A 72,089-nucleotide genomic window follows, 5' to 3' on the forward strand; every position below is an offset into this window, starting at 1 on the left:
CAAATAGCAGGCTGTCTTCTGTAAAAGAGGACACATGGTCACCCTAAGAAGGAGCCAAAGAAATTGTTAAGCTAGTTTAAAAATTGCTCAGGTGGTGATCTTTAGGTTATCTGCAGGAAATTCACAAATGAATATATTTCCAACAGGATAGACTAGATGGCTGGCTGGATTTAGGCCCCTCCACTGGTCAGGGAAGTTTAATTGAAGAGATGAGTAATGTTGGATAGTTTACCCTACACCTCTCCCCCTCGTATATAACAACTGTGAACCAGAAATATTGAAGCCTGGGGACAGACTGACAGGCAGGCAGGTGCCTACGTCCTGCATGGAGGGAAAGCGCTGGTATTGCCTACCTCTGCTAGCGCTCTGGAGTCAGCAGCAACGGCTACTGCTGCCACTGCCTCCACTTCCCTGACCTGAACAAAGCCTCCTACTCCTCCCCACAAACATGTCGGAAAATCACACATACAGGGGACAATTCTGAAGGGGAGACATGAATGAATCAGCGGCTGCTATTGGTGAATGGAAAAAGCAAACTGCTGCTTTACTCTGAAGGGGCGACCCAGCGCAATTCTGTGATTGAGGAGGTTTGTTCCTAGCCCTGTCCATGTTCCCTTGCTGTACTGGCTGCCCTTTCTCCTTCCCTTCTATGTATTCCTTAGTCGTAGATGTACTGCGCAACTGTGAAGTTGCAGGTGTACCATGACTGCGAAATACTGCAGCTGGCCACCCTTTCTCCTTCCCCTTTGTTTTCTTTTGTTGTAGGTGTATCACACGACAGCAAAGTTTTAGGTGTATCGCAGTAACGTGGCTTCAAAATAGCGGCTGCAAAATAGCTCCCTCTACTGGCTGCCCTTTCTCCTTCTGCTCTGTGTATTCCTTATTGTGCACGACATATAAACAGGCTACTCTGCTATTGTGAATAAAACAGAGCTACTGCTATTATGAATGGCAAATGGAGGCTACTTATTGCGAAAGCAGCCCTACTGCAAATGGGGAAACAGAGGGAATAGGGGGAGGGGCAGCCCCACCCCTTGACTACCTCAGTGGCAGGTCACAGCCAGGTCACAGAGGCACATGCAGGATTTAATGTGGGGCAACAGAGCACACTGCTGTGGACTTGCTCCGAAGCCACATTCAAGAAAAACAGTGGAGTAAAAGGTCTTTCTGAAAATGCGGCTTTTCAAGAGGGAAGCTGCTGGTTGGCTGTGGATTGGCCACAATGTCATGTGTCACAAAGGAACTCAAACTGTCTGCCCTCCACACTAAATTGCTTGTGTAGATTGGCTCCTAACGTCATACCTTGGGTGGCTCTAGTGCCATCCAACAAGATCAAAGCCCCTAAAGGGGGAAGGGTCTAAGTCTTTGCAGAATTAGTATGCCAGGCCTTCCTGACCATAGCAAGCCAGGCCTTCCTGTCCTGAGCTCTCTCCCCGAGTGTGCTCAAGTTCATATTCACTGCATTGGTGATGCTATCTAGCCATCTCATCCTCTGCCATCCCCTTCTCCTTTTGCCTTCAGTCTTTCCGAGCATCAGGGTCTTTTCCAGAGAGTTTTCTCTTCGCATTAGGTGGCCAAAATATTTGCGCTTCAGCTTCAGTATCTGTCCTTCCAATGAGCACTCAGGGTTGATTTCCTTTAGGATGGACTGATTTGACCTCCTTGCAGTCCAGGGGACTCGTAAGAGTCTTCTCCAGCACCACAGTTCGAAAGCATCAATTCTTCGGCGCTCAGCCTTCCTTACAGTCCAGCTCTCACAGCCATACGTTGCTACTGGGAAAACCATAGCTTTGATTATACGAACCTTTGTCAGCAAGGTGATGTCTCTGCTTCTTACTATGCTGTCTAGGTTTGCCATAGCTTTCCTCCCAAGGAGCAAGCGTCTTTTAATTTCATGGCTACAGTCACTGTCTGCGGTGATCTTGGAGCCCAAGAAAATAAAATCTGTCACTGCTTCCATTTCTTCCCCTTCTATATGCCAGGAAGTGATGGGGCCAGATGCCATGATCTTCGTTTTTTTAATGCTGAGTTCAAACCAGCTTTTGCACTCTCCACTTTCACCCTCAAAGGCTCTTTGAATCCTCTTCGCTTTCTGCCATTAGGGTGGTATCGGCTCAACAATAAAACTGTAACTATACTAGCTGGGTATTACACCTCTTCATAAAGAGGTCTGAAGCAGGCATCTAAAGATCAAAACCATAGGTGCCTGTCTAATGTTAATGGAGAGCGTATTTCAGAGGATGGGTGTTGCAACACTAAATGCTCTACTGCAAGTACTCCTGAGGTGAACCTCAGGAGCATATGGCACCCTCAGAAGTGCTGTTTCTGAGGATCACAAGGACCAGTCAGGGACATAAGGGGTGAAGCAATCCCTAAAGTAAACTGGGTCCAAGTAGTTTAGAGCAGGAGTGGGCAACTTTGGAAGATCCAGGAGCCATCTTTACTCTCGCCCTTCCCCCATGGGCTGAATTCCTCTGCAGATATACATGGAGTGCCAGCAGCAGCAGCAGCAAAAATTTAAATAAAAAATCAGTGATAATTACAGAGTGGTAATTAGGTCAAACTTAGTTTGAGAACAGCTAGACATGATCTAGTTACCCTACATAGTGGTATTTCAACTTTTTGTGTGTGACAGCAAATTTTGGCTGAAGCAGCCAAATGTTGTCCTCCCTGGTTTAGGGCTTTATATGTTAACAACAAAACATTAAACTTAGTTGGTAGCTTATTGGCAGCCAGTGCAGTACTTTTACCAGAGGTGTAATATGTTGTCTCTCTTTTTGGTAATGCATTACCTCTTTCAGGACAATGCAAATGTGGCCCCACTAACAAGCACTGCTAAATTTGCAGCAAACATCCAGTGATGGCCATACAAACTGATTTATCGACAGGAAAATGGTCTTCTGATCAGTCAGTGCAATATGGATGCTGCAGTGTGATGCCTCCAAGATTTTTAAGCTGTTTAAACCAGGGTCATGTTGGACTTTTTAAAAAAGCGTGTTTAACCCTGGGATTGCTGGTGGTGGATGAGACAATTATCCATACCAGTGCAATTTTTCCAAAAGTAGATTGAGTAAAAACTACTCAAAGCCTTCCTACTACTATTGCTACATTCCTATGTAAACTTCTCAATGCAGTAGGAGATAAGGAATCACAGCTGGTCCCCCACTCACTAGTTTTATTGTCCACACCTTCCTCATTGAACTAGTTCAACTAATAATGGTGGGGGAAATGAGCCATGGTGGCTTATTTCCCCAACAGTGCATGCCAAGGGGATTTACATAATTACCCTCACCAGCGTGGCTGGCCATGTGTGAACCAGGGGGCACTGTGGCAAGCAAGTTGCAAGGTTCTTTGCCCCCTGCCACTTTGTGCCAGCATGCATTAATGAATTAGGATGGAAAAAATGGCTTTTTGTGGAAGTGCTGGGTTTTTGTTTTTGGTTTCTAGAAATATTTCCTGGACAATGTATTACTCAGGCACAAAATATCACAGGTTTTGCTAAAGTTAGCCAGGATGGAAAGTTTCGCTCAGCAGTTTCAAAGTTTGCAGCATTGAGGGAGAACTGAAAAAAGAGAAGAAAAAAAAAGGACTCTGCAACTCATAAAGCTACCAGACAGAAACAGGATTTGGGGCTCTGGTTGGAATGGAGAAGTACAGGATGGCTTTATGCTTATCCAGAATCGCATAAATGAGATATTGTGTGTGAGGAGGAAGGGGGTTGTGCACAAGACAGATATCATCTGGTACCAATGTCCACCCCCTTTGTGTTTAATTTTTCTAGTTGTATTAATAATTAGAGTTGAATAAAAAAATGGTTGAATTTTTCTAATGGGAAGAATATTCCAAATTTAATAAAGTATTTAGAGAGCAAATGTAAATTTTGGACAAAGTAATATCTGAACTGGACAGTTCATGTCAGCAGTTTCCAAGAATGGCATAGCAAGTTAGATAACAGTTTTGGGGCGACATAGGTAAAAAAATACCAGCACTTCTGAGCATACTTGATGCTGAAATGAAAATCTTGATTTCAATAGTAAATTTTATACCAAATATCTCAGTTGAGCTGGGAACTCTTTGTGGCATACTGAGAAACAAATTCTGAATGAAAAATTCATTTTAATGCTATGAATTGATCAAACGGTTCACCAGCTGGATCCAAATGTTGCACAGGTTTCTTCAGAGGCTCCCTCCTTGGTTGATGGCTGATTCAACATTGCAAATAAGTGCAGAAAAGTTACTAGGTTTCTTGACTTCACATGCCAATGTTAGTTAGCTATGTCATATATTCCATGGTTTAACAGAAAAAAGAGCTAATAATGTTTGCACAGCTTTTCTGCCTGGTTGCCTGAAATTTAGATGTGAGTTGGACTCTCCATAAGCTGATTAGGCAAGTGGCTATTTATTCAGCTATTATAAGCTGAAATTTAAATATTGGAGACTCAAGCTGCAATCCTTTACACAACTTACCTGGGAATAAGTCTTATTACTCAATGTGACTGACTCAAAGTGACTTAGTAAATATGCATAGGATTGCACTGTCAGGGAGAGAAGAGGGCACCTTTCCATGGAGCAAAAACCCCAGAATTGCTAATCACGCTGTTCATGGTGGCAATCATGCTAGAAGCATGTCTACAAAGCATATCTGTTGCATTCTAAAGCAGGAAGTATGGAAATAGAATGGTTTTACACAAGACATCCCTCTGCTGTCACTGTTTCTCACTCTCACAGTCACTCTCACAACTGCATTTGCTTCTTCTGGCTCCTTCTGTAATGTAGATAGATGCAGGAAGGTGCATGGTGCAGTAAAAGTCTGTACGGATCCATAAACGCAGGCCAGGGAGAGGATAAGTAGGATGAAAAGTAATGGCATAAGATGTCACAAGAAAATTCTAAAGGAGGCAAAGAAGGAGAAGCTGGAACTGCCAACAAGGTTCAATGAGAGAGTAGTAGATCAACTAAGAATACAAAATAAGGGAGTCAAACATGCAATGGAGGGAAGTGGGAATGCCACTGGCCACCACCAGATCAGTTGCATGAATGATAGAATCATGGAGTTGGATAGGATTAAACAGCCACAATAGAGGACTATCAGGCCAACCCACCACTTTAAGGCTGCAGTCCTATGCACAGTTACCTGGGGATGAGCCACATTGAATACTATGAAACTTACCTCTGCGTAAACTTGCATAGAATTGCACTGTAAACACAATCAACTGAAATTACCATCAGCCTATACTTTTGCACATTATTCTGAATGTGCAAAGCAGCATTGATGATGTTACAAATATATGATCATTCATTACTCATATTTTCATACCTGGGAGATTAGGCAAAATGATTGAACATGCTCTGTCTTTCCTATTGGACATACAGGCAATTGTAGTGTATGAAATTCTTAGAAAAATCAGAAAGTATCATGTGCAAAACCACTGCTAAATTGTTATATTTTCCCCTTTAATTTTCTGAATCTATTCACTTATTTTCTCTGTTTGCATTCTTATAATGGGCCACACAGGCTTTGGAAAGGCTTTTATTTTGTGATTGCATGTTATAAAAATGATAAAATAGCTATGTAAACCCCCCAATATCATGCTATCTTGACCTTCCCTGATCTAGCAGCGAAGCAAGGTGCTATCAATTTCCTGGTTGAAGATAGGCAAACTAGCATGAGTGTTTTACCTCCCTTTTTCCCCCTGCCATCTTTTCATACACCCAGAATTTTGCTAGATATCCCCTGAATTTTGAGTAATTGCAAGAAAGGTATGAACTAATCTTATTCATTTCAACTGTACCTATTTAAGAAATACAGTATCTGATTTCTCAGTATAAGTACAGGCTACTTGTGTGAACTGAATATGTGCAGAAATCCATATTTGGGGGGCTAGCAAAATACTGCTGCAACAGGATCTCAACTTTATTAGAATGCTTAACATTTACATGGCAATTTTAATCCTGTGCACACTTACTTGGAAATAATCCTCACGAAAGCAATGTGACTTCTGAGAAAATATGCCACAGATAAAATCAGGCTGCACATGAGAAATACACATTCAGGATTGTAGGAAATGTATTATTTGGGCAAAACACATTGGACTCCTATGTGAGATGGATGTTACTGCCTTGCTCACTATCATCCTATGAACCCCTTATGCTCATACTGACAATTAAATTCAAAGAGAGTTACTTGCATCGGAGGAAGTGGCCTATAGTCCATGTAAGCTTATGCCAGAATAATGGTGTTAGTCTTTAAGTTGCCACAAGACTCTTTGTTGTTTTTCGCTACCACAGGATGTTGTGATGGCCACCAATTTGGATGGCTTTAAAAGGGGGTTAGACAAATTCCTGGAGGAAAAGGCTATCAGTGGCTACTAGTCTTGATGGCTATGTGCTACCTCCACTACCAGAGGCAGTGAGCCTGTGTACACCAGTTGCAGGGGAACATGGGCAGGAGGGTGCTGTTGCGCTCATGTGCTGCTTGTGGGTTCCTGATCGACAGTTGGTTGGCCACCACGTGAACAGAATGCTGGACTAGATGGACCCTTTGTCTGATCCAGCATGGCTCTTATGTTCTTATTTTTTTACTCACAACCAAGTAAGTGTGCATGGGATTGCTGCCTTAATAAAATATGCACCTATGCTGGATGGAAGGCCTATAACTATTATTTAAGCTACTTCTATATCACTTGATATCCTAAGATCTCTATGCGGTTTACTTAAAAAAATACACATAATACAATATAAAAACCAATGTAAAACAATAAATACATTAAAAAACAATACAAGAACAGTAAAACAGAGCAGTGGCATAATCAATTACAAGTCAAGGAAACCCTGAGTAGATGGATATGTCTTCAAGATGTGTTTAAAGCTCAACATGTTTCTGTCTCTGGAACCACACATGGGAAAGTGTTCCAGAGGGTGGGAGCCTCTACCAAGAAGGCTGGTACTTGGCGACACACTGTTGGTTGTGGAATGACCAATAAAGAGAAGGCTATCAAAGGCTCCAGTATCAGAGGCAGTATGCCTATGCATACCAATTGCTGGGGAACATGGGTAGGAGGGTGCTGTTGCACTCATGTCCTGCTTGTGTTTCCTGGTCAACAGCTGGTTGGCCACTGTGTGAACAAAATGCTGGACTAGACGGACCCTTGGTCTGATCCAGCATGGCTCTTCTTATGTTCTTCAGGCCTCCTCAGAAGATCTCAGGGGGCGATTTCATTATATAGAGGATGACAGTCAGCTAAGTACTTTTGTGCAGTGAACCTCCCTGCTCTCTCCAGGCTGCAGGATGCCCATAAGAACTGGCATCCCAGACACCTTGGGCAGTATCCAACAGTGTCATTCCGCAAACAGTGTTAGTGGAGCTCTGCCAAATCTTTGTTCCACAAGTGCTTGTGCATTGTGCTAGCAGAGCACATGGCCCAGTCCTGAAAGTGGTTCACAACTTCTTGTGCAAGCAGAACTTTAGTTGGATTCTCCCCCTGCGCACGGTTTGGAATCCAGTTTTCACTAGCGCAACATAGCTTGTGCTAGCAGAATGACACAGTTGTTTACTGCCCCTTGGAAGTCACATCCGGGCAGGCTCTACCATTAGGCAGAGTGAGGCAGCGGCTTCAGACAGCTGTTTCTGGTGCCGTGAAAGGGCACTAACGACAGTTCTTTTTACTAAAAGATACGTTCTTTTATTGTTGTATCCTTGCTGTGCCAGGGAGAGAGGTGCTCCTAGGATTTTCTGCCAAAATAACTTGCCTGGCCTTGGGTTCCGTGTACCTTGATTGGGCGGGGGGTGGGGGTGCTGCTGCTCCTCTGGCATCAAGATGTCTTGGGCCAGCCCTGGGAGACATAAAGCGGAGCACCCCGATCAAGAGCCCTTCTTCTAACAGCGAACAGGCAGCTCCGAAGCGCAGCGCGCGCGAGCCAGGCTCTTTCGTGAGCTCGGTGAAGAGCCGAGCCCTGAGAGCGAGCGGCGCGCGGTTAGCGAGTCCCCCTCCTCCTTCCCGCCAAACGTAAGGCGGGGCAAGCTTGGCACTCCGCTGCAACTCGCTTCAGGGGTGTCCCCTGCCGCTGAGATGAGAGCTGACGTGACGCGCGCCAGAGGGAGGGCGCGCGCAAAGCGCGGCACGAGGCACCTCCCCGGGAGGCTGGGCGGGCGCCGGCCGAGAGAGCGCCCGCGTCGGGGACCTCCTTCTCCCCCCCCCACGCCCGCGGGGCTGCAGCCGCCAGCAAGAGATGTTCACCCGCGCCGTGAGCAGACTCAGCAGAAAGCGGCCTCCGTCAGGTAAGACCTTTAGCGTGGGGAATTACTTCCCGGCCGAGGGCAGCGAGTGAGGGTCCCGAGGCGGCGGCGGAGCGCATGGGGCAGAAATGCTGCGCGCCCAGCCTGTTCATGACAGGCGACGGTCTTCTGCTGAGTGGGTGGGATGCTGTTCTCCAAAGTCGTCTTGCTTTTCGGTGCTTGGGGGGGGGGGAGTTTATTTCTCCTCAGCTGGAGATTGGCTAACCCCCGCTGTGCTTTAGCTGCTGCCTTTCGCGGTTCCCTCCCTCGGAGGGCTGCTGCTTTTGCTCCTCAGGCTTGGTAAAGAAGACAAGTCAAAGTAACTTCTCATCTGCTCCCCGAAGCCTCAAAAAAATCAAGAGGAAGCGTGTAGCCGAATGAGGAAGGCTTGTCGCTTGATTTTTGACTGTCTGACTCAGGCTTTGCCAGACCGAGACCAATATTTTAAAAAAAGAAAAAGAAAGGAGGAAGGAAAGGGAAAGACACGCGCTGGCATAGTTTGGAGCTGTGAAGAGAACGTTCGCTTTACTCCCCTTTTGCGCTATGGAGCTATATTGTTAAGAGACATGTCCTTACAATAAGGGGTATCTGGAAATGTGAGGTGGAAGCTCGCGTTTTACTTCCAGATGGGTTTATCAACCCACTCATTTTCTTGCCTGTGAGTCAGACAGGCTGGGCTACTCCTGCTGCTGTTAGTTTTGTTACAAGAAAGAACGTCAGAAGAAGCCCTGTAACAAGCATCAAGGAGGAAGGTGGTGCCAATTGCTGTTAATGGCACACCTCTCTGAATGGAAAATGCAGCTTTTATGTGCAATAAAGAATAATAAACCCAACCACCAGGAGCTCATGCTCAGCCACCTCCAGTTCACTTTGACTTCTGTTGGAACCCTGGAGCTCAGAATATTTGAATATTAACTTTGCAGTAAGAAAATATTTAGGGATGGAGGAGTTGCTGTGGGAATGATGAAACAGTGCTCTGCTTGCAAAAATAAATCTCCACATGCTTATTCAGTAGCAATTTCGGGCACAATGCCGACCTCCATCTGGAAAAACATGTCTATACTAAAAAGTGAAAAATCCAGCTTCTTGCTAAATATTTAGATCCACCTCCCTTCCCTGTCAGAAAAACTACTTATATGGCATTTTAACAGCTACCTAATACATAAATATTTACCAATAATATTAATTTATAATCTGGTATCTTATTCTGACTATGTTTAGATGAAATGCTCAGAATAACATGTTTTCTTTTAAAAAAAGAAGTGATGACAGAAATTAGAATTAGCTTTTCCTAATCATATGCCATTTTTGTTTTGCAAATATATTTGCAAATCACTATTTTAAATTCACTGGGTAAAAATGACAAAGCAAAATAAAATACATACCGGGAAGGATTTACATCTAGTACAGCAACATCACATTGAAATAGCTTCCAGCCAAGGATCAGGATAAATATTTCAGGGAAGGGGATCATAGCTATTTTGGATGTTCATATTGATTACCTGACTGAAATGAAGAAGAAAGTAGCTTATAATTTACAAATGGTTCCAAAATCATGGTGTAAACTAGATAGTGGTACAATTTATACACGCTTGGGAGTAAATCCTATTGAACTCAATGGAACTAACTTCAAAGAAGAGTTGTATAGGATTACAGTTTAAGGGTGCAATCCTATGCATGTTTAGACAGAAAAAAACATACAATTTCCAGCATGCCCAGAGCCAGCTGTAGTCGCTGGGAAATGCTGGGAGTTGTAGGGCTTTTTTTGTCTAAACATGCATAGGATTGCATTTTAAATTACAAGTTAAGCTCAGGATTATCAAGTATAGATCCTAATTACAAAAAATACTAATGATTGCTTGTTCTTTATCACACTGTAGAACAGGATAATTATGTTCTAGAACTAGAATGCCTGTTGCAGAATTCTTTTCTACATTGTTTGTCATCACATTTAAACATTTTTGAGGAATGACGCACAGAGCATGATTTGGATGTAAGTTGTACACACAGAATTATTACCTAAAACTATATAGACTAAAAAGAAGAAGAAAAATATACAAGTATCAAGGACATTTAGTCTACCACCTCCCTGCTTGTTTAGCAGGACTTCTCTCAGTTTATACATAGATGACATATGTTTGTTAGCGCTTCTGAAAATCTTCTCTTGATTGATGGATTCCTGTCAATTTATTGCTTGCACAGTCTATTCATTTGTTGCTGTTACCATATGAGAGGGGTTTCCTCCAAATGTTCAGCCTAAACTTACTAACATCTCAATTCTAGACATGGTTTGCTTTAAACTTAGGCAGAAGTAGGAGACTTTCCAGTAAGTGTTTTAGGACTGGAATCTTAAATCCATTCTTTCTTGCTCTTCTTGTTTTCCAGCTTCTATACTGCAGTCTTTTCAGCTATATGAAGATGGTTTATCTTTCCTCTAATTTTATTCTCTAGGCTGGATGCTTTCTTCTTCAATTTTTCCTCATTTTATACAAAATACATCTGGTTTGGAAGTAATTGACAATAGATGGTTTTCTTATAGCATGTCATTGATACGATAAATTCAGTAGCTCAGAGAAATTAAACAAATATAATAGTCTATGAAATAGTTGGGCTACAAACAGCAAACAAAAGATTCTAAGGGTGTAACCCTATGTATATTTAGAGCATCTCTACACCAGCCTAAATCCCACATTTAAAACGAGGCTTTCTTCCATTTCAGGATCATGACGGACTCCCTTTATGCATCCTTCCTTCCCCCTAGATGGCACTATGGTCTAGCTTCTCTTATTGTGGCTTTTCTTCTTTTCATGAGGGAACTCAAGTGCTGTAATTTGATAGCTCATTATCTCTGATCTTTAAAAAAATGGAATAAAGGTCATTTAGTGCAGGGGATGCCCTGGAGGTTAGTGACGTCATCTAAAGAACCTGCAAACTTCCGTGAGTAGCCAATCTCAATAGCAAAAGCTCCATGTGAAGAAGCCCTTAGACAGAAAAAAGTCCTATAACTCCTAACATCCCCAGCCAGCATGCTGGAAGTTGTAGGACTTTTTTCTGTCTAAACATGCATACGATTGCACCCTAAGAGTCCTGAGTTGAAATATGTAAGAGGTGTACCATTGTATTTCAATGCTAGTTTGTGAGGAAAAAAGTGTGGTTTTAACCTGGCTTTTAAAATTTGTTCTTAAACATGCAATGTGTGTCTGATGGATACTCCCAGATATGCTACATATGTCTTTTAAGCTTCCTTCCTTATAGTTAAAAGTAGAAACCAGTGATTCAAAAGAGGATGTTTGGGGTTGTAATTTGAGCAAACCCAGACATTCAAAGCACAGCTTCTATAGCGCAAATGCCCTTTACAAAACAGCAGCTACTAGAAGAAAGTATGAATATGGAATTCCTCAAGTAAATCTTGGCTACATGGAAAGTAAGAGGACTTTACCTTTTTTGTTGTATAGCTATGAATGATTTTCACTGTGGGTTATTAGTTCCAAGCTGGAGTTTGCAAGTGAAAGGGTATTCTTTTGATCATAGATTAACACAATGTATAAGAAATTACATTGATAGATAATGTATATCATATGTTGGTGCTGTTTTCTCAGCTTTCTACAGAATACAAATAAGACTGTGAATGAAGAATGAAAATAGTGTGCAAGGCATGCTAACAATAATCTAGTAGGGTGTAAAAACAGCATATTTCCTAATATGTTTAGCAGACGTGCTATTTAGACAAACAAAGCAAAGGGATAAAGCTGTTTATAGTCATTGGGTTGGATCCAGACTAAGTCAGCTGCACTTAGTTAGTTCCCACTGAAATAGTGGGGCTTATTCATGACAGACTTATCGCACTGATTTCAATGGGACTTAAGTTCAACTTAGTCAAGATCCAACCTATTAGTATTAACTGGTTGTATATTTGTTTCTTTTTAAATTCATCTTTGGTGTGGGAAATATATAAGTAATGAGAGAAGATAATTTAAGGGTGCTTCCAGATGATACTTTTATTGCACAATCACCCTGCCTCAAACACTGAATTTTACTGGAGAGAATGTTCAGATGATGATGTCTTCTATTTTACAACCCTCCCATGTTTTCCAGCTGCTGCTTCCATTTTTTTTCTTACCATAAAACAGCTCTTAAGGATGGAAAGACAGAATAGGTGTAGAATGCCTTTTGACTGTTACTGCTAGGAGACCTACATCTGTGACAATATAAAATCCAGCTGATACCCAGAAGTGTCCTCATTATGAGTGAAACACCCAGGTTTCTCGATCAGTAGAAAACAGAAGTAGATTGAAACTAGGCAGTTTAAACAAAGCTGCAGATCATTTTAGATGCTGTACTAGGTAAAAACAAGTCAACAGAAACCAGATTAGGTAGCTTTCCTTAGCTGCTGCAGAGGATGAGGCTTTTAAATTGTAATCGCCCTGCCTCATCCACGTAATTTTACAGGGGTGTCCAGACAGCATCATTAGCCACTTGTAATGCTCCCATGTTTTCCAGTTCTTCAATTGCTCTATTTTCTCACCATGGAAAAGGAACAAAAAGACAGAATAGCTGCACAGTGCCTTCTACTGTAAGTGCTAGCCCCGCTCCAGCTGGAAGCACCCTATGAGCCAGCCTTAAATAACTAGTAGAACTTTAAAAAGTTCTGTGATTCTTACATTGCATCCTAAACATTTTATTTGGAAGAAGAAAGTCTAGCTGATATCATTAGGACTTGCTTCCAAGGAAGTATGCTTAATATTGAGGCCTCACGATACATGTTAACTGGGAGTAAGCCTCATTGAACTCAGTGGGCCTTAGTACGGAGTATACATGCATCAGATTGTATTGTCAATGTTTTAAATTTGCGTAAGTAGAGATGAGACCCTTTTGAATTGCAGTTACATAAGAGAGCTCAATAATGAGTAGTACTTTATTAATTTGTGCCAATTAAACAGGCATTTTTGACAATCCTGTCCTAAACGTGGGTGCTTCTTTTTCTCGCTAAGGGCACAATCCTGTGCATGTTTACACACACAAAAAATCCTACAACTCCCAGCATTCCCCAGGTTTTTCGGTGATCAGCTTGGTGGTATCCTTTAAACACCTATAAATTCTGGACTGTGATTTTTTAAAACCTTTGGGTATGATCATTACCTGCACAGAAACTGAGCCCATGGACAGAAGGATTCCCATAGGGCTTAATAGAGGCCTGTTTCACCACTGTCCCTTGTCCTGTTGCTTTCAGTGTGGCTTAGTTTTAACTAACTTTAGCTGGACTGGGGCCTATTATTGATGTAGTGTAGTGAGTTGGGTGCTGCAATCTTATACACACGTCTGGGAAATCCCATTTAATTTCATGGCACCTAGTTCTGAATAAATATGCATAGGATTACACAGCAGAAGTTCAAAGCAAGGAACTTTTTTTTTCTTTTTTGGTGTATGGAGCCTCATAAGAATTATATCAGTGGACCATTGGCGCCTACCAAGAAACCACAAGTTAGTTTAGGTTGTCTCTCCTGCCTCTGTTAATGTTGTACTGCAACTTTCTGGTAGCAGATTTTCTATCTTGTTGGTTTTACATAGGAAGAAAATAATCTTGATAAGTAGTATTTAGCAGGATAAAAGCCCAATTATAAACCCAACATCTCTACTTCTAGTAAAAACAAACCCAATTCCAGCAAACCATTCATTCCAACAGTTGTTGCTGCTGGGTCAATTTTTCCTACTAATCAGCTTCCAAAAAAAGAATAAACAGCTTGCTGAGATACATCAACCAAAGCAAGTAGGAGGAACTCCTATCAGAAGGTCAAAAGCTACATCTAAATTAAAATATGACCCACTTCCATGTATCATTGCCTTTGGCATTTAATAACTCTTCAATAGCCAAACAAGTGAAATAATTACATCGCTCCAGTGAGAGAGACTCTTGAGAAGAATAAGGGCCAAACTAGATGTGATGCTAAATGTGATGTTTGCAACTATGTCTGTTTATTAAAAAAAAAATAGTAGGCAGCAGGGTGGTGGTGATAGTATTCAACAGGATGGCAGTGAATAGAAAGTGGAGGTCTAACCCTTCACCAGCCATGATCCTGACATAAATCAACCCCCCACCCCATGCTTTGTTTAGCTTGAGGTAAAAGCTCTCACTGGTACTGGCTGAGGAGGGAAGTGTTAAACATAGTATGTGCCTAGTATTAAGTTAAAAAACACCCAGATGTAATTGCTAACAAAGTAATAATAATCACATCTAGTTTGATCCTAAGTCAGAAGTAGCAACAGGCAGATTCCTCTATATCTCTGCGGTCTGCCCCTATGAAATCTATTTGTTTTTGTGTGGACTAGATCTAATGCATCCAGATCCAGAGTTTAAGGTTGCTGTGTTCAAGCCCTGAGAAAGCTCCTATACTTTAAAGCAGGGATGGGGAACCTTTTTCAGCCTGAGGGCCAGGTTCCAATTTGGAATGCTCTTGGGGGCCACATTCCAGTGGTGGAGGAGCCACAGTGGGGGGACCAGCTTTCCAGCCAGCAAAACGCAAATCGCTTTTCATACAGCAAAACAAAGATCCAGCCCAAATTCAGATCTCACTTCTTGCAGCCGTATACGCACATCCCTCCCATCCATCCATCCATCCATCCACACTCACACACAAGCCCCGTTCAGCATCCATCCATCCATTCCTCCTCCTCTCTTTGTGTCTGTCTGTCTGTCTGTCTGTCTGTCACTCACTCACATGCTTTTCACCATGATTTGCATTTGGGAAATACCTTCCATTCACAATAATGGGAGTCCCCCCCCCACACACACACACATGCAAAAAGTGCCTGCAGTTTGCATTGTCAAAGAAGGATCCATTCGTTTCATTGTATCCTCTTTTGGCAAATTGCAGATGTGGGGGGATCAGGACTGCAGAGGGGGACAAAGGGTTAACCTGACAAACACCCTCCCCCATTGCCAACATCTTGATCAAGCCCCCAGCTCCTACAGTTTTATGTGTTACCATGCTGGCTGTGGGGAGGCTCCCTTAGCAGCCAGCACAGAAGCTGAGCAGGAGGCAAGGACAAGGAGGAGGCGCCCCGGGGGCCAGATGAGAAGCCTCCAGGACCACATCCAGCCCATAGTCCAGAGGTTCCCCATCCCTGCCTTAAATAGTTGTCTCTTTAACATTTCACTATGTGTTTTTGTTTTCTGTTACAGTGCTGCAGTGATGGAAGAAGCCATTCTTAATGGGTTTTTTCCCATATACATTTTATTTGGTTTGTAATATATTGATGCATATCTTCCAGTGATGTTAACAAAACACCCAACATATAGAACTCCCGCTGAGGGAGGCTGTGGAATTCCCTTGGAAGGGGGATTACGTTGGTTCTCTCTCTGTTGTTCTTCCACAGGCAGGCAAATATGTTTTTATTCAATCAGGGCTTTGGTATGTAAGAAGGTCTGTTGGGTTGGGGGCTGTTTTTATTTTGTTACCGTTGTGTTTTTAATTGTTTTAATGTATTTGTTTTATTACTGTTTTGATTAAGTTTTTATTTATTTAAGCCACCTTGAGTGCCATTTCCTTTGTAGAAAGGTGGCATATAAATCAAATAAAGAAGATACTAACAAATTGCAGTCTTAGTAGACCCTTGAACTTAGCCCATATCCCACTCACCTAGCCCATTTCCAAGTTCCAGCAACAACATCATTCAAGTTACACACATACCACAATATGCAGTGATATTAAAAAGGAACTGAGAGAGAAAGAGAATATGTCTGTGTAAATAGGGAGGAACCAAATTCCAGTTAGTCCAATAAAACATTTGAGGAACAGGGATTGTATACCACTAAGTGCAACCATATATGTGTCTACTCAGAAGTAAGCCCCATTGGTTTTAAGAAGACTTTTTGTTAGATAATTGTGTATAGTACTGCAGCCTAATGGTATAAATCTCATCACATCATGCAATTTGCCCTTGTAGGCAACTCTTTAAGGGAGGAATTAAAGAGCGACATAGGAACAATCCTACGGCCACTAGAGAAGCCCTGTCCTCCGCGCTTGGAAGAGGAGTGTGGAGCGACTGAAAAGGGGCATTCTGGGGGGTGTTCCAGGGAGGGGAGAGTGGAGCTGAGTGTATGACACATCCAGTGTGTCATATAGCAGCCTCCTCTCCCGGTCGCCCCCCCCCCCCCCGCAGCTAGATAACTGAATATGGCTTTCTAGTGGAAAATAGCAGAACAGGAGAGGCGCGGAGGGAACGATCCCCCCATTGCCTCTCCTGCCTTGCTTTGGATAGGCGGTTGCCTCCGAGTTTGGAGGCGGCCACCTATCTTGATAGGACTGCACCCTAAAAGTACAGGAGCTCTATTTGGGTCTGGATCTAGCAACTCTACCAGAGTCTCACGTGTGCTACAGTTCCCAGATGGAGGTCATGCAGATGAAGGAGTCTTTTTTGAACTCAGTAAAGAGGCCATCCTGGAACTGCCAGCTCCCCTAGGTTGAATAAGAAGCTTTAATAGGCAGAAAACTCCCTGTGTATTGTGGACCCTTTCTTCTGCAAAGGATCGCTAGGCTGCAGTAACTGTGGGATGATAAAAAGAGGTATTAATCAGACTCATCTACTCCTAGTCTACAGCAGCATTCTGTATGCATTTTAAAATCAAGAACTGTGTGGGGAACGTGCAGCCCTCCGGATGTAGTTGGACTGGAAATCGTATCAGCCCTAGCCAGCGTAGCCAATGGTGAAGGATGATGGAATTTGCAGTTTGACAACATCTGGAGGGCCACATATTCCCCATCCCTGACTTAAAGTAACCAACTGGACCTGAAATACACATATTCTAACCTTGCAGACTCCTCATACTCAGATATTCATCGAAGTTTTGATGATGACATTCTGGTTATATTCTATAGTTAGCACGGTATAGTGGTCAGAATGTCTGACTAGGACTGGGTAGATCCAGGCTCAAATCCCCACTTAGCCATGAAACAGCCTAGGTGACTTTAGTCTTGACTATTATCTTTCAGCTGAACCTACCTCACAGGGCTGTTCTTAGGATAAAATGGAGAGCGGACATCAACGTAGGCTGCTTTAAGTGCCTTCAAGGAGAGAAATCAAATAAATATAAATGCAATGTAGGATGCTTATAAATCAGTTGTGCTCGTAGGACATACTGCATTCAGCAAGCTACATCAAATGCTACAGAGAATGTCCACTTGCCAAGTACAGGATAATTCACAGGAAAATACAAACTCCAAAGAAAAATGTGCAAATATCCAGATGTCTGAAAAGGCATGTAGTGAGCTAAAAATGTCCAGGTTCCCCTTCAACAATTTCAGCATTTGCTTGTTGCTCAATTCATGGCTATAGGAAATGTAATGTGTGAATAAAGCCTTAATGCGTGACAAGCATTGGTGAAGGGATATGTATGGTTTGTTCTCTAATGCCATTTGTGCAATGTCCAGTGCTAGGTCAATACACATGTTTGCTCACATATGGATATCCTGCCAAAAGCAGAACTTCATTTAAATAAATAAATTATTGTATGTTGGGAATGAAGGCAGGTCTCCTCTTACCAGTGGAGATCTTCCAGACAGTTCTGGAGACAGCGTTTTTTTATTGCTGTTAGCCCCAAATTTTCAGGATTAACCGCTCAAAACATAAACGGTCTTTAAACTCTGCAATAAATGTGGGGTAGTATAACTGACAGTCAAGTCTCCATCCACATCATTATGTATATCATAAGTCTTCAGCAGAACCCTGATGCTACAATTACTGTTCTTTATTATCTGGCGTCCTGGAAAGTTGGAAACCCAGAACATGCATAGGGTTGCCCCAGTTTTAATGGCTGTGCTCATGTGCCTTTCCAAGTAGCATGACATGCAGAAATTTATCATGGGAAATTTTTCCTGGCATGGAAATAACTCAATGGTAAAAGTTTCCTTTGCCTAATTCCTACATATTAGGTTGCTATTGAAGCACAGCAGCAAAGCAAGTAAAAAAATAAATAAATTGCAATGCTACCAACAATTTGAAAAAACAAAAAGCAAGTTTGTATCTCCTATGCTGTAAATACTTTAAAGTGAGTGGGCAATACCTGGTGAAATCTCAGAAGCCAACATTTGTTACTTGACTGGGAGCAAACAGGAGTGTTTAGCAGAAAAGTTGCAGTGGAAGAAGAGACAAAGGCAAAGTGGTGGGTGGGCTGGAGTAAGCCCAGGGGACTGTCCTTTCCATTCTGAGTCGCTGTGTGCTCACCATGTGCTCCTGAGAGCTCCAACTGAATTGAAAGGATGTGGTGTGAGTACTCCCAGCAGCTGTGTGGGTGGGGAGTTTCAGTCTGTTTCCTGTCTCCTAGCAGAGCAGAGGAAGCTGCTCCAGTTGGTCTAAGGGCTGTACAAGCAAGCAAGCTCCCAGACAGCGAGCGATAAGAGTGAGTGAAAAGGGAGAGCAAACAGGAGTTTGGCAGGGGAGGTCAATGTGGAGGTCCCTAACAAATTTTGTTTTCAATTTCTTCTCTTGTGACACATACTTCCATACTAGTGGGACACTGTTGTTAACCTCCAGTGAACAGAAGACAAAGCACAGGCTATCCCAGTACCATCAGAAACCTCAAAACATAAAGGGAATAGAGGCTATGGAAGGAAAAGACTCTCCAGTGGTGGTGACATGCAAGGTGTGTGCAATGTTTGTTTTCTTGCCTGAGATCAACATGGCCTACACGTGCAACAAGTGCAAGTTGATTACACTGTTGGAAGAAAAGGTAAGAGGACTGGAGTGGTGAGTGTCGACTGTCAAGAGAATAAGAGAAGATGAAGAGTTCTTAGACAGAATGATGGAACTACAGCAGCAAAGCGAAGTACAGAAGCTAGAAGAGCAACAGCAAGCTGAGGCAAAAACTGAAAATGCTGAGGTGAGGAAAAATGAAGTAGAGGATGTTGTTGCTGTTCAGTCGTTCAGTCGTGTCCAACTCTTCGTGACCCCATGAACCACAGCACGCCAGGCCTTCCTGTCCTGCACTGTCTCTCAGAGTGTGCTCAAGTCCATATTCATTGCATCGGTGATGCTATCTAGCCATCTCATCCTCTGCCGTCCCCTTCTCCTTTTGCCTTCAATCTTTCCCAGCATCAGGGTCTTTTCCAGGGAGTTTTCTCTTTGCTTTAGGTGGCCACAATATTTGCACTTCAGCTTCAGTATCTGTCCTTCCAATGAGCAGTCAGGGTTGATTTCCTTTAGGATTGACTGATTTGACCTCCTTGCAGTCCAGGGGACTCGTAAGAGTCTTCTCCAGCACCACAGTTCGAATGCATCAATTCTTCGGTGCTCAGCCTTCCTTATAGTCCAGCTCTCACAACCATACGTTACTACTGGGAAAACCATAGCTTTGATTATACGAACCTTTGTTGGCAAGGTGATGTCTCTGCTTCTTACTATGCTGTCTAGGTTCGCCATAGCTTTCCTCCCAAGGAGCAAGTGTCTTTTAATTTCATGGCTATAGTCACTGTCTGCGGTGATTTTGGAACCCAAGAATATAAAATCTGTCACTGCTTCCATTTCTTCCCCTTCTATATGTCAGAAGTGATGAGGCCAGATGCCATGATCTTAGTTTTTTTTAATGTTGAGTTTCAAACCAGCTTTTGCACTCTCCACCTTCACCCTCAACAAGAGGCTCTTTAGATCCTCTTCGCTTTCTGCCATTAGGGTTGTATCATCTGCGTATCTGAGGTTGTTGATAATTCTCCCAGCAATCTTAATTCCGACCTGTGATTCATCCAACCTGGCGTTTCTCATGATGTACTCTGCATATAAATTAAATAAGCAGGGCGACAATATGCAGCCTTGTCGTACTCCTTTCCCAGTTTTGAACCAATTGGTTGTTCCATGTCCGGTTCTTACTGTTGCTTCTTGACCCTCATACAGGTTTCTCAGGAGACAGGTAAGGTGGTCTGGTACTGTCATCTCTTTAAGAATTTGCCACAGTTTGTTGTGATCCACACAATCAAAGTCTTTAGCATAGTCAATGAAGCAGAAATAGACGTTTTTCTGGAATTCTCTTGCTTTCTCCATGATGCAGCGAATGTTGGTGATTTGATCTCTAGTTCCTCTGCCTCTTCGAAACCCAGCTTGTACTTCCAGTAGTTCTCGGTTCACATACTGCTGAAGCCTAGCTTGCTGGCATGTGAAATGAGCGCAATTGTACGGTAGTTTGAACACTCTTTGGCATTGCCCTTCTTTGGAATTGGAATGTAAACTGACCTTTTCCAGTCTTGTGGCCATTGTTGAGTGTTCCAAATTTGTTGGCATATTGAGTGCAGCACTTTAACAGCATCATCTTTTAGGATCTTAAATAGCTTAGCTGGAAGACTGTCATCTCCGCTAGCTTTGTTGTTACTAATGCTTCCTAAGGCCCACTTGACTTCACTCTCTAGGATGTCCGGCTCAAGTTCACTGACCGCACTATCATGGCTATCAGGGACATTCAGATCTTTCCTGTATAGTTCTTCTGTGTATTCTTTCCACCTCTTCTTCATCTCATCTGCTTCTGTTAGGCCCCTGCCTTCTTTGTCCTTTATCATGCCTGTCTTTTTTGAGATTGTACCCCAGTACTGCTTTTCCCACCCTTTTGTTGACTATGAGTGCTACTCCATTTCTTCTAAGGGATTCTTGCCCACAGTAGTAGATATAATGGTCACCTGAATTAAATTCGCCCATGCTTGTCCATTTTAGTTCGCTGATTTCCAAGATGTCAATGTTCAATCTTGCCATCTCATGTTTGACCACCTCCAGCTTACTTTGATTCATTGATCTTACATTCCAGGTTCCTAAACAATATTGTTCTTTACAGCATCGGACTTTCTTTTCACCACCAGACACCTCCACAGCTGAGTGTCCTTTCGGCTTTGGCCCAGCCGCTTCACTCTTTCTGGAGCTACTTAGAAATTCCCTCTGCTCTTCCCCAGTAGTATATTGGACACCTTCCGACATGAGGGGCTCATCTTCCGGCATCATATCTTTTAGCCTTGTGATATGTTCCATGGGGTTTTCTTGGCAAGAATACTGGGGTGGGTTGCCATTTCCTTCTCCAGTGGACCACATTTTGTCAGAACTCTCTGCCATGACCTGTTTGTCTTGGGTGGCCCTGCACGGCATAGCTTATGGCTTCACTGAGTTACGCAAGCCCCTTCACCACAACAAGGCAGTGATCCATCAAGGGGAAAGTAGAGGATACTCCTTTGGAAAAGGGTGACAGGAGCAGAAGAACTAGAAGCCACTCTACACCAGTGGAAGCAGTGGAGCTATGGAACCATTTCCAGGTACTTGAGAATGAGACTGGGGGACAGCCTACAGAGGATGAATTACAGGGGAACCTGCATGAGAGCGAGCAAGAGGCTGAAGGTCAGTCAAGCAGAGGCGATGAAACCAAGGCCTACAACAACAAGAAGAGAAGAGTAGTAGTAGTGGGAGACTCCTTGCTGCGTGGGATTGAAACCCAAGTATGTCGCAAAGACCCATGGACTCGTCAGGTATGCTGTCTCCCAGGAGGACGGATTAGAGATGTGACTGAAAGGCTGTCTACACTCATAAAGGCCACTGACAGCCTTTCTTCTCATCCATGTGGGAATCAATGATACCGCCAAGCAGAGCTATGAAGAAATCACATCAGACTTTGAAGGTTTGGGAAGGAAACTTAAGAACTTTGAGACCCAGATAGTTTTCTCATCCATCCTTCCAGTAGTTAGAAGAGGAATAGAAAGGGAAAGAAAAATACTCTGGCCAATTGACTGGCTATGAAGGTGGTGCCGACACGAGAGATTTGGATTCTGGGACCACAGGCTATACTTGGAAGATGGACTGTTGGCAAGGGACGGGTTGCATCTCACAAGGGCTGGGAAGAACGTGTTTGGCCACAGCATGAAAAATTTCATCAGAAAGGCTTTAAACCAAATCCTATAGGGGAGGGAGATGTAAAGTTGAGGGTAACAAGCTCATACACCACAATAAATACAACAACAGCTCTAATAGCCCCAATAATAGTCTTCAAAAACATGTAGGAAGAAAGCGACTCTATAAAGCACATGGTCTTCAGTGTCTATATACGAATGCCCAGAGTATGGGAAACAAACAGAATGAACTTGAACTCTTAATAAGGGAGGGAATTTATCACTTGATAGGTATAACTGAAACTTGATGGAAGGACTCCCATGACTGGAATACAGCAATTGAAGGATGTAGCTTATTCAGAAGGAACAGAAAGGGAGGTGGAGTTGCACTAAATGTTAAAAATACATATCTCTGTACAGAAATACAGGAGGATGAGCATGGTAGCCCCATTGAGAGCATCTGGGTTAAAACAAATGGAGCAAAGAAAAAAAGGAAAATGGTGGTCAGAGTCTATTACCAGCCACCTAATCAAGGAGAAGACAAGGACGAAACTTTTGAAAAGCAAATTGCCAGTGTTTCAAGGAAGCAAGATGTAGTAGTAATGGGGGACTTCAATTTCCCCGATTTTGTTGGGAGACAAATTCAAAACATGGCCCCTCCAAGAAATTCCTGACTTGTGTGGCGGATAACTTCCTCCTACAGAAAGTGGAGGAAGGAACTAAAGGAACGGCTATCCTTGACTTGATCCTAACCAATAGAGATGACTTAGTGGATAAAGTAGCCGTTACAGGAACTCTGGGGGAAAGTGACGATGTTATACTTGAGTCCTTGGTTCTAAAATAAGCAAAAGCCGAGTGTAGCCAAACGCATACCCTGGATTTTAGGAAAGCCGATTTTAATAAATTCAGAACAATGATAAGTAAGGTCCCATGGCAAGCGCCTCTAATGAGAAAAGGAGTCCAAGATGGGTGGGAGTTTTTAAGAAAGGAAATTCTCAAGGCATAATTACAAACAATTCCAACAAGAAAAAAGGTGGAAGCCAATGGAGGAAGCCAATGTGGCTTTACAACAAGATAAGAGATGACCTGAAAACAAAACAGTACACATATGTAACACATACGTTGTTGTACAACAGTACAACAGTGGAAGGAAGGACAAGCAACAAAGGAAAAGTACAGGCAAGTAGCACAGAATTGCAGGGATGGCGTGAGGAAGGCTAAAGCTGAGAACGAGCTGAGTTTAGCGAGGGATGCTAAAGCAACAAAAAGGCTTTCTTCAGATACGTGCATAGTAAAAGACAGAGGAAAGAAATGGTGGTTCAACTATTAAATAAGGATGGCAAAATGATAACAGATGACAAAGAAAAGGCAGAAGTTCTAAATTCTTACTTCAGCTCAGTCTTCTCCCAAAAGAGGGTCTAGGACCCCCCTGGCAAAGGTGAAGTACAGGCTGAAGGGGGAGGACTGCAGCTTGAGATCGATAGGCACATGGTCAAGGAACGCCTAATTACATACTTTGAATGAGTTCAAATCTCCAGGGCCAAATGAACTGCATCCTGGAATAATAAAGGAACTGGCAGAAGAGCTCTCAGAACCTCTGTCCATTATCTTTGAGAAATCATGGAGGATGGGTGAAGTGCCAGATGACTGGAGGAGGGCTAATGTTGTCCCTATCTTCAAAAAGGGTAAAAAGGAGGAACCTCGGAACTACAGACCATTCAGTCTGACATCAATCCCTGGGAAAATTCTGCAGCAGATGATAAAGCGATCAGTCTGTAACCACCTTGAAAACAATGCAGTGATTACTCAAAGCCAACATGGATTTGTCAAGAACAAATCCTGCCAGGTGAATGTGATCTCATTTTTTGATCAGGTAACCTCCTTATAGACTGTGGGAATGCTGTGGACATAATATCCCTTGACTTCAGCAAAGCTTTCGACAAAGTGCCCCATGATATCCTGATTTGCAAACTAGCTAAAAGTGAGCAAGATGAAGCAACTATCAGGTGGATCCACAGTTGGCTACAGAATCGGACTCAAAGAGTGCTTATCAATGGGATCTTCTCAAACTGGGGAGAGGTAACAAGCGGGGTACTGCAAGACTCAGTCCTGGGCCCAGTGTTCTTCAACATTTTTATGATTGATTTGGAGAGGGAGGTGCAGGGAATGCTGATCAGATCTGCAGATGACACAAAATTGGGTGGGATAGCTAATACCTTGGAAGACAGAAACAGAATTCAAAGTGATCTTGATAGGCTGGAGCACTGGGCAGAAAACAACAGAATGAAATTGAGTAGGGATAAATGCCAAGTTCTGCGCCTAGGAAAAAGAAACCAAATGCACAGTTACAAGATGGGGGATACTTGGTTCAACAATACTACAAGTGAGAAGGATCTTGGAATTGTTGTCGATCACAAGCTGAATATGAGCCAACAATGTGATGTGGCTGCAAAAAAGGCAAATGCTATTTGAGCTGCATTAATAGAAGCATAGCTTCCAAATCCAGGGAAGTACTAGTTCCTCTCTACTCAGCACTGGTTAGGCCTCATCTGGAGTACTGTGTCCAGTTCTGGGCACCACATTTTAAGAAGGATGCAGACAAACAGTAGAGGGTTCAGAGGAGGGCAACAAAGATCATCAGGGGATTGGAAACAGAGCCCTATGAGGAGAGACTGAAAGAACTGGGCATGTATAGTCTTGAGAAGAGAAGACTGAGGGGAGATATGATAGCGCTCTTCAAGTACTTGAAAGGTTGTCACAGAGAGGAAGGCCAGGATCTCTTCTCGATCATCCCAGAGTTCAGGACATGGAATAATGGGCTCACATTACAGGAAGCCAGATTCCAGCTGAACATCAGGAAAAACGTCCTGTTAGAGCAATAAACAATGGAACCAATGACCTAGGGAGGTGGTGGGCTCTCCCACACTGGAGGCATTCAAGATGAAGCTGGACAGCCATCTGTCAGGGATGCTTTGACTTGTATTCCTGCATTGAGCAGGGGGTTAGACTCGATGGTCTTATAGGCCCCTTCCAACCCTACTATTCTATGATTCTAGTCACCAGTGCTCTGCATAGTTCCTTGCCTTTTTCTATAAGCAGAATAACATATGAGGCTGCCTTCTGCTGTCAGACTATTGGCCCATCTAGCACACTTATCTTTTTAGTGTGCTGCTTTTGATTGTAGCACAAAGACTGTGGTGTATAATACAAAAAGGTCAGAAGGCCATAAAAATAGGTTTACTTGTAAGGGGCAGATAAAAATTACTGACCTGAGAAATGAAAACTGTAGTTTCATCAGCTGGCAATGAACAGAACAGTTGTTCAAAGCTGTACTGTTTAGGCTGTAGTCCCACCTATAGAATCAAATTCCATCATGGCACTAGGTTGCCACCCTTTTTTATGAATAGAGGCTTTATCCTCAAAAAGCTGCATAAGAGAAGGGAATCAAGAAATGAAGCTTTTCCTGGAATAAAAAGACGGTTTGGGATCAGCTTCCATTGTTGGTTTCTGCTTGTTATGCTACTCAGAGCCTCTCTCCATAAAAAGGTGTCAACATTCCAAGGCACATTGTAACATCACCGTAGTATTTCATGCGGAGGCCTGTCAGAAACTGAGATTTTGTTTTTAGGGAAGTATTTGTATAATTTCTGCAATGAAATCACAGTACAGTAGTGGTGACTAGAGATGAAATGGTGTAGCTCCAGGCTGTGTACCAAATGGCTTATGACTGCTTTGGGAGGAATGAAAGTAAACACTTTTGAATTTGCACAGTGAATTTTATTAAAGTAATATGATGTTTTGTGAAGTTGGCTTACGTTTTTCAAATGCATGGTTTAAGATAATGCCCTAGGACCAAATGCACAGTTTTTGAGTCCATCCAACCCTGCTCCTGGATGTTCTAGTGATCGCTGAGGCTGCAGTTCTTTTTCACAATGTTGACTGGTGTGCCAAAGTACTTCCCGCAGTGTGTTTCCATGCTGTTAGCTTCACTTTGTTTGCAACTTTCTTGTGATGTTTCCCCAGTTGCATTTTCTCCTTTTCTCGTTTCCACAGTGCTTACAGTCCCGGCTTATCATTGCTGTAGCCTGGGACTCTGTGCTGTTTCCACTGAGCTCTAACTGAATTATTTTCTTGATGGCTGGGTGGAGTCTGGGTTGAGTCTGATTACCTCATCAGTGTTCCCACCTCCTCGGCCATGTTTCCAGGACAATGGAAGCGGAAGCTAATGGAGGAGTACCGGATTTAAAAAAAAGGAATCAGCTTTGCTGTGAAGAGAGGCTTTCCCCCTCTCTCCCCTTTCGCCTTTCCCCTGAAAGTCCAGATGCACCTGCATTTCAGGAGCAAGCCTCATGGAGCACAATGGGAGTTACTTCCGAGTAGACACACATATGCTTGTGCTGGGAAAGGCGGGGGGGGGGGACACAAAGAGGGAAACTAGCCCTCATTTTAACCCAGAAGACCTCATTGACCACAATGGGAGTTACTTCTGACAAGACAGTAATGGGTTTGTTGTGGGAGAGAGAGTGAAACCAGCCCCCATTTTAATGCACAGGAACTCAATATGGAAGCTGTGAATGAGTTACATCCTAAGGCAATGGACCAAAGTCTCGAGATCATGCTTAATCACATTTAAGGAATTGGGTTTAAAAGTGTGCCATTTCAGTTGAGGGGGAATATCTGTAAGTTCTGATGTAGGCATTCAAAGGCAAGTCTCATTCAGCACAATGGGCGCTACTTCTGAGGAGACACTACTGGGTTTGTTGTGGGAAAGAGAGTAGTAAACATAAAGACAGAACCCAGCCCCCAGTCAACTTTTCATTAAAAAACTTTATTTCTAGACTTCAGACACTTCTCTTCCCCTTCCTTAACAATTAAAGGCACTTTCCTTTTTTTACCCACAGACATAAAGGCACAACCAGCATACTCCAAAACTCTTAATTTTGAAAAGGATCTCAGCACCTTACCAAGTGTTGTCTCATAGCTTTGGTGTGGGTGATCTAAACCAGCCAGTAGACAATGACAATTCCAGAAACAAACTGTCACTATTTTGTAGCAAAGCTTTTGGCATTTTTGTTGCATAAGGTAGTAGCGCTTTTTTTTTTTTTTTTAGTTGCTTGTAAATTAGTGGCTTGTGTAAAACACCAGTGCTTATAGGGAGGATAGAGATGCAAAACTAATTTTAATTTTATTTTACAGAAATAACTGACAATGACAGCAAGCCAAGCAGCAGCCACCAAAGTCAAAATGGCACCACAAGATGGGCTACATCACTAGAAAATTTACTGGAAGATCCAGAAGGAGTCAAGAGATTTAGGGTTGCTATCTTAACTTTTATTACCTACATAAGCTAAATGACTGTTTCCAATGACATTTGTTATATGCAATGTTGAATGGAGTTGTATTACTGCATTATGAGGCTCAAGATTGCATATATAATTTATTCTGAGGCTGGCCTGAATTCATTGGGACTTCCTTGGAATAAAAGGTATGTGAGGATCACAGCCAAAATGGTTGAGGTGATAGTTCTTCCTAGACCTGTTCATGTTTGAGTGTATGCAGACAGCTGAAATGAAGCTTTAAACATTCAGAACTTAGACAAGTTTTGAAAATGATTAGCTGTTCTGAGGCCGAAGACAAAGGCTGCTGAAAGCCAGTCCGTGGCTTCTACTTCTGCATGGTCCTGGTGGCTACTGGCATGGAGACCTGCCACTTTTTTAAGCTGGTGCATACAGGAAGATGCTAACAAGCATTATGGTCCTTGAATTGAGCACCTCTACGTTCATGGGAGTAGGTAGGTGCTATAACATATGAAGGAGCCGTATCTGCTTTTAGACCTTCCCTGTGTTGATTTCTTTCTTGTTAATTAGTACTGAAATGCAAGTATGAGCTTGTAGGGTTGTCAGAGAATCCTATTTGTTGCTATTGTCGGAGGGCCTTACCTTGCAGTCCTTGTTCTAGGTATTTGTGATAGCCACTGTAAGAAGCTTTTAAGTAAAAGCAAGTGGTAATTTTTAGAGGCAATTGAGGTTCTTTTCTGCACAGGTGCAGTGTTCAGACTGAATGTTGGGAGTGGATTTCAAATAACTGTGGAATACAGCTGTGTTGTTAACTCTCTCCTGTAGTCCTTTGAATGACATAAATGACATTTCAGATCTAAAATTAAATGTTTCCGCTGTCTTTATATACACCAGGGCAACTTCAGAGGGCCCAGGGTGCCCCCACTTCCCTGTAGTGCAGCAACAGCAAAAAAGCCACATTTCCACTTTTAAACAAGATGCACAGTGAGTGTGTGCCTTGTTTTAAAGGCAAATTGCACTCCCAGAACACTCAGAAGAGAAGAATTTGCCACTAAAACATGGCATTTACCATATCTTTTCAGCACCAGATGGCCACCATCCCACTGAAATTTGGTGGCACTGCAGCACTTTGGGGGCATTGGGGGCTGCAAAACAGGCCAGGGGCCACTGCTGATACACACAGTTAAATATTGATATATCATGTTAAACTATTCCTTTTGGTTTAAATTAATTTTCTGGAAAGTACAGTCTGAATTAGAGAAATACTTTTCTTTCTCATATTTTTACTGTATAAAAACCATTGGCATGACTACAGACCGGACTTTCAGGAGTTCTCCAAAGCTAATCTTATAGATTTCAATTTGAATCTATTGGATTTTCCTTCTCTGTAGTTAAGGACGGATTAGACATTTTGGGACTGCTTAACTTATTTTGATCAATTATATTGACAAAGCCACAAAGTCAAGATCAAAATAATTTACAGGCGCAACCCCAGAATGGCTGGCTAGGGAATGCTAAGAGTTGTAGGACTTTTTTCTGTCTCAACATTGTACCCTAAACAACCCCAAAACTTCCAATTCTGCCTTAGAGAAGGAAAATTTGCAAACTTGCAGCTCAGTTAAAAATATTGTTACTTTTATTTCATTACTGCCCAGAAATCCCAACCAAAATTAACTAGTACTACTCCAGATACTATAAAATCTTTAGCAAGTGCCATGTTTTTAACTCTTAACTCCAGTTAAGCTAAGGGTGATAAAGGGTGATTAGGTTAAGACACTGTTTATTACCGAATTTCTTTCTCTGTTTTTCTTCAGGAGTTTTTAAAGAGAGAATTTAGTGAAGAAAATGTTTTGTTCTGGCTAGCATGTGAAGAGTTTAAGAAGATGAAAGATAAGAAACAGGTATTGTATTCCAAACCAAAGACTGAAAAGATTCCATTAGAGTTTTCAAACATATCATGTACTTCCTACATAGTCATCAAGTATGTGAATATACACAGGGCCAAACTACATGTTATGCTAATTGCGTAGCATGTATCTGAGGCTTCTCTTTTTACACTGGTGTAGGTGTACACTATCTGGATTTGGACCATGGTGCTCTGGAAGGGGAGGGTTAAACCTTCCCCCCATTTCCTCCCCAAATCCCCCTCCCACGAGGGTAGTCTTCATTGGAGGCGTTTTCCTATTTTTAAACACACACATCCTGAGGGGGGGCGGCCAGGGAAAAATCTGCATGGGGCAGGGAGGGTTTAACTCTACCCTCCCAGAATGTCATGGTCCCAATCCAAATTGGGGCCATGCCTGCTTACACCAACATAAAAAAAGTAAGAGAAACCTCAGGTACATGCTATAGAATTAGCATAACATGTAGTTTAGCTCATAGGCATACAAATATACATAGACAACAACATTACCTACTTCTCTTGCATTTACAATACAATACTCTCAGCAAGTGGGGGGGGGATCAGAGAAGGCAAAATTTCGGAACTAATTGGTTATAGATACTGGCTGAGATTATGGATGATAACGCTTGTGGTTGGGGTTTTTAAGATCTTTCAGTTCTCCTAGTTACATCTAAAAAGTCCTTTTGTTGCATATTTAAATATATTTATTACTATGATTTACTAGAACAATTCTCAATATTCTCTTCCTTCCCCGCTTTGGCCATTGTTGTCTGGTGTAAGTGGGGGATAAAATGAGGAAAGGGTTACCAGAAGCTAGCTGGATCCTGTTGGTCTGCCCTTAAAAGTAACGTGATCTGCAGCAATTAGCAGTTAATTATGCTCATATCAATGCCCCCCAAAGTTTGCAACCATAAGTAAGCAGGAAGAAGAGACTAGGCTTCATGATGCAAAGATGATGCTGTCTACCCAATAGATTAGTTGTGACATTTACGCAACCACATTCCACTGACGTTTGCAACTGACATAATATCTGTAGAAAATAGCTATTTATGTCTTAGAGCAGCAATGGGCAATTTGTGGCCCTCCAGATGTTTTGGCCTTTGACTCCCATGATCCCTTATCATTGACTAGGCCAAAATATCTGGAGGGCCACAGGTTGCCCATCTCTGGCTTAGAGCCAAGATGGAGTCTCCTCGGCAAGAATGACAGTAGGTAGTGAAGCTCCTGTTCTTTGAGGATAGCTATGTACCTGAGTGAAGATTAGCCTAAAATAGTAGTTTCCCATTGCAGATCTGACTGTAATTCACTCTTCCCCAACCTGGTGCCCTCCAAATGTGTTGGACTATAACTCCTATCATCCCCAGCCATTATTGCCTAATGAACATGTCCCTGTTTCATTCCATGTCTGGAATGGAATTCAAAGGTGGGGCTGGGCCGGCTCAGCCTAACTAATTATTATTATCTTGGGGTCTTGATATCTAACCCTTCACTTGTGTTAGGCTAGCAGAAAACAATAGAAATATTTAGAAAATTAAATTTCAGTAGTGTACTCCATCTGTAATGTCATATCCTTACCTTGGAAACATTGTCTTGAGGAAAGACATCTGCCCCTCATCCCACTACAAATGAGTAACAACTGTGTTTTTGTTACACTACAAACTCATTCACCCGTTTGCATGTCATGCTGCATTTCCTGGCTTAAAGAACCCAGCAATTGCTGGGGGAAAGTCAAGCAATGAGCGTGCTGCCTGCTTTGTGGTCATCATTTCCACTTTCAATTAACAACCAGCAACGCCCTCATTCCTGAATCGTTTTGTGACATGCAAACGGGGAAACTCTGATGTTTACAAGTTAAACAATTCAGAGTTAACCCAACAATTGTCCATGGCTTGTTGTTCAGTTAACTCTGGGTTGTTTAACCCATAAACAACCCAGAATCCCTGGGTTCACACATCATGGAACAACAAAAAATGGGGCATTCCTGGGTTGTTCATAAAAAGTGGAAATCACAAGCCTGTGGAAGGCAGTGCACTTGTTGCTTCATTTGTCCCCAGCAATTCCTGGGTTAAACAACTCAAGAATTGTAGCGTGATGTGCAAAACAACTATAATGACTTCTGGCAACATGTCCACAAGAAATAGTTCCTACATCCTATAAGTCAATGTAACATATGTTTATGTAAATAAGAATTTACGTGTTGTGAGCCTGTACAAGAGACAAAGATTACAGAGTTCCCTAAGAATGATGAATTGGGAACATATGGAATTCTACAGTCAGAGTACTGACATCAGTGTGTGTGAGAGGAACCAAGAATGAACAAAGTGAGGGCTGGTTCTGACAGCATCTGATGGGGCGTTTAAGGTCAGTTGTTTTACCGGGTATTTTATTGTTGATTGTTTTTAGCCGTTTTAAAATGTTCTTAATTTTTGTATGTTAAAGATTTTATATTATGCTTTTATTATATTGTATTTTGAGTTTTAATTTTTGTGAACTTCCAAGAGAGCTTTGTCTATTGGGCAGTCTAAAAAGGAAATAAATGAAATAAAGTAGGGCAGTGTGTGAAGTAGCATGCTAGAGGGTTAAAGTTCGAAGATCTTAAGAAAGCAGAAATCTCCTTGCTCAGAAGATAAGGTGCTGGCTGGCTTGGAAACTATGTATCAAGAAGAGGCTTTAATCCTTCCTCCCCACCTCCACTGTAGTCCTGATCTGGATTGGGGCTCTCGACTGCAATATTGCCAAGTAGTGATCCATTTGCTGTAACAGATCACTATTTGGCAATATAAATTGCAGGTGCAGGGCCCCTAATCCATATCAGGACCACAATGGGTGGGTAGGTGAGGGGCAGGTTAAAGGACCCTATCCCCTGCCCTTACTATGTCATTAAAGTGATGTGCTTTGGATTCCAGAGCCAAAACAGGCATTATTTTGAAGATGTGACTAGCAGATACATAAAGCAAATGACAGCCAGTTTGGTGTAGTGGTTATAGTGTGGGACTGCAACTCAGGAGATCCATTTTCTAGTTCCCGCTTTCCCATGAAGCTCATGGGGTGACTTTGAGTCAGTCGCACACTCTCAACCTACCTCACAGGGTTGCTGTGAAGATAAAAATGGGTTGGAGCAAGCACATACTGATATCAGAACAGCAGTATGGCATTCCAGAGGTGCATGAGGCTGTTGTTCTTATGCTGCTTAATTCTGAAGTATTTTCATTGGTCTCCGTGAATATAAAATTGTTTTCCTAAATTATATAATCTGCTTTGTCTTTTGAAATACATCAAGATCCCTCTGTACATTGTAGCTCTTCAGTCTGATGTGGTGTATTTGTTTTTTTCTGAATAAATGATGTGTTGGTTTTTTCTGAATAAATTCTGAGTTTTAAAAGAAAGCAATGTAAGAGTGGATATCTTTAGTCTGAATTCCTATATATCTCCTTATTTGATTATTTCTACAGATATTGAAAAGCAACGGAGTGGGACTTCATCTTGACTAACTTATCGTATTGACTTCAATGGAGTTTAGTTAAACTTTTGCCCCTAATTTCCTTCCTCATCTTTATGACTTCATAGAATCATAGAATAGTAGGGTTGGAATGGGCCCTGCTATTCAGCTGGCATCAGATATGAAACTTTGTTTTCATTCTTGTGATATAATGTTCCAGTTGCATGATTTGTAAACTGAGAAGTCTAAGAAACTGGGTAAATAAAAGATTAAGGTGGGAAGACACATACAGGGTAAGAGTTTCAGATTTGTATGGCTGCACTGTTTTTTGGGCAGGGGGGACTGCAGTAGGATGGGAGTGAATCTGTGAAAATCAGCCTCCCCTTGCTCAAATGGAAGTGCTTTCTACTTGTGCAAGAATACTTTAGGATCCAAGCCATATACTACTCTTGTAATATTATAAAATGACATACTTGCTCAGTAAACATGTCCTTTTCATCGCAGATGCAAACAAAGGCAAATGAAATTTACATGACTTTTTTATCAAGTAAAGCTTCTTATCAAGTCAACGTTGAAGGGCAATCCCGTTTGGATGAGTCAATATTGGAAGAACCTCACCCTCTAATGTTTCAGAAACTTCAAGATCAGGTAAAGTTCTGAAGCTTCCTTAATTACCTTGTGAAAGGTGAATGGCTAGTTGCTCATAGAGATGCAGAATCACAGCAACATTGAGTGAAAAGGGACTCAAGACATAACTTTTTCTCTGCTCCTGCCTTGAAGTAGTGTATGCCCCAGCCGTGGTCTGCTAAGGTTTGGAGGTGCCAAGATAGTGATAAGCCAGATCCAGGTTGCTTACAAGGAGACTTTATTGAGTACTCACAGGTGTACCCAATGGTTGGATCAGACAGCTTCTCTGAACCCAGAGCCATGGGGTAAAATGGGTTTTATACCATACATGTTAGCAGTGAGGCAGCATGACAGTGGCGTAATTTGATAGGCCATTATCTGCAATCGATTTAAAAACAGAACAGAGGGCATTTAGTGCAGGAGACACCTTGAATGATCACGGCATCATGTAAAGAGCCCGCAAACTTCTGTGAAGGAGCAATCTCAATCACAGGATAAAAGCTCAGCGTGAAGCAGCCCCGTGTGAAGAGAATGCTGAGCTAGATGGACCCTTGGTCTGATTCTGCATGGCTCTTCTTATGTTCTTATAAAAGCAATAAAGCAACACCATTTCTGCGACAGATACTTAAAATTCAATGCAGCTTATTGCTTTATATTGGTTATGAATAGTTCAGCGTCTTTTATGTACATACAGTGCCCAGTATCTTACATAATAAATCATGAGACTAAGGCTTCCATCCTATACACACTTACCTAGGAGCAAGTCTAATTGAACGAAATAGGGCTAACTTCTGAGTAGGCATATATAGGACTGCACTGTTAACATATTTCTCATGAACAATTGCCTATCAGCAAAGAACTGGCTTTCAGTAACACTGTGTTTGTTTCTCTTGTTTATTGCACTAACGAAAAGACTGTCAAGATATTCAGACTGCCTTATGAGCTTTAGGCAAATAAGGGATGAATTTTGAGCCTGAATTAGCTCTGTGTAGAAAACTAAAGTTCCAGCAATCTACAACAGCGCTCATCAAGGACACCCTAAGGTGTGTCCCTCCTTGCTTAGGTGACTGTCACTTCCCTCCTCTCTGACTCAAGTGAATGAGTGATAACATGGGAATCTAGCAGGGTTTAAAGTTTGTTTGTACTTATCATCCCAGTTCGAAAGGTGCAGAAATATGGGAAGCTGTCATGTCACCCTGAAAGAGTGTATAGGTGAGATCAGTTATCTTATCTTTGGTCATTGGAGATAGCAGAGCTTTTAACCTAGACTAAATACAAAGGGGAGGTGGAAGGCTGGCAGTCTAAGCACTTCCTTGTAAGTTCCAGGTCAGATTTGAGGAGATAATTCCAGTTCTATGGTTTCAAGCTGTTAGCTTGAAAGGTTAGGCAACCTAGTGTCCTCCAGATATTTGGGACTACAACTCCCATAACCTCCAGCCAGCATGGCCAGTGGTCAGGAATTGCGAGAGATGTAAGGTTGTTTCCAATATTAGTACAACTTAAAGTCGTTCTGTTGAAATGAATGGGACTTAAGTTAGACTAACATTGGTTATAACTCCAAGTCTGAAACATCTGGAGGGCACATATAATTCCAAATAAAATAATAAATGAAGAAAGGTATAATGCAGGGCAAGGCTGTACATATTTCTCTCTTTATTTGAATGAGTTCTTAATGCAGGCCAATTCTTTCAATTTAGAAAACCAAGACTACAACCCTATACACACACAGCTGGGAGTAAGCCCCATTTATCTTAAAGGGACTTATTTTAAACATGTAAACATGTATAAAGCTTTGTATTTTAAACATGTAAACATGTATAAAGCATGGGAGTAAACATGTATAAGCTTTGCAAGTTTTTTGCAAGTTTTGAAATATAGCGATTTTTTGTAAGTTCATTTAGCTTGTCATTAGAAATGCAAAAGTTGTACTGGCAGATGGACCTTTGTTAAGCAACGTGAAAAACAAAGATATCTGTGTTGACCATAAGCAAAATTTGAAAAATCCATGTTAGTGTAATACCTTTATTTGGCCAACAAAAAGATTGCACACCAAAAAAGCTTGCACATTTTTGGTGATCTTTTGGTTGGCCTAATAAAGGTATTACACTAATATGGATTTTGGGATTTTGTTAAGCAAATGCTCACTGTGTTTTATAGCCTGCCCTCGTGCACCTTACTCAGAAGTTAGTTCCATCAAATTTAGCTGAGCTTACTTTGACATAAATGTACATGGGGATGTAGTCTTAGAAGAATGTCATGAGGAGACAAAGTTTTTAGTCAGAAACAGGAACAGTTGGAAAGTAGTCTCTTTCTTTTATCTGAAGGTTCATCTTTTATTTGTTGTTTTATGCATTTGTATTTGTTTAAAAAAACATACCTTATAAACTGCCCTAAAGTTAGTTTTGATGCAGGGCAGTATAAAAATGTTTTCAATTAATGGTAAGACTTTATATTCAGCCAACACTCATATCTAGGATTGATAACCCAAGGCAGAGACATTTTGGCATAGATAGTTCAGACTAACCTCTATCTGGAACAGTGGAAAAACAATAGGGAAAACTGTTTTAAGGCTTTAATCTCTACCGACTTGAATTCCTTTGTCCTTTGTCACCTGCACTGGCTTCCAGTCTATTTCTGGGTCCAATTCAAAGTGCTGGTATTAACCTTTAAACCCTAAATGGCTTGGGACCAGGTTACCTGAAGGATTGTCTTCTCTTATATTCATTCATATATAGATATAGATATAGGAGAATGAATGAATGAATGAATGAATGATAGAAAGATTAACAATATAGTATAACAACAGTGTGTATGTATGCCCAGCCCCTAGGATGTGGCTAGGCAGATGGCTATTAAGGAGAGGGCCTTTTCAGTGGTGGCACCCCACAGACTTCCCAGAGAGGCTCACCTGGCACCTATGTTGTGGTCCTATTAGTGCCAGGTGAATACTGGTTATTCTTCTGGGCTTTTATTCTTCTGGGCTTTTTAGGTTTTTAACCTAAAAAGGTTTTTAACCTGGACTTTTTAGGTTTTTAAGTTATTCTGGGCTTTTTAGGTTTTTTTAAAAAAATGGTGTTTGTGCTTTTCACTTCTTAGCAGTGCTGTTGGTTTTACTTCAGTTTTATTTTGTAAATAAAAATGAGAAAAGGAGTCCAAGGTGGGTGGGAGTTTTTAAGAAAGAAAATTGTAAAGGCACAATTACAAACAATTCCAACAAGAAAAAAAGGTGGAAGACAACAGAAGAAGCCAATGTGGATTCACAAAAAGCTTAGAGATGAACTGAAAACAAAAAAGAACACATGTAGGAAGTGGAAGGAAGGACAAGCAACAAAGAGTACAGGCAGAGCCTCAAGATATCCTGATTTGCAAACTAGCTAAAAGCAGGCAAGATGAAACAACTATCAGGTGGATCCACAGTTGGCTACAGAATCGGATGCAAAGAGTGCTTATCAATGGGATCTTCTCAAACTGGGGAGAGGTAACGAGCAGGGTACCGCAGGGCTTAGTCCTGGGCCCAGTGCTCTTCAACATTTTTATGAATGACTTGGGGGGAGGAGGTGCAGGGAATGCTGATCAAATTTGCAGATGACACAAAATTGGATGGGATAGCTAATACCTTGGAAGACAGAAACAGAATTCAAAGTGATCTTGATAGGCTGGAGTGCTGGGAAGAAAACAACAGAATGAAATGTAATAGGGATAAATGCCAAGTTCTGCACCTAGGAAAAAGAAACCAAATGCACAGATACAAGATGAGGGATACTTGGCTCAACAACACTACAAGTGAGAAGGATCTTGGAATTGTTGCCGATCACAAGCTGAATATGAGCCAACAATGTGATGTGGCTGCAAAAAAGGCAAATGCTCTTTTGGGCTGCATTAATAGAAGCATAGCTTCCAAATCCAGGGAAGTACTAGTTCCTCTCTACTCAGCACTGGTTAGGCCTCATCTGGAGTACTGTGTCTAGTTCTGGGCACCACACTTTAAGAAGGATGCAGACAAGCTGGAGAGGGTTCAGAGGAGGGCAACAAAGATCATCAGGGGACTGGAAACAAAGCTGTATGAAGAGAGACTGAAAGAACTGGGCATGTTTAGTTTTGAGAAGAGAAGACTGATGGGACATAGGATAACACTCCTCAAGTACTTGAAAGATTGTCACAGAGAGGAAGGCCAGGATCTCTTTTCTATCATCCCAGAGTGCAGGAAACAGAATAATGGGCTGAAGTGACAGGAAGCCAGATTCTGGCTGAACATCAGGAAAAACGTCCTGACTGTTAGAGCAATACAACAATGGAACCAATGACTTAGGGAGGTGGTGGGCTCTTCCACACTGAAGGCATTCAAGATGAGGCTGGACAGCCATCTGTCAGGGATACTCTGACTTGGATTCCTGCGTTGAGCAGGGGGTTGGACTCGATGGTCTTATCCAACCCTTATTGGATATCTAGCCCTGCCAACCCTATTATTCTATGATTCTATGAATATACAGTATCACTCCCTAATGCAAACATTAGGGACCCTGCCATGTTTGCATGATGTTTTTATTGATGTTTCTGAAGCATTTTTTGTACAAAATGTGTTATATTAAGTGACAGTAATATAGTAGCCTAGTTCCTCAGTATACCTTTATTTGGCATTCACTGAATGTGGCAGATCAGAAATGTTTGCTTTTGTTTAAACTAAATTAAAGCTTGGAGGCCTCTTAATGGGTTGAAAATGAACAGCATCACCAGCTCCTTATCTGGTAATCAGGTTGTTATAGCTGACATGCAAAGATGGATACTAATTTAAAAGCTGTTGCAAAATGAGTTGTGCTGCATTCCTGGAGCTTTGGAGAGAAAAGGAAGACAGAGACATATATTTCAAAAAGCTGAAAGCCTGCAGTTGCACTAGGCATGTGGTAGATTTCAGAAATGGACCTCATAAAGCTTCTGTTTCAGTTTTCTACACTGTTTTTACAGTTTTCAGATTTGCTACCCTGCTTGAATGGAGAATAAAAGTGATTCTCAGTAGTTTAGTTGAGCATGATAACATCATTGACTACAATCCATCACAAAAGCTACTCTACTATTCTGCAGCCAGAGATAATGGCCCAGTTTGCATGATCAAACAACCTATGGTTAACAAAACATGGGTTGTTTGTGAGCATGCACAAGTGAGCATGCTGGCTCCCACCCACTCTCCTGCTTCTGCTTTCCTAAACAACTGAGGAATGGCTCGTTCCTGGTTGCTCTTGTGACATGTGAACCTGGCACTCTATGTTGTTTAGGGTTAAACAACCCAGAGTTTTAACCCATGGTTTGTAGTTGGGTTCAAACCCTGATTGTTTAACCATAAACATCCCAGAGTGTGGGTTCATATGTCATGACAGTAACAAAGAGGGAGTGGGCAGGAGTGAGCATGCCTGCTCACTCCTGCATGGCCATGCTCAGGAATTCCACCTTAGAAGTAGCAGTATGTGCAAACCAGGTCATAGGCTTATGTTCTGCTTCTGTTACAGTTGAAACAGCTAAAATGTATAGCTTGTTTTGAGGAGATATCTAGCAGTCTTGTGGGGGTGGGGGCCCAACAGGTTAGCTTAAGTATGGAAATAAATAAGCATGACTGAAAAGAATGTGTTTAATCCCTAGATAAGAGAATCAGATTTTTCTCAGGTGCATGGTCCAACCCCCCAAATACAGTATTTCTTGTACAAGTCTATGTTAAAGCTACTGCTTATGCCTCCTATTCAGACTGATTCTTCTCTTATGATAAGGGTATATTATAAATACAGATGTATAACCTGGGCTCTGAGGTACATCCTAAATATTTAGCTAAGCTGCAATAAATTTTACATTGATACAGGGCTACTTGTGGTTACACATTAAATTCAAATATTGGGAAACTTTTCATACTGATTTTTCTTTATATCTTAAGTAGTACCTCAGTTACGGATATAGACTTACCAGTGGACTGCAGGACTTTTGTCTGTTGTTCATCTGCTGGCGATTACTGGGTGTCAAGTGTTACGGATTTGGCCTTTGCTGAGTGTTTTCTAAGAATAGCTTTAGTATTTAGCAAGCCTCTGGCTGCCAGTTAACTACTTTAGCTGATCAATACACTTCACACAAAGCGTGCACCAAAAGTTGTTTTAGGTGGATTCAATTTTGGTTTTGTACTAACAAGAATTAGTAAGGGAAAAATCTTTTGATCTATTTTTCATTTTTATTAGAAATATGTTTATAACATCACATCAGAATATAATAACATTAAATTTAAAAAACTCTTGTTGTTAAACAGATCATTGCCAAAGATTCTTAGATCGTAATTGCTTTACAAGAAATACAGTTTCCTAAACATTTCTTGTTCTTAGACGTCTAGTCCTAATAGCTTAAAAAGGAGATCTCATTCAAAGTACCGAGTTCCCTATTCAATTTTGAACAGGCTTTTCAGATAACAGGTGCACAGGCCTGATGAGCTTCTAATAAGAAGCTCCCTCATTCCAAAATGATCACATACTTATATCTATTTTATGTAGAAATGACCAGAATAATAACAGTTAAATATTAAATAATATTTAATGTCATTTGCTGTTCCATAAAGTAGGGCTCACAGTCTTGATTATCTTACTGTTACTAAACATTCCTAAAGAATTAGAACATACAAAATAAGGCTTACACATAGACCTTTCAGGCTAGATGAGATCCATTCTGAATCATACCTTTGAGAAGATAATTCTGTCCTTAAAATTGGCTAATTACACCAAAGTCTATAATTTTTTTTAGATATTTGTATATCAGGCTTTTTGATGTTCTTACAAAACCTTGCAAAATATTTTTTGCTCATTAACTGATAAGTGAAAACTTTACACTTCTGACCTGGATAATACAGTTTCACACCTTTTTGTTATTCAAATAACACTTTGGCCCAAGTGTTCTTGAAAACTAATTTTTTTGTGTCAGTTACCCAGAATTCATTATGAACCTGCATGTGTCTGTGTGTCCTTCCCCTTTATACAATTACTACTTTTTTTTTTTACTTATTCACATTTTAAAATGGTTATTTATCATTAAGCAATTGCATTTCATAATAAGACTTTCGATATTGTTTAAAGAGAGGTGGGTTAGCAATTTCTCAATAGCCTTCCCAGAACTTCCAATAAAGCAAAAACAGCTATTTCCTAAAAATCCACAACACAAGGACAGTGTGCTAAGATGGCACTTATAAGGAATGACCTTGAAGAACAACTGAATACCAAACAAAAACAAATTTCAGTTAGGGTGCCCTTGTGAGATGGAAGCTTCCAAACTTGGAGGCTTTCATGTATGTACTGCCGTGCCGAGCTGCAGGGTGGGAAGAGTGTCAGAGGTAATTTTCACCTCTCCATTCTCTGTCTTGCTTTTTTTTCTCTAGACAGGCCTCTGAGCCCATCTGGAGAGGATGCGCTGGCAGGGATAAGACTGGGCCTGGAGAAGCCATAAGATTCCTCATATCCTGGCCTCTCCTCCCCACCCACTGGAATGCCTTGTAATAGACTTTTCCAATGCCAATTTTGTGATGTCAGGAAGCAGCTGGCACAGTTCTTTCCATGGCTGCTGCGAGGGGGAGGGGAGGGATCAGATACTGGAGTCCCCCTTCTGAGTTTGCAGCAGTGTCTATGGCCTTGGAGGGGGGACTCTGAAAAATCTGAAGAAGACTGAGTGAGTTTACTTAATATAGTGTTTAGGAAGTCTTGTTGATTTTTTAAATGTACCAGTAATCATCCATTGTATTTGTCTTATGGATTCTTTAGGAGTTATTCCACCTTATTTGAGTATATGTTGTTCTGGCTAAGTTATATCCCAGTGGCAGGATATTTTCTACACATGATGCAAGATCAACCATATTCTATCAGAGTGAGGCCCCCTTATTTCTCTGGCAATGGCAAAATCTGGTTGCTTCAAGAAGGAACTGCAATATCAAATACAGATAGAATGAATGGCGCTGTACACAGTACACAAGATGTTGATGCACCATTATTTTTAAAATGTCATCTTGTAGATTTTTAAGATATGTGGTCATTCTGACAGACTCTTAAACTGACTATATTTTATTTAGAATGGTTATTGAGAAGCAAAGTCCATAGTAACAAAATATTTCCCTTAATTTAGAGCGTACTTTACACTGATTTATTATTTTGGTTAATATACTAGATGATGGTCTAACAATTGGGGAGCTCATAGAAGACCTCCATTTCAAACCTTTCTTCCTTAACTTTTCTTGCTATTACTAAATGCGTTTTTAGGCTTTGTTTCATCCAGGTCATGCTGTTTTTTCTCCTCTCTACTCAGATTTTCAATCTCATGAAGTATGACAGCTACAGCCGCTTCTTAAAGTCAGACGTGTTTCTTAAACTGAAGCAGACTGAAGAACAGGAAGAAAATTCACCAGATGCTCAAACTGTAGCAAAAAGAGCTTCTAGAATTTACAACACATGATCAACATAACAACAAACAGTAGATCCCACTGAGAGTATAATGAAAAGCAAATGAGTTCTCAGGAATAGTCTTTGAGGTTAACACAGTTATATTTAAAGCTTGGAAATATAGAACCCTGTTAGCCGATGCTTAACCTTAGTTGCTTGAATGACCTATTTGTTTTTGCATGATGGCTACTACCAAGCTTGCGAGTCATCTGCAAACAGAAGACTAGGATATTTTACCTTCTGGTATTTTAAAGACCTTTCCTTGTGCGTCATAGGTGTAAACTGTAGCATAAAAATCGTTTAAGTTTGAAAATGGAGGTGGTATAAGGAAAGGGAAGATTGTGTGTTTGAAACATTGCAATGTCTGGTCTAAGCACAGACTCTCCACAAATATACATTTTTTCATGTTTTAACTGAAAAAGATTAAATTCTTCCTGAATTTTGCATTCTTGGTGACAAAGCAGAACTAAAAGAAAAGGAGCTGAGTTCTTTTTCTTGCTACTCTGACAAAAATAGAGGAAACCTCAGTTGAAGAAAGGGAAGCATAAAGACAGTGGAATATTCATTTGAGTCACTGCTTTTAAATCACACCTACCTTTTTCCGGTAACTAATGAAAATAATTACAAAATCTCATTTTTAAAAAATTCTCTGTGTAATAAAACACATGCTTTTCTCTCTAAAAGCTGTTTTAAGAATGGCTTTTGTAGGGTTCTCTGTTGGCTGATTTTAAATCTGAGGGCTGGGAAAATATTTCTCCAACGACCTTATTTTTCAGGTTTCTTACTTTTTCTTTCCCTTTTGTTTTGAAAATGAGCTTCCCTACCAATGACTTTCAAGAGTGATATCAGTTTTGTTTCTGTGGAAGCGAAGGCTTCCCTTACATGCTATATGTAGGCTTTTTCACTGATTGGTAATTTACAGCATTACGCCACATAACATCGTTTTTTCTGCACTCAAAATGCACTTGGAGGTCTTCCAGGTGCAGTCTCATGCATCCAGCAGGATGAAATTTACAGCAGTGTCACACCCAGAGAGTATGTATTTCTAACTCAACAGCAAGTATGAACAAGATTTAAGCCTTTACTATTAATTCGGAGGAATTTCATCTTTGTTGCCAAGTCTCTTTTTTATGATATAGACAACATTCATTCCCACCTGCTTTTATGCTAAAATTGCTTTCCTATGCTGCAACATGATACTCCTCCACCAATCAAAACACCCTCCTCCAGATCATAAACTCTATTCATATTGGGCTTGACTCTAAACATACATTCCTCACTGAGCCCTGTTTGGGTTTGCAACTCATGTGGCATGCTTGTCTGTAATTAGAAAAATAGAATCACAATCTTTGGATGGAACAACTGTCATCCACTTGTAACACCCATTACTCTACTGTTATCGGTCATGCTGTTCCTATTTCTAAGCAGATCTGTCCCTTGTGAGTTAATACCTTTCTGCCTCAGTTCCCTGGAAGCAGGGTTTCTAGCAAAGGATTTCGTGTCCGTCATCCGTGAGTGGTTGTGTCAGTGAATGAAGGTACAATTGGCAACCCAGCATGCATACAGACATACATAAAAAGAGGTGCTGCTGCACACTGGAAGTACATTCACCATGTCATTTCATATACCTAATCCACAGCAGGGTCAAGCTGAGGGGAAACTGGTTTTGCTATTTTATAGCAGCAGCAGTGCACATGATAGTTGACTGGTGTTTCTGACATCGCAAAGCCTTCTCCCCTCCTGGAGCAGCTTGCAGCATTTTAAACATTGATTCTGCTTTTAAATAAGGCAACGCTTTTAAGGTACAGCAAACCCTGTTGGAATGTACTTTGGTATGCTTCTAACAGTAAAATACATTATGGACAAGTCCCTTATTCTTGCGCAGTACACTGCTTTTGGCACACCTGATGAGATTATGGTGAAGAGGCATTACTCAGCTTGTCAGTTTGAGAAATAAACTTGGTGCTGGAATTGTCAGGATGGATGGGATCTAGAAAGTGTGAAGATCTTGACAGAAGTAGGGAACTGATGGAGATATGTGGATCTTGTAGGGAGCAAGGTAGAGATATGTGGCAGGAGAGAACTTTTCAGACAATTATAAATTCTCTTGTAGGTGCCTTTTTATATTGGTGCTTTTTCTTGGTGCTTGATTTTTCTAACCTGATAGATCTGCCCATTTTTTATGCAATCTTCAAATTTGGTGATGCCAATGGAATGCTTCCAGCTTATGTTGATGTTTTAAGTTTGGCTATGGTTGGAGACATTTCTCCTCTATGCATGGGGAAAAGCATATTTTTCATCATTTCATTAGTTGATAACAATATTTAATAATAAAATGTAAGAAATAATAAAATAAAATGCTGGTTCTATACCTCATCCAATTAGCCACCTTCTCTTTTTCAGGCTGGAGTTGCTTGTGGGTAGAAAAGCTTTTTTGGCACAATTCTGTCATGTGTTTGTTTCTTGTACTCATTAGTTTGATGCCAAATGATTGCACTGCTGCTACACGTGAGGAAAGCAGATTGGCTGACATACTTTATTTATGAGTTCTGCAATGTGCAATGTAATTCTGGCTCATAGTTTCTCATTATTTACTCTTCCTTCCTCTATGTGTGGGCTTTATTGCCCAATTTAACTTTTAAATATTTAAACATTCTGTTTACCTACAAGGCCAGTTGTGTCTGTAGATTATTCTTCCTGGCAATCTTTCTAAATATCTCAGTGACAGTAAAATTTGCCAGGCGGAGGTACATAAGTCTATATGTGGATTGTCACAACAGGCTACATATGAAAGATAACAGCTATGATTTTCTGTTTTCCTGTTATAGAAGGGCCGTGGTGGAGCCAGCAAAGAGTTCTTGTGCCCATGTTCTGTTTCCTCAAGTCCTCCTATGCCCAAGGGTAGCATTAGTAGGAATAGTAATTGTTCTCCTGCAAATACATCCAGATACATCCATGATACATCACTACTGATATATGTATATGCTTTATTTGTGCTATTACTAAGGATTTGCGTGCATATACATAGCCTGATTTGGTTGCTATTTGTCTTGATGTTATGCTAGAGTCTGGTATACAGCAGCCATAACCCCTATTAGATTCTCATTTAGTTATACCTTGTATAGCAGCCAAGAGTTATAAAGTATCATTTTGTGCAAGGTCTCAATTTTCAGGATTTGGGAAAAGCAATAACGGAGCAAAATTGCTTTCTTTCTCACATGAACCACACTGGTATTTCCTGTTTTAAATGAGGTGGGTAAGGAAGCCCAAGAGTGGATGGAGAATCAGCAGCTCTACATATTTGGCTTGTCAGTACTCCCTCTTATCTAGCAGTAGCAGTTATAACAGACAATTAGATATTACGATGTTCTGTTGCCTCTTCCTCCCAGCAGTCGATATTGGTGGTAGCAGGGATAAATGACCTCTGCAGGATTAATGATGTTAACATGTTTGGAACGACTAGTTGCCTTGCTGCTTGTATGCAGGTATATTTGGAAAATTTATTTTTAAGATGCATCCTGCTGCCAAATTGTCACCATGGTTTCTGCGATCTTGCAACCTAGCTGGGATTTAGATAGCCATTTTTCCCCACCATTATTATATGTGTGGTGGAGAGTATCCATGGACAATTAAGCCATCTGAAATTTTCCTGACAAGTGTGATTGCATCAGAGCCAATCACATGTTCAGATCCTTGAACAAGAGAGAACGTTGAGAGGGTACCAAATGCAAAAATAAAGTGTGAAGATCTCAATGGGTGCACAAAAGGTGATGTATTAAGCCTAAGGTGTTTCAAGTCCTATTACTCTTTTTCAGAGGCAAGTGATTTAGTTCAAAGGATAAGCAAATCCACATCATCTGAGTTCCTCAGTTACCCTGAGGAACAGTCATAAGATAAGTGCACCTTTGATGTCTCCACTCCATGCATTTTTTCAGATCTTTCAGCTGACCTTTAGTGAGTCCTTATGGATTCTGCTGTATGATGACTGTAAATACAACAAACGAAACACTGGGGAAAAATCTGTCACCTGCATCTACCCTACAGTAGTTACTAGTTTAAAGCAAAAGCTGAGATTCTCAGGGATGAACTTCAAGCATGTCTTGATCACCCATTAAAAAAATGCTCTGCAGGACCAAATGTTTATTTAAAAACGTTTATTTATTTTAAAAAATAATAATTTAAACTCCTAAAACTATTAAACAAGCTAAAACCACTTAAAATCGAAAACAATAAAACAGTTAAGGGAATGCATTTAGCCCTCAAAGGCTTTGGTAAAAAGCCATGTTTTTATTTGGTGCCAAAACGAGACCAATGTCTGCGCCAATCAGGCCTCCAAGGGGCAGGCATTCCACAACTGGGGTGCCACAGCAGAGTAGGCCCTCTCCCATGTCCCACCATAGTGTATGTCTCATACTGGTGGGATGTAGAGGAGGACCCCTCCAACAGATCTAAGTTCTTGGTAGTGATGGCAGAGAAATCTGCCATGGACTCCAATGAGGCTGGATTCATTAGAATCCGGCCCCCCAGAGTCCATGGTGGAATGGACTACCCCCCGCCACCCCCCAAACTCCCCCCCCGGACGGACCCTACCTGCCGCCGGCCGGTCCAGTCCGTCCACTGCCATCCGCTACTCCGGTCTGCGGCTGCAAATGGCAGCCAGCGTAGCAGACGGCATTTGCATCCCTGCTTTAGCCGTGATAGGCTATGTAAATATAAATCCAAAGGCAGCGAAGGCTGATAATGTTAAGAATGGACAGTCTTGGGGGTAGGTATAATCTTCCTTGCCCCTGCATTACATCCTCAACTTAGAAAAAGTTCCATTGCATTCCATGTTCCCAGTCATCTTAAACTGAGTTTCAGTCCTCCACCATCCATTTGTTCTTACTGCACTTGGCCAACTGCATACACTTCCAGGTCATCTTGAATCTCTTGCCAGGTTATGATTTCACACCTTGTTACTTTGTCCGGTATTATGCCATGCCATGCATAATTTAGCAGTGTGCACAGACATGCCTTCCAGCAGGGCTCATTATGTCCCCTCCCCTCCATGACCGTCACATAGGGATGTACAGATTTTGTTAAACCCATACTGTCTGTGTTTCATGGATTGTCAGGTGTCTTTCATCCTGTCATCTGCTCCTTGATAGAATCAGATTTTTTTTAGGGTGTATGAGAATTTTGTTCCACTTGCATTAATGTGCATTAGCACTCACTTGCATTTGTGCTAATGCACGTTAGCACAAGTGTGAATTTGTTCAAACTACCCCCCCCCGAAAAACTGGTCTGCAAGTTCACACAACTAGGAAAAGCTGGTCAGCTGTGGAATCCACAGGTCGGATTCATAGAAATCTGAACTCGTTTGAATCTGTTGCGGATTTTTCCAACATCCCTACTGTCATGCTCTATTTGACATATGTACAACAATGAAGATTGAATGTCCTGTCTTCCCCTGCCCCCTTGCTTCAGGTGGGCTGTCCACCTTAAAAAAAAATACATGAACACTATTTTAAAAAAAGGAAAATCTGATTGCAAATTCTCTTGAGATGGGATGTAGGAGCGGGCTTATCCATATTGCAGGTACTAGCCACTTAAGACTGTGCATAGCTGACCTGCTGCAAAGTGGCAGAGCTAGCTTCCAAGAAGCATGGCCTTGGAGAGAGAGAGAGGTACATCTGGACTCAACACAGGGAATGCACTTCCACAGTGCTCAGCCATTCGAATACATGTACATTTGGACTCAACTTTATGGAATTTACTGCCACAAGATGTGATAGTGACTACCTTCAATAGTTAGCTCTTAAGGGAGCAATCCTATGTGGATCGACAGTCGCCTCCGACCCCGGGGGCGACTGCCTGTCCAGTGCAGGGAGGGAGGAGTGGTGAGGAGCGGATCTCCTGCTCACTCCCCCTGCTCTGCTTTCACGGCTAGACAGCCAATTTCGGCTGTCTAGCCGTGGGACCTCGAAGCGTGGGAAGCGGTGGCCGGACAACACATAGGATGTGTCGTACTGGCATTTCCGACCCCCCCGTGCCAGGAATGCCCCGTTTTTGCTGCTCCACGCTGCTCTTACGAGCACAGAGCGTGGGGCCGATCTGTGCTGCCTACAAAGCAGCTGGGAGGGGGTGGAAGTCAGTTCTCCAGGAACCGACCTATCCTGTGGCCGTCTAGCCACTGACTAAATGGCCATAGGATTGCGCCCTAAAAAGATGAGACAAATTCAATGAGGATTGCTCTATCAAAGACTGCTAGCCACGACACATACTCAAATGGTGCCTCTTATTCCAAGGCAATTATACATCTGAGTACTACATATTTCTGACAAGTAATACTATGGATACGGATTTCATGCTCTGCTTGGAAACTTCCTGGAGGCATCTGTCTAGCCACTACTGGAAACAATACTGGGCTAGCTGGAGCTTGGTGTATTCCAGCATGACAATTTTTTCTCAAATTATTCAGTATTAGAGATGTCTACCAATTTTTAAAAAATGTTTAGTTGATTCATCATTTGCCTTCTAGCCAATGATTAAGTCATCTTTAAATAAACATGCAGGTTACCAAAACTTCAAAATATGTGTCTTTTTGCTGCATTTTTGTTACATTGAAGGAAGGAAGACAATTTGTTATATAAAAGCTACCTCAGAGATAACATCTTTTTTATTCCTTATTCAAGTAACTTTCCAGAATCACATTAACCTCAATAAATAAGTATGCCACCATATGTTTTGGTGCCACTAATTGAAATTTGCTGCCTCCAATTAATCAACAAATACTTGAGTTGATTAGGGGCATAATCCTATGCACGCTTTGACAGAAAAGAAGCCCCACAACTCCCAGCATTCCCCAGCCATGCTGGCTGGGGAATGCTTGGAATTGTAAGACTTTTTCTGTCCAAACATGCATAGGATTGCACCCTAAACTGCTAATTAAAACTTGCAGCCCTAGTCAGAATGGTTGTGTGGCTACAGATCACTGTCAGTTAACATATAATATCAGGCAAGATCTTAATTTTAGCTAAATCCAGGCTGATGCCTGAATCATATCCTACTGAAGAAAGGAGTAGATTTATGATGTAGAAAGTAGGGATGGTGGAGAATTCTGCCACGGATTTCAGTGAGGCCGAATGCACTGGCATTCGGCCCCCCGAAATCCGTGGCAGAACGGCATGCCCCCCCGCGGATTCCCCCCCAGGACGAAGCTTACCTGGGGTGGATGTGCCGCTGGTGGCGACGGCAGCAGCTGTTCTTTTGACCGGGTGCCACAGCTGCCATTTGCGTCTGTTGTTTGCTGTGATAGGCTACGTAAGTATTTACATAGCCTATCACGGCAAGCAAACCCCCCCCCCAGCGTATGCAAATGGTGGCGGCTACAGCAGCCGCCATTTGCATTCCCTATTTTTCGCCATTTTAGCCTACGTAAATATTTACATAGGCTATTACGGCAAAAAAAAAGGGGAATGCAAATAGCGTAGTGGGCGCTCTTTGTGTTCCTTTTTTCCCCTGTCTAATAGCTTATGTAAATATTTACGTAGGCTAAAACGGTGGGGGGGGGGGAAGGAACGCGAATAGCACCCACTACGCTATTTGTGTTCCCCTTTTTTTCACCGTAATAGCCTACATAAATATTTATGTAGGCTAAAACGGCGAAAAATAGGGAACGCAAATGGCGGCCGCCGTAGCTGCCGTCATTTGCATACGCTGGTTTGGGGTTTTTTGCCTGCCGTGATAGGCTATGTAAATACTTATGTAGCCTATCATGGCAGCCTGGCTGGATGCAAATGGTGGCCGCACCAGCCAGTCCACGGCCAGAACTCCGGCTGTGGACGGCCCTGGCCGGCTGCTCTGCGGAGCTGCCGTGGAGCGGAGCCGGCCAGGCAGGATTTCGGGGGGGGGGAGGACCGGATCGCTTCCACCCCCATCGAGGATTCCGGGGGGAGGGACGGCGCACCCCCCCCCCGCTGTCAAGGACTCCTTGGAGGGCTCTCTCAGTCTAATCCAGTAGCCAAGTCCAGACACAGACAAAGGGATTCTTTTCAAAGCTTTATTCTTCTTTTACAACTTAACAATTCTACAGGTAGCAACTAGATCTGAGCAGCAGCATCCCTATGCCCTATGTTGGAACAGTTGGTCCCCGTTTGAAAGGCAATTACTGGCAGACCCCTGTATTTAAGGAATAGGGAGAATCCCTCCCCTTTTCCCTTGGATCCCCGGGGCGCAGCCGATTGAGTGCGCGCCAAACGGGCACTATGCTCCTCTCGGTGCCCTCCATCTCGCGCCACTCTCTGTGTCTGCGTTGCGCATCCACTAAGTGTGGTATCTCTGCTCGGTCACTCCCTGGACTGCTAACTAAACTAGGAATGTGGGTGGGAGGAATCTCCGTCAGCTGTTGGTCCTGGGAAAGAGGAGCGCGCTCCTCTCCCAGGAGCGACTTCTCTTCCTCAGCATCAGAACTACTCTGGGATTCTATGAGCTCAGTGTCCACCCTGACACCCGCAAATCACATCCGAAAAGGTAAGTGACTTCCGTATATCCCTAGTAGAAAGGAATGTGCTGCCAAACTGCACAGCACCCTCTACTGACTACTTAAAGAATTAAAAGGGCATATAATTTAACAGGTTACTTAAAATGTGGTATTAATTTCTGAATTTTAAAGCATTATATTACCCCCCTTTTTGCAGTATGTATAAGAGAACTTATAATAGTACAGGAGACTACTAAAAGGATTATCTAAAGGACTATGTGCTATGTCTTTTACAGAACTTTCTCTATTGTAAAGATCCTGGCTAAATATGTCTGCCACCTCTCTCTCTTCCCTTCTAATATTCTCTATGCCATCTTCCAGGAGTTTCAGGTGGCCATATTATAGACTTGAGTAATTTTTACAAACAGAACTTGCATTCATTTTTTGCCTTTCCTGTAAACTGAATGGTAAAAAAGCTATACTTGCTAGAATGTGCATTCAGTGTTTTAAAAATGACTATCGTTCACTTTCTCACAATATTCTTGAACGATGCATTATTCGTTCCACTTGTTAAAAGAACATTAGTCTTGGTGTGTTATAACCTCTGACCCAACAACTCCCTGATTTTTTTGCAGTCCTATGCAGCCAGCAAGATATTGTGGGTTCTGCCGGCCATCATTACTCTTGTGACTAATGCTTCATTCTACTTGGTGAGTCACAAGGAGTACAGGACTGCTGCCTTTATTAACTCATTAACTTCAAAGCTAGTATCCATGCTTTTGCTTACATTCATATTTCAGTAATTAACAAGTAGGAAACTTCAACATTTAGAGCAGGGGTGGGGAATGGTTTTTTCTATAAAGGGCTATTGGTCTGTGGAAAGAATCAATTGGCAGTCAGAGCCACTAGTAAGGGGGACCAGAGCCAAAAGTAGTCAAGTGTTTATAGGGTGGGTCTAATTAGAGATCAACTTCAGAGCTTAATTTGTGCCAGGGCTCAGCCCCAGAATCTATTTTGAACTGCAGGATCACAGAATATATGAAGCAATTAGAAAAGTGTCTCTGAGCATGTGCAGAGTGCCTTGCCCTTCTTCCCCTTGGCAACTTTTCCTCATACTCTTAGGATTGACTTCCATTGGCTTCTAGATTCCCTACATAGCTTGCCTTTCTTTTCAGAAAGTAAGCACCCATCAAACATCTTACAGCTGGTATAACTATTTTTAAAAGAACACGCAAAGTATATGAGGGTATTTAGTTTCCTTTTCACGTGTGGCCTTCAAAGCAAGGGGGAAAAGAACAAAGGGCTATGGGGAAAGTGTGCATGAGACAGCTGGGCTGTGGAAAGGAGGCAGGGAAGGTTTGAAGGACATTGGCTGAGTGTGACCCTTTGCCCCCCCCCCCCCCATCTGCCAGTCCCTGGGGAGGTTGTGGTTCTGCTAATGGGCTTCCCAGGTGTAATGTCGCCATTTCCCTTCTAGCTAATCAGACCTGTAGCCAGCCTAAAAGTTGGGTGGGGGGAGTTGCCAATAAGGTAAGGGGGAAGTTCATCTGGTTTGCAGGCCTGACAAAATAGTGAACTTTTTAATTTTTTTTTTTAATTAGGGGGCAGAGAAAATTTAGGGCGGGTGGGATCACCCTAGCCCACCCCTGGCTATGGGCCTGTAACTAATACTTTGTCTCAGCCCATCTGGCCAAGTAAGGGGTGTGGGGGAAGCTAATGCTCAGTTCAATGGGGTTTACTCCCAGATAAGTGGGTATAGGACTACACCCTACCTTATATTTCAAAGGTGTGATAAAATATGCTGTACTTGTCCGTTTTTACCTGGAGAGGAAAATTCTAGACAGGGTGAAATCCCAAACTGCTAAAACTAAATAGGTAGGATTTCCCTTTTTCTACACATCCCAATTCCATCACTGCTGGCTTGGGGCTCTCTCTCTCTCTCTCTCTCTCTCTCACACACACACACACACACACACACACACACACACGGCATTGGATTCTTGCTGAGGCTCCAGTTCATAACAAAGTGAAAGACTCTCCCAGTGGATGTTAATGTGTATTTTTTGGAAATTGACCTGGTAAGGAGTGTCCTGCTCAACTATTCAACAAGGGCAGGGGACAGGAGAGAAAGAGAAGCATCTTTTATTCCTCTCACCTCCTTGAATCTCTCCATTAATGACAGCTGATTGGTGGCTGGGCTGCAGCCTCCTGAGACAGCAGAAATTTAAAGTGGATGCTGCTGGATCCTGCTGCTGCTCAGGACAATTTTTTTGTTTGTATTTTCTAAAAATCTGGCCATGGGCTGGATGAAATAGAGTTATAGGCCACCCCAGCTTTGGAAAGTGTAGAGTGGAAAATGAAAGGAACACACTCAAGCAACAGTTCATTAACAGTGCAATCGTATTTATGTCTACTCAGAGGTAAGTCCCATTAAATTCAATGGGGTTTACTCCCAGGTAAGTGGGTATAGCACTGCACCCTAATTCATATTTCAAAGATATGGTAAAATACTTGTCCATTTTTACCTGGTGAGGAAAATTCCAGGCAGGGTGAAATCCCAAGCTCCTAAAATTGAATGAGTAGGATTTCCCTTTCTCTACCTGTCCTAATTCCCCCACTGCACAGGACTTTCACTCTCACTGCCACAAACAATAGGAACAACTGTGGAACTTCCAGATCAATGGCCCTGTACATTTAACCACCGTATGTGAGACTGTGGAGTCCCTTCACCATAGCCCAGATGGTAACCCAAATTGACTACAGACCAAAGATCCATTTCCTGGAAGTTCCACTGGGCTAAAACAATTATAATACAGGGAAGTTTTCTATTCCCTTCCTTGTACTTTTTGCAGAAGTATAGTAATTATGTATTTTGGTAGCAGAAACAAACAAAAAGAATATGAGTGGATTTTTCTTGTTTAAAAGATTATAGTTTGCGAAGTACGTGCCTACCTACACAACCTACAAAAAAGGAAAGCAAAAGATTTCTATTTCATAAGTTCTTGAGTGAAGATGAAAATAGAAAGAAGGAAAAATATTGCTCTCTTCCTACAACTGTACATATTCCCTAGATGTTTCAAAGAGTATATTTATTTACTTAAGATTACAGTTAATTGTTCTCCTTAAGCCATGTTTTTGGTTGGTCAGTTGGTTGGTTTGGGACACCTGTGTGTTTCAATGCATCCTGTACAATCTCTAAAATGTGCCTCCTTTTTTCTCTCTCTGTGCACCTATCTTCTATCTGTTATATTTCTCTTATTTTGACTCCACCCATTTTAGAGGTTTCTGGTAAGTCCTCTTCCAGAAGATTTTGGTCTGCAGACAGCCATCAATGGTCTCCATCTAGTGCACACTTGGGAAAGACAGGAACCAATACATTTACATATAAAGAGACTTCCTATCAGTGCCACTGACTGAAATTATGCCACCTAAATCTTATCCTGCACTTTGGTCCGGAGCTCCGGAGCATAAACAAATTGCAAATCCAATAGAAGCCAAATTAATGTTTTCTGCAATTACTTGTGGGGTAGAATGCATTTTATTACCACACTTATAGCCTATTTCAAAAGTAACTTGGAGTTATCTTTAACAATATATTATTAGGGTATGGGAGATCACTTTCCACCTTACACCCAAGTCCCAGGAACATCAGCCGTGACAGCAAGATTCTGAACAGAGTACAGATTCAAGTGGTGTGGTAAAAATAAAAGTAAAAATAAACTTGCACCTTAATGTGTTCAGGTCAGCCTGACACACCAAAATATAGCAGGTGATGGTTTTTGCTGATACACATCATGGCAAGTAGTGTGAAAAGCTTCACCTGCTAAATGTCTGTGTATCAAGTGCTACCTGTCTGTACCCTTCAGTATAAAGGGTATCCAGTGGTGGCTTTGCCTTAACAGAAACTGCTTCTGCTAGCACAAGTCAGGGCACCCAATTTTTGCTGCTGCCCCCTATTCACTTAAGTCTCATGTCCCTCCAGAAAAGCCACTTTTGAGGACTGGAATACTCTCTAGAAGAGAATATGATATGGCATGGAGGGCTGCAGAGGTAGGACAGGGATTTGAGCATTCAGGTGCCCAACTTGCACAAGTAAAAGGGCCTTCTGCTAAAGGAAAGCCACCAAAACTCCCAAGTTGGCATATAATAAATAATAACATTACAATAATTTTACAATTGCAGGAGGAAGTTCAGTAAAGAAATGGCAGCTTTGAACACAAAGATCCTCAGGTTTCATAGAAAAGAGAGTAGCAATCCCATCACTTTGTGGAACCAGTATTCTGTTTTCAAGAGCTACAAAGAGGCCCTAGTAAATTCATGAGTATTTGGGGTTCATGGTTCAGAAGCATGATTATACCTGTGGGTAGGCAGAGACTAGTTTCTAAACAAACTGACACGTTGGGGTAGTGGTGGTGATAATGATGGTAATCCTACATGCTTTGAATCCTCAGCTTCTGACTTACAGTCCTACAATTCCCAGCATCCCCCAGCCAGAATAGCTGTAGAACTTTCTTCTGTCTAAACATGCATAGGATTGCACCCTTAGACATCCTGCCCACCAATTCAAAATGTGTGGGTGGATTGCAGTGATTCACTAGTGAAAAACAGCATGCTGAAGATGGTGAAGTCAATAGTCTGTCAATATTTCTTCACATATTCCTGGTCAGAGCTCTAGCATTCCAAAAACAAACTTCAGGGCCAAGCTCCAGTGAGAAGATCATTTTTATTTACATTTTACAGATGGGAAACTTGAGTCCAAGACAAAATTATTAGCCTGAAGTCAAATACTGAGTGGGCCATACTGACCTTTGAACCCAGGCCACAATCTCTCTGTCAGATAGAGTTTGAATGTGCCAAAAGACCACTGTGTCTAATCCGCTGCCTCAAGGGAGCACCGTTCGTCCACCAACCTCCCTCAGATAAACATGCAGTCTTCGGTACAAGCAGAGACCAGGTGCACTGCAAATGAGCAAGTATTTGTTCTGTGAGCAGCCCAGAGAACATATGTTGATGAGTAGCCTATATAAATTCACTCAGCAAATAAATAGTGACTAATAAGCTCAAGATGACTCATGCAAACAAGTGAAGCTGCACACTGCAAAGAAAGGTTAGGAAAATCCCATCGTCACATGCTGATTTGATCTGGTAGAAAGTTTCTTCCTCACTCTAGATATGACCATCAATCAGATCCTGAGTGTGAGCAAGTTGCATCTGCCAAACATCTCAAAGGAAATTTACTGGACACATGTCCATGCCAAGCAGTATCCTGTCCTTGAATCTGGCCCTTTGGGATGCCCCAGAAGAATGTGAGTTTGGGTGAGCAAGATCTTGTGTGTGGGTGTATTGGGGACATGCAGGTCTTGACCTCAATGTTCTTCATATATTGATCAGTTGAGCCCAGGAATTGTCTATGCATTGATTGCATGTGGGAAAACTATTATAGAATGTTATACCTCTATTAGTTAAAAGCATCTTTTCTTTTCTGTCCTCAATTTGATAATGTTCAGTTTATAGAAAGTGGCTCCTGTGCCCACTTTCCAGTAAACCAATCTAGCTTTTCTCTGTAAATTAGAGATATGAAAAGAAAATTGTCTGTTAGGTACATCAAGGAAGGTCCTCCTCATTCTTAATAATTTGCATTTTAAAGTATTTTTCCTACCCATAAATTGATTGTCCGTTCATCTGTGATGTTCTTGCTTTCTATTTTGCTGGAGGAGAAATCAATGAACAGCTGGCTTTGATCTGTGTTTTTATAAAGTCCCTCAGAGCTGATAAGAGGCTAAGAAAATATATTGCCTGGAAGTGACAGTGCAGCAAGCCCCTGCAAAGAATTAAGCAAATTATTTCCATTTTAGGATTGGTCTGTCTCACATGCTGTATGTTCATGTTCAAACCGTTTAAGTATTTTCCACTGGTTTGAAAGAATATTTGTGCATCATTTACAAAACATGGACAAAATCTCTTTGAACTCGAGTTCCCAACCTCAAGGCATCTTGTTATTTTTGGAGTCATCATCAGGTCCTGGGCAAAGGCAAAAAGGAAATGATAATTCTTTGTAGCTGGGCCAATTATGCTGTAAACTTTAAAAACTCTAGTGTCGTATTCTGAACCTAGGATAAAGCAGCAACCCAAGGCTTTGCTAAGATGCACACAATAGTGATGCGATCTGCTGAGCATGGCATATCTTTCAAATGGTTGCATTTGTTTTGATTCTTGACTTGAGAATTCTACATAATCTCTTTAATGCAAAAAGTCAGTTGTAGGTATTTTATCATTCCACCAAGAACCTCAAATAACTGTGAAACATGAAAACTGAAGTAGGACCATTCATCTGTTTAAAACCAAACAAATTTCTGGCACGCTGTTTCTGCTGCCTTCTGTGAGAGGAAGGGCTCCACTTGTGAAAGAACCCTCTGCCCAGTTTTGGGGGATCTACCTCTCCCCAACACCACAATTCCCCCCATTCAGCAGTCTCCTGAGTCTCTGTGTAGCATTTTAAGGGAGCTGGAGGGTTGCCATGGGAGGATCCCACCCTTAAAGGTAGCCTAGAAATTTATGTATGTATTTATTACAGTTCTATAGTGACCAATAGCTGAAGCTGTCTGGGTGGTTCACAACAATTTAATTTTATAATTTTAGGCAGACAGACAGACAGACAGATGGAAGTCTACTTCCATCCACACAGTTGAGCCTGCATAAACCTGGATCCAACTCAGTGTCTGTATAAAGCGGCAATCATGCAACATCAGCACTAGTTATTTCCATAGGCCCTTTTCAGTTACCTGGTTCGCATGATCAAAATAAGCCACCATGGCAAAATAAGCCATCCATGGGCTGTCCTATGGCTATCAGAGGGATGTTTACCTCTCCAACAAGCCATGCCCCCCAGGTTCAGGTGACACAAGCATTGCCAGGGTGGTGATTATTCAAATCACATCTGGCACGTGCCATGATTTAAATAAGCCACCATAGCTTAAATAAGGTAGCGTAATTTGATGATGTGAACCAGTCCAGTGTATTTTTTTCATTAATGCTACCTCTGCTTCTACCCCATATATAGGGGCAATGGGCATTTAAACAAATGTTGAAAAACCAGATGTCTACATTGTGTCCCAGGATTGGCCATGTGTCCTTCTTTAAAGTCATCTATTTGAAGGGCTGTCAGAAGACAGCCTTCTAATTGAAGGTGTTTGAAGAGCTGTTCAGTCCAAGTTGGGTTTAACAAGAACCATCAGATGGGAGATCAGGGTCCTCAATGATGCTCATCAACCTGGACAGCAGACTGAGCAAAACACCTGGTCACTGTCTAATCACAGTTGCTATGGTGGGATGTATTATATTTCTATTTAAATTATAGTAATTACTGTTAAATGTGCAGCTATACTTATAAATTAGCATATGCACATTGTACGCAAATCCCCCCAGTTTTCTTCTTTAAAGATGAGTTCAAGTTAGTCACTGTTCTGACTCTAGACTGAGCAACTGGTGTACATAGGCATACTGTCTCTGATACTGGAGGTAGCATAGAGACCTCACGACTAGTAGCCATTGATAGCTTTCTCCTCCAGGAATTTGTCTAACCCCCTTTTAAAGCCATCCAAATTGCTGGCCATCACTGCATCTTGTGGTAGCAAATGCCATAGTTTGACTGTGTGTTGTGTGAAGAAGTACTTCCTTTTATCTATCCTGGATGATCCCAGGTTCTAGTATTATGAAAGAGGGAGAGAAATGTCTCCCTGTCCACATTCTTCACACCATGCATAATTTTGTATACCTCTTTCAGGGAGTTGGTCTCTGATGGAGATGCACATACATTTATTCATTCATTCATTTAATTTATATTCCACCTTTCTTCCATTGTGGAACTCAAGGTGGCTACATGTGGTTCCCAGGTGGTCTCCCCTCCAAGCACTGACCAGACCCAGACCTGCTTAGCTTCAGCAAGGTGGCTGCCTCATGTGCCTTCAGACTATGCCCTGGGAGGTGGTCCAAAACATCTGGAGGTCACCAGGTTGAGGAAGGCTGGTCTACAGCAATGGGCAGTGGCTCTCAAGATTTCCAAGAGGGATCTTTCCCAGCTTTGCATGGAAATGCCATCCAGGGATTGAACCTGGGACCTTCTGCTTGCCCCACATGTGCTCTACAACTGAGTTATGAAGGATGCCTGGTCCAGCTCTCTGCATGGATGAAGTCTGGTCTTCCATATTTAAATCGTAAAAGGCTCCTCCATAAAAAAAAAAAGATTGCAGCACTGGTCCATGAGAGAGAAAAAAAAAATCCAAAATCCACAGATAGGCAATACTTTTATTAGGACCAATAAGGCTCCTTCATGTGGAACTGTGTGTGTCTACAGAGCCATGTATTTCAACTTTGGCACCCAAAGGAGGGGATATTAGAAGTTACATTAAAAATATATATGTACAAGTAATACATGTGAATATTTTAGAATGTGTAAGATCGATAGCAAGGTATAGTCAGCAGGTGGCACTCCAGTTCCATGCAGTTGTCATAGTTCTTCCATATGGGGTGGAGCAGGGTGTACCCACCATGGGTGGGTGAGTCAGTCAGTGGGGAAGGCACATTTATCTCGGGCAATTTGTGGTAAGCTGTTGCTGAAAAACTCTCAGCAATACATGGGGGGGGGGCAGAAAGGTTCTGTTGATACTAGCAGTGTTGGATCCCTGGCAATTTCCTTTTTATTTTTAACAAATGTAAAATCTGCAGTTTGTGTTTTATTTTATTTTTCATGTGTGTGCTGAGTCCTTATGGCCATATTCAAGCTGGCCATGCCATACTGGTAGGATGCGTTGTCTCATATGGACAATGGAAGGACAGATAGTGAAGCTGAAGCTCAAATATTTTGGCCACCTAATGCAAAGAGAAAACTCTCTGGAAAAGACCCTGATGCTGGGAAAGACTGAAGGCAAAAGGAGAAGGGGATGGCAGAGGATGAGATGGCTAGATAGCATCACCAATGCAATGAATATGAACTTGAGCACACTCCGGGAGAGAGCGCAGGACAGGAAGGCCTGGCATGCTATGGTCCATGAGGTCACGAAGAGTCAGACACAACTGAACGACTGAACAACAACAATCAACAGTGATAACAGGGTTTGTCTGAATTTATATGCTTAATGTCTATTAACCTTAGGCTGTTGAGCTATATGGTTTTAGTGTAGTTACACTCTCCCCTTAAGGCTGCAGGCTTATGGACAGCTGGGCAATACCCACCTTGAATATAGTGGCACTTCTGTGTGAAAAAAGCATAGAATTGCACGGTAAGACATGACATTTCTGTTTAGAGGGGTTCTATGGTAAAGTCCAGTAGTGTATCTATTGGATAGGTTGTACCCAATAGTGTAGTTCTGCTAGCACAAATCAAGGCATCTAATTTTTGCAGGTCCTGCTTACCCACTTAAGTCCCCTGTCCTACCCAACAGAACAAATTGGGATACATAGCGGAGGACTACAGCAGGTAAGAGAGATCTGAAGAGGAGGGGTCTGCAGACTTTTGAAACCTTCAGAAGAGGGATCTGAAGACATTCAAATTAGGGGCTGCAGCTCATGTGATGTAACCATGGGCTTCCTTTATCCTGCTATTGAGACTGGTTACTCACGGAAGTTTGTGGGTCCTTCAGATGTCATCCCCCTTCATGGATCACTGCCTTGTTGTGGCGAAGGGGCTTGCGTAGCTCAGTGAAGCCATAAGCTATGCCGTGCAGGGCCACCCAAGACGGACAGGTCATGGCAGAGAGTTCTGACAAAATGTGGTCCACTGGAGAAGGAAATGGCAACCCACCCCAGTATTCTTGCCAAGAAAACCCCATGGAACGTATCACAAGGCTAAAAGAGATGACGCCGGAAGATGAGCCCCTCAGGTCGGAAGGTGTCCAATATGCTACTGGGGAAGAGCAGAGGGTATTTCCAAGTAGCGCCAGAAAGAGTGAAGCGGCTGGGCCAAAGCCGAAAGGACACTCAGCTGTGGATGTGTCTGGTGGTGAAAAGAAAATCCGATGCTGTAAAGAACAATATTGTTTAGGAACCTGGAATGTCAGATCAATGAATCAAGGTAAGCTGGAGGTGGTCAAACATGAGATGGCAAGATTGAACATCGGCATCTTGGGAATCAGCGAACTAAAATGGACAAGCATGGGTGAATTTACTTCAGGTAACCATCATATCTACTACTGTGGGCAAGAATCCCTTAGAAGAAATGGAGTAGCACTCATAGTCAACAAAAGGGTGGGAAAAGCAGTACTGGGGTACAATCTTAAAAACGACAGAATGATCTCAGTACGAATCCAAGGCAAACCATTCAACATCACAGTAATTCAAGTCTATGCCCCAACCACTGATGCTGAAGAAGCTGAGGTTGATCGGTTCTATGAAGACCTACAACACCTTGTAGAACTAACACCAAAAAAAGATGCCCTCTTCATCATAGGGGATTGGAATGCTAAAGTAGGAAGTCAAGAAATCACCGGGATAACAGGCAAGCATGGCCTTGGTGTACAAAATGAAGCAGGACAAAGGCTAATAGAGTTTTGCCAAGAGAACATGCTGATCATAGCAAACACTCTTTTCCAACAGCACAAGAGGCGACTCTACACATGGACATCACCATATGGTCAATATCAAAACCAGATTGATTATGTACTTTGCAGTCAAAGATGGAGAAGCTCTATACAGTCAGTAAAAACAAGACCCGGAGCTGACTGTGGCTCAGATCATGAGCTGCTTCTTGCAAAATTTCGGCTGAAATTGAAGAATGTAGGGAAAACCACTAAACCGTTCAGGTATGACCTAAATCATATCCCTCATGAATATACAGTGGAGGTGAGGAATATATTTAAGGGATTAGACCTGATAGAGTGCCTGAGGAACTATGGACGGAGGTCCATAACATTGTTCAGGAGGCAGCAACGAAATCCATCCCAAAGAAAAAGAAATGCAAGAAAACCAAGTGGCTGTCTGATGAGGCTTTACAAGTAGCTGAGGAAAGAAGGGAAGCAAAAAGCAAGGGAGAAAGGGGAAGATATATCCAACTGAACGCAGAGTTCCAGAGAATAGCAAGGAGAGACAAGAAGGCCTTCTTAAATGAACAATGCAAAGAAATCGAGGAAAACAACAGAATGGGAAAGACTAGAGATCTCTTCAAGAAAATCGGAGATCTCAAGGGAACGTTTTGTGCAAAGACGGGCATGATAAAGGACAAAGAAGGCAGGGACCTAACAGAAGCAGATGAGATTAAGAAGAGGTGGAAAGAATACACCGAAGAACTATACAGGAAAGATCTGAATGTCCCTGATAGCCATGATAGTGTGGTCACTGAACTTGAGCCGGACATCCTCGAGAGTGAAGTCAAGTGGGCCTTAGGAAGCATTACTAACAACAAAGCTAGCGGATATGACAGTCTTCCAGCTGAGCTATTTAAAATCCTAAAAGATGATGCTGTTAAAGTGCTGCACTCAATATGCCAACAAATTTGGAACACTCAACAGTGGCCACAAGACTGGAAAAGGTCAGTTTACATTCCAATTCCAAAGAAGGGCAATTATCAACAACCTCAGATATGCAGATGATACCACCCTAATGGCAGAAAGCGAAGAGGATCTAAAGAGCCTCTTGTTGAGGGTGAAAGAGGAGAGTGCAAAAGCTGGTTTGAAACTCAACGTTAAAAAAACGAAGATCATGGCATCTGGCCCCATCACTTCCTGGCATATGGAAGGGGAAGAAATGGAAGCAGTGACAGATTTTATTTTCTTGGGCTCCAAGATCACCGCAGACGGTGACTGTAGCCATGAAATCAAAAGACGCTTGCTCCTTGGGAGGAAAGCTATGGCAAACCTAGACAGCATAGTAAGAAGCAGAGACATCACCTTGCCGACAAAGGACCATCTAATCAAAGCTATGGTTTTCCCAGTAGTAACGTATGGCTGTGAGAGCTGGACTATAAGGAAGGCTGAGCGCCGAAGAATTGATGCTTTCGAACTGTGGTGCTGGAGAAGACTCTTACGAGTCCCCTGGACTGCAAGGAGGTCAAACCAGTCCATCCTAAAGGAAATCAACCCTGAGTGCTCATTAGAAGGACAGATTCTGAAGCTGAAGCTCAAATATTTTGGCCACCTAATGCGAAGAGAAAACTCTCTGGAAAAGACCCTGATGCTGGGAAAGATTGAAGGCAAAAGGAGAAGGGGACGGCAGAGGATGAGATGGCTAGATAGCATCACCGATGCAATGAATATGGACTTGAGCACGCTCTAGGAGAGAACGCAGGACAGGAAGGCCTGGCGTGCTATGGTACATGGGGTCACAAAGAGTCGGACACGACTGAACGACTGAACAATAGATGTCATTGGCAACCTCCAAGGCATCTCCTGCATGAAATGACCTTTATTCCATTTTTTAAAAGATCTGAGATAAAGAGCTATCAAATTACAGACTTTGAGTTCCGCTTGAGTTCCCTTGTGAAAAAGGAAAACCCTCAATAAGAGGAGCTAGACCACAGCACCATCTAGCTGCTGTATAATGAAACATATGGAAGACTCAGATAAGGGGGGAATGGAACGGGGAAAGGATGGGGGAAGGCAGCACATGTCAAGGGAGCACATTGTGATCCTGCATTTAAATGAAAGCGGAAAGCTGTGTTTTAAATGCGGGATTTTAGGCTGGTGTAGAGATGCTCCATGTCTGTAGACTTCTGCTTCCCCACTTCATCTTGGGGCTCTGAACATGCATAAACCATGATTTCCTCATCAGGTCTTATTTCCCCCCCCCGCTCCTATTTCCCCCACCCCAAACCTACTTTTTGTAACATCTTGCCAGATAAAGAGATCTGGAGATCTCAAAAGCTGATAGGGTGGCCAGGTGTCCTACTTTACAGATAACAGTCCTCTATTTTGGAGAGCTGGCAGAGGACAGTCCTCTATTTGAAGTTGTCTTTAATTCGATGGGCTGTCCAGTCCAAGTCTGGTTTAAAAATAAAGAAATATAAGGAGGGAGAACAGGAGCCTTGAAGTTGCCCATCAACAGTTAGCACCTGGATAGTAGATTGAGCAGGCACATAGGTTATCTGGCCAGTCTTCTCCACTGGGATGAGATGCATTTCTATTTAAATGAAAGTTATTATCTCTAAAGTTGCATCATCATCATCATTATTAATAACCACATCTAATTTTAAGCAAATTTGCAAATATAATGCAAATTGTTGTCCTCTTTTTTGGTAATGCACAATTGGCCTCTCTACCTGCACACTTTTGTGATCTTTTCATCGGCGTAATAAAAGGATTACACTAATATGGCTTTGAGAATTCTTAGTCCCTCATAAAACACAGGTGTTGCAATGATGATAAACAGGACTCTGGGCATCTGTGTCATTAATCAAGCTCAGGATGTACCATGCTTGCTACTGCTTGGTAGCACACTATGAGCTGGTTTGCATGATCACTGCAGCCCATGGTGGCTTATTTAAGCCATGGTGGGTTGCAATGCATGGCTGTGGCCATTTTGAATATTCAACCCCCAGTGGGGGGGGTTGCCATGGTTTCCCATGTCATCCGAACGTGGGCAGCAGAGGTTGTTGGAGGGGGAAACAATCCTCAAATAACCCATGGCCTGTTGTTGGGTTATTTGTGGGTTGTTACCTCCAACAACCCCTGCCACCCAGGTTCGGACAACACAGCAAACCATGGCAACCCCCCCACCAGGGATTGAATATGCAAAATGACTTTGAGCACATGCTGTCATGATGGGCTGCGGTGATCATGTGAAGCCAGTCTATGAATGATCATCTATCAAGTATGGACCAACGTTTTGGAATCTTTGAGTATCCCATTATCAAGAATTTTGACAAGGCTTATTTTGCCTTTAACCCTCTCTTACGTTGTTTATGTTAATGTATGGCTATTATTCATATGGGAAATAAATCAGTGAGGGGGTATTTGTAATACAAGTGGGAATTCTGGCCAATGTGCTTTTTTGATTTTAAACATTTGTATTACAAACCCCTTTAGGCAAGAATTGCCTTACACTTCATATGTGAAACTGAGGCATGTTTCAGTTACCTTTCTTGCTTATCTTTTCCTCTTCCTTTTTATCTGCAAAGGATGACAGTAAACAATAATATCATGGAGATTAATTTCTGGCAAAATATATTTTCACACAAGACACAGTTTAGAAATATAGGGTAATCTGTAAAGACTGGAAGTAAATTTAGTATAAGTCCTGCTTTTAAAAGAAACATACATATACACACACACTGGGCCAATTTACATTGCGCCCGCCATTGCAATGAATTCAGTGTCCTGTTGGGTTAAACGCTCTCGCATTAAAACGTGATTATCCACACTCACCCATTTTCCCCACTGCGGTGCTTCATCGAATGTGCGAGCTCGGTTCACACTCGAGCGCTGTGCTGTTTTCCTGCTCTTAAAGATGGAGGCTCTCACTGGAGGATCAGAAACTCTTCCTGTTTCTAAAAATTAAGGCGTTATCTTCAAAGAATCGTGGCTTCTCCGCAATTTTTCTTTTTTTCTAATTCAGGCATGATCTTCGAAGATTCGAAAATTCGGAGATTTGAATTTTCAAATTTTCGAAGATCATGCCTGAATTAGAAAAAAAAAAATTGCGGAGAAGCCACAATTCTTCAAAGATAACGCCTTAATTAAAAAAAAAAATCCAAAGCAGGGGATAGAAGGGGGTAAAACTTAGTCTCAATTGAAGGGATAGAACAACCCCCTGCTCAGTGCAGGAAGCCTGATTCCCAGGCGGTCGCCCATTCAACTACTGACTGGGGCCAACCCTGCTTAGCTTCCAAGATCAGACAATTCCAGGATCAGACGCACACATCCAGCCCTTTGCTTGTTGCTAAGGAAACATTGAGAGCTGAAGAAGCTATGCGATCAGTAGCTGGAAGACGAGAGCTGTGATTGGACAGGAGGGAAATACAAACACTGCCGTATATGGACAGGCAGGGGAGGGGACTATGACCAGATACTGTAGCGAAGGCGGAAAATCAGAGCACATTAAGGGGAAATACCAGGATATCAGGGTATTGAAAGCGGGAGCACGGGAGCGGGAAATTCCGGTTCCAATTCGAGGCAGGTAGCCAAGTGGCTGTCTGATGAGGCTTTACAAGTAGCTGAGGAAAGAAGGGAAGCGAAAAGCAAGGGAGAAAGGGGAAGATATACCCAACTGAATGTAGAGTTCCAGAGAATAGCAAGGAGAGACAAGAAGGCTTTCTTAAATGAACAATGCAAAGAAATCGAGGAAAACAACAGAATGGGAAAGACTAGAGATCTCTTCAAGAAAATTGGAGATCTCAAGGGAACGTTTTGTGCAAAGACGGGCATGATAAAGGACAAAGAAGGCAGGGACCTAACAGAAGCAGATGAGATTAAGAAGAGGTGGCAAGAATACACAGAAGAACTATACAGGAAAGATCTGAATGTCCCTGATAGCCATGATAGTGCGGTCACTGAACTTGAGCCGGACATCCTAGAGAGTGAAGTCAAGTGGGCCTTAGGAAGCATTAGTAACAACAAAGCTAGCGGAGATGACAGTCTTCCAGCCGAGCTATTTAAAATCCTCAAAGATGATGCTGTTAAAGTGCTGCATTCAATATGTCAACAAATCTGGAACACTCAACAGTGGCCACAAGACTGGAAAAGGTCAGTTTACATTCCAATTCCAAAGAAGGGCAACGCCAAAGAGTGTTCAAACTACCGCACAATTGCGCTCATTTCACATGCCAGCAAGGTGATGCTCAAAATCCTACAAGCTAGGCTTCAGCAGTATGCGAACCGAGAACTACCGGAAGTACAAGCTGGGTTTCGAAGAGGCAGAGGAACTAGAGATCAAATCGCCAACATTCGCTGCATCATGGAGAAAGCAAGAGAATTCCAGAAAAACGTCTATTTCTGCTTCATTGACTACGCTAAAGCCTTTGATTGTGTGGATCACAACAAACTGTGGCAAATTCTGAAAGTAATGGGAGTACCAGACCACCTTACCTGTCTCCTGAGAAACCTGTACGAGGGTCAAGAAGCAACAGTCAGAACCAGACATGGAACAACCGATTGGTTCAAAATTGGGAAAGGAGTACGACAAGGCTGCATATTGTCACCCTGCTTATTTAACTTATATGCAGAGTACATCATGAGAAATGCCGGGTTGGATGAATCAGAGGTCGGAATTAAGATTGCTGGGAGAATTATCAACAACCTCCGATATGCAGACGATACCACCCTAATGGCAGAAAGCGAAGAGGATCTAAAGAGCCTCTTGTTGAGGGTGAAAGAGGAGAGTGCAAAAGGTGGTTTGAAACTCAATATTAAAAAAACGAAGATCATGGCATCTGGCCCCATCACTTCCTGGCATATAGAAGGGGAAGAAATGGAAGCAGTGACAGATTTTACTTTCTTGGGTTCCAAGATCACCGCAGACGGTGACTGTAGCCATGAAATTAAAAGACGCTTGCTCCTGGGGAGGAAAGCTATGGCCAACCTAGACAGCATAGTAAGAAGCAGAGACATCACCTTGCCGACAAAGGTCCGTCTAATCAAAGCTATGGTTTTCCCAGTAGTAATGTATGGCTGTGAGAGCTGGACTATAAGGAAGGCTGAGCGCCGAAGAATTGATGCTTTCGAACTGTGGTGCTGGAGAAGACTCTTACGAGTCCCCTGGACTGCAAGGAGGTCAAATCAGTCCATCCTAAAGGAAATCAACCCTGAGTGCTCATTGGAAGGACAGATAATGAAGCTGAAGCTCCAATATTTTGGCCACCTAATGCGAAGAGAAAACTCCCTGGAAAAGACCCTGATGCTGGGAAAGACTGAAGGCAAAAGGAGAAGGGGACGGCAGAGGATGAGATGGCTAGATAGCATCACGGATGCAATGAATATGAACTTGAGCACACTCCGGGAGAGAGCGCAGGACAGGAAGGCCTGGCGTGCTATGGTCCATGGGGTCACGAAGAGTCGGACACGACTGAATGACTGAACAACAACAACTGTGTAGTGTGAAAGATGGGAGGTGAAACCTCATTGGAAGCGAAAAAACCCGTAACTGTAGATCGGCCCATTGAAAGAAATATGTGTGGGAGTGTCTCCTCCTTAAATGAAACCGTTGAAAATACCGTTTCCCAGAAAGAAAGTGATTCGTTTTGCATGTTCCCCTTGTGTGTTTTATTTACAGATTTTCAGTGATAACGTGTGAGTTAATAATCTTTTCTAGTGTGGATATTCTCTCTCTACACAGAGCAAAAAGGGATAAAAATTAGTTTTTTTGACATAGTTGGTTTTGAGACAGCCCTTCTTATATAGTCACTTTATTAAAATATTTGGGCAGGCACTCCACAATGTTAAGAGATGACAAAACAAGTAGGATATCTGGGCCACCCAGGAAGGTTCATACTAATAAAAAGGAAATGGGGAGTGTTTTTTGTTGAGGCTTAAAAACATATATAATACTTCACTTCCTTGCTTTTAAGCATTTGTAATTCATTTCCTCTGCTAGAGTATACAATCACTTCAAAGCCTAGAAACACATAGAGATACAAATGTAATCATAGTGGATCTATGTTTCTATTTTTAAATAAGCGATTACACTGTAGGAATCTGACCTATCTGGGCTCAGATGCTCCTGCACTCATCATCCGCCAAGTGAACCCGAGTTTGTAAATGAGCACCATCTGCTTTGGCTGCTGAGAGCATTAGCTGTCTAATAAAGGGAAAGAGACATGCAAAAGTTGGTGTGGAGTGAAAAGAGGCAGAATTAGAAGCTTGACTGCAAATTGAGATTGGGACAATGGCAGTGAAGGGGAGAGACCCCTTAGCCTCACAACATAAGATAGTATTACACGCCAACATAGAGAGTGAAGTGGGTGACTAAAAGACTATCTAGTCTAAACCCTCCCTTTCCATAAGGCAGGACTATTCCATCTAGCACCCCAAAATTTATATATATCAGCCCCATTAGCACAGAGTAGATGCATTGCAAGAGATGCTTACAAAGCAATAGGTTTAAATAACTTGAGCAAATAAACTAAGTTACAGTTTGTAAAATTTATAGTGCAAAAGTGGGTCACTCCTTTTCTCTTTCTCTTTCTCCACCTCCTTTTCTCTCTCTTCCTCTTCCTTCCTGACCAGCAGGCTGCCAGAGGAGGGACAGATTGCTCTTGCCTGAGGTCTGAACTGATTGAATTCAAAGTCCTTTTGAAATTAGGATGAGGGCCATATAAAAATAATCAGAGGGCCACAGGTTGCCCCCCCCACTGCAATACTCTGAAGGAAGTTCAGCAGTCCCTTATATTTTTCTCCATTAAAAAAATTCTGTCCCACCTTTCCATTGGTAAGTGACACTCAGAGCCATGGGCGAAGAATGAGCAATAAATAAATGCTACTGCCAGGGAAGAAGGAAAGAAATTAAACAAACAAATATTGTCTTTCCCTCAAGCAGTACCATTAGCCTGAGTCTGCAAATACATAGGTTAGTTGTACATTGGGTGCACATTCATCTGCATGATCTGTGATGTACTGGGTGCTGGTTATGAACTAGGTGTGCGCAGCTGTCCCGAGCAACATGCACCACAGATGCATGACTTGTGGTGTCACTGCTGGATTTTCCTGTGCCACATTCCAGAAGGGGCACCACATAGTTCCTCTTTAAACAAGTCTATTCTGCCACAGACCAGGTCAACCCACAATAGAAGAAAATGCCATTACTTCAGTCTAATACCAGGTTCCCAGTTAGATTGTCTGGTTTATTGGAGGGTGGCACATCTTTCTAGAGATTTGGTCTTTATAGGTCTGGAGATAACCCTATTACATACATCTTGATCCCACAAAACTGCGTAGATGTAGACTGCCACAGATGGGATCACAGATGAAAACCAATGCAAAGCTTCTGTTCTTTGCAGTATTGATAGGACTGTTGCTAGGCAGCTTCCTACCTCATAGCAGTAGTCAGGCCAGGAGGGGAAGGCATAGTTAAGCATGTCGTTAGACAGATGAAGTTTGACTTAAGCATCTGTATTGATGCAGACACATTCCTCCTGCTGCTTGGTTTTCATGTCTTCTATCTTGTCCGTTTCCATCCCTTTGCTGTGCAGAAGGTACATAAGTAGCATATCAAACAGATGAGATTTACAGCTATTCAGGAGAGACATATACCTTGTGATGTAAAAACCGTGACAGAAGCATCCTTTACAACCAAACAGGCCTACAGACAGGTGAATGTGGAATGTATACTGTTTTAAAAATCAAGGGCATAGTACCAAGCCTGGCCAACATATTTTGGCACCTAAGACAGAAAAAGCTACAAGTGCATCTTGCTGGGGAATAAAAATGCAATAATAATACATTAACAATTTTACTGCCCTTTTATGACACCCCAAACCACTGCCTGAGATGGCCACCTCTCTCTGTCTAATGATAGGCCCAGTTCCCCAAAGTTTTTATGAAATTCAGCAACCCTCATGAATAAATTCTGACAGAATGTGTTTTCATTCAAAACCTGTTCAGAAATAAACTGGATATCTAAAAGGGGGAAAGAGGAAGTTCCAAATTAGTCCTTTTATGGTTTACCGCATACCCCACTTCCCCAAAGGCATGTGAAGGTGTTGTTGATGATAATATGTTGCTATATAGTTTTCAGAGGCTAGAGAGAGATTACTACCTCCTCAAGCAGTTACAGGGTGCCACATGGTGAGCTTTTAAATGGCTGCCCCATGATTGCTGGTTCCCTGAGTCTACCAACCAATAGAAGAGATCAAGAACATGCCCAGAATTGTGAATGGAGGTTTTGAAGATGCAGATCAGAAGTAGAAAGGGTGGCCATGAGACTCCAAAGCATGAGAAGGATTATCCGTGACAGTATGGAGTTTATCAAGGAGAAGGATTGAGGGGAGAAAAGACGTTTGAAGGACTGTCCTCTGTTTTGAAGACGGCCTCTTTTTGAAGGACTATCCAGTCCAAGGGCATCTCTACACCAGCCTAAAATTCTGCATTTAAAACTGGTCTTTCTGCTTCCATTTTAAATGCAGGATCACGATGATTCCCTTTTTCACGTGCTTCCTCTTCCCCCACCCTCTTCCCCCTCCTTCTCCTTGTATCCTTGATCACAGTCTCACGTAAAGAGCCCTCAAACTTCCGCAAAGGAGCAATCTCAATCACAGGATAAAAGGTCAGTGTGAAGGAGCCCCAAGCTTGGTTTAAAAGTAAAGAACCATAAGAAAGGAGAAAGATGGAGCAGGGGCCTTGAAGTTGCCCATCAACAGTCAGCACGAGGGCAGCAGACTGAGGCAAGTGACCTCGGCTAGATCTACAGTAGTGCTTTTATCAGTATTGCAGTGCACTGATAACTGTTGGGGCACATTGCACATTCTGTATACTGCTTTTCTAGTGTTATTTCCTGCTTTTTAATCCATATTATCCAAAACACCGCAACAGATGTTGCTGTGTGTGCTACGAGGTATAAATGTGCAGGAGCGATACAGCATCGCCATGATAGGATCCTATCGATGTGACACAAGGTGCAGATCTCATTCAGGTCACAGTCTTCCACACTATGGTAAGATGTACTGTATTTCTATTTAAATGACAACCATTATTTCTAAATGTGCATCTACACATATAAATTAGCACATGCGGATTTTATGCAAATTGGCGTCCCTTTTGTCCTCCTTTTTGTGGTGATGCATTTCCTCTTTTGGAGGATTTGCAAGTGGCCACCCTAAAAAGACAGCAGGCAGTGTGTGTATCTATCAGGGCCAAGGGACATATGTTCAAAGGAATATGGGCCAGTTTTGTCTACACAAAGTTTTGTCTACTTTCTTTGGGCTCTGGCAGATGTCTTTAACATCACCTGCTTCTACTAGGTCCTTTTAAAACTGGAGATGCAAGGGAGTGAACGTAGAACCTTCTGCATGTCAAGCATGCGCTCTATGACTGAGTTATTTCCAGACTGGGTTTCCCAAGATGCTGCTGTGAAAAAGGCCACATCCAAAGACCTCAGAGCACTGAACAGCAGATAGGGTAAAGAATGAAAATGCCATGTTAAAAAAAAAATTTTTTTTAAAGAAGCAGAGTTCTGCTAAAACCAAATTTAATAAACTGTGGCCAGTCACTCGAGGAAGGCTTCCTGAAATAACAATGTTTTCAGGAGGTGCCGAAAGCAACATAATGTTGGTGCCTGCCTGACCTCCAAAGGCAGGGAATTGCATAGGAAGGGGGCCACCATACTGAAGGCTCTTTTCCTGGTGGACTCCAATCGGGCCATGGGTCCATGTGGTGCCACCAGGAACATGCCCTTGGATGACCTCAGTGACCGGGCAGGTTGGTAAGGTCCCCAGGTTGCCTACTCCTGGTGAATCCTCTCTGTCTTTACAAAATATACAACAATGGCCCAACTGGGATGATAATGGTCATAAGATTTTTACTCCAAACTCTGGTTATCCCCCACCCTGCCCTTAAATCTCAGAGCTAAAGGAAAGCCTACATGTTATAGAAATCTGTATTTCTTTTCATCTGTGGATAAAGGAATTGCAATCACAACACTAATGATAACCTTTCATGTTAAATAGGATACAGAGCTTGACTGTAGAGACGGAAATGCATATCCTGCCCTCCTCTCTGTACCATAATGGTACGGTACAGCAGAGCATGTGGGATTATAAGAGAACATTCACTGTGGACTCCCATTTCAACCTACTGGGAATGGAGCCCAAACCTCTGATTAAAGAGGAACCCTACTATTCCCCCTTCCCTCAGGCCTCTTGTGTATGTGACAGCTTCCAACAAGT

At 42.2% G+C, this 72,089-nt stretch overlaps 1 protein-coding gene across 2 annotated transcripts; it reads left to right on the forward strand.

Moving 5' to 3' along the window:
* Window positions 1–8,136: 8,136 nt before the first annotated feature.
* On the forward strand, window positions 8,137–45,580 carry RGS10 (regulator of G protein signaling 10). 2 transcript variants are annotated; one of them, XM_084846080.1, is made up of 5 exons: window positions 8,137–8,278; window positions 27,316–27,434; window positions 29,231–29,317; window positions 33,263–33,406; window positions 41,696–44,496. In XM_084846080.1, exons 1-5 carry the CDS (start codon window positions 8,230–8,232, stop codon window positions 41,840–41,842), a joined length of 546 nt encoding a protein of 181 aa, XP_084702206.1. In that variant the 5' UTR covers window positions 8,137–8,229; the 3' UTR covers window positions 41,843–44,496. The 2 variants fall into 2 exon arrangements, with proteins under 2 accessions (XP_084702206.1, XP_084702207.1); XM_084846081.1 differs by lacking the exon at window positions 8,137–8,278 and adding an exon at window positions 11,626–11,699 and having other exon boundaries at window positions 41,696–45,580.
* Window positions 45,581–72,089: the final 26,509 nt, after the last annotated feature.

Source organism: Heloderma suspectum, chromosome 3 (genome assembly GCF_057233095.1).
Source record: "Heloderma suspectum isolate Gila_16-S chromosome 3, 16-S_ref, whole genome shotgun sequence".
In the NCBI taxonomy this organism is placed as follows: domain Eukaryota; kingdom Metazoa; phylum Chordata; class Lepidosauria; order Squamata; family Helodermatidae; genus Heloderma; species Heloderma suspectum.

What these genes read in the sequence shown, in the direction of transcription:
- RGS10 (XM_084846080.1), top strand. Translation starts at nt 8,230, where the DNA reads ATGTTCACCCGCGCCGTGAGCAGACTCAGCAGAAAGCGGCCTCCGTCA. An exon ending in CAGAAAGCGGCCTCCGTCAG is followed by an intron (nt 8,279 to 27,315) that starts GTAAGACCTTTA and finishes TTTATTTTACAG; the next exon opens with AAATAACTGACAATGACAGC. An exon ending in AAGGAGTCAAGAGATTTAGG is followed by an intron (nt 27,435 to 29,230) that starts GTTGCTATCTTA and finishes GTTTTTCTTCAG; the next exon opens with GAGTTTTTAAAGAGAGAATT.